Raw genomic sequence first — 72,089 nt, 5'->3', positions numbered from 1 at the left:
AGACATGTCTAAGGGTTTCAGTACTGGTACAGCAGACGCTGCTGCAATCTGCAGCACAGATTTTATTTGTACTGCCAGAGATAAGTGGGGGTCTCAGTACTAGTAGAGCAGACGCCGTTGCAGTCTGCAGCAGATATTTTATTTATACTGCCAGAGATAAGTGAGGGTCTCTGTACTAGTAGAGAAGATGCCGCTGCAGTCTGTAGCACAGATTTTATTTGTACTGCCAGAGATAAGTGAGGGTCTCAGTACTAGTAGAGCAGATGCCGTTGCAATCTGCAGCACAGATTTTATTTGTACTGCGAGAGATAAGTGAGGGTCTCAGTACTGGTCTGGTATAGCAGAGCAGACACCGCTGCAGTCTGCAGCACAGATTTTATTTGTACTGCCAGACATGTCTAAGGGCCTCAGTACTGGTACAGCAGATGCCGCTGCAGTCTGCAGCACAGATTTTATTTGTACTGCCAGAGATAAGTGAGGGTCTCAGTACTGGTACAGCAGACGCTGCTGCTGTCTGCAGCACAGAATTTATTTGTACTGCCAGAGAACAGTAAGGGTCTCAGTACTGGTACAGCAGACGCTGCTGCTGTCTGCAGCACAGAATTTATTTGTACTGCCAGAGATAAGTTAGGGTCTCAGTACTGGTACAGCAGACGCCGCTGCAGTCTGCAGCACAGATTTTATTTCTACTGCCAGACATGTCTAAGGGCCTCAGTACTGGTACAGCAGATGCCGCTGCAGTCTGCAGCACAGATTTTATTTGTACTGCCAGAGATAAGTAAGGGTCTCAGTACTGGTACAGCAGACGCTGCTGCTGTCTGCAGCACAGAATTTATTTGTACTGCCAGAGATAAGTAAGGGTCTCAGTACTGGTACAGCAGACGCCACTGCAGTCTGCAGCACATATTTTATTTGTACTGCCAGAGATAAGTGAAGGTCTCAGTACTGGTACAGCAGACGCCGCTGCAGTCTGCAGAACAGACTTTATTTGTCGTTGCCAGAGATAAGTGATGGTCTCAGTATAGGTACAGCAGACTCCTTTGCAGTCTGCTGCAATGATTTTATTTGTACTGCCAGAGATAAGTGAGGGTCTCAGTACTAGTAGAGCAGACGCCGCTGCAGTCTGCAGCACATATTTTATTTGTACTGCCAGAGATAAGTGAGGGTCTCAGTACTGGTACAGCAGACACCGCTGCAATCTGCAGCACAGATTTTATTTTTACTGCCAGAGATAAGTGAGGGTCTCAGTACTGGTACAGCAGATGCCGCCGCAGTCTGCAGCACAGATTTTATTTGTACTGCCAGAGATAAGTGAGGGTCTCAGTACTGGTACAGCAGACGCCACTGCAGTCTGCCGCACATATTTTATTTGTCCTGCCAGAGATAAGTGAGGGTCTCAGTATTGGTCTGGTATAGCAGAGCAGACACCGCTGCAGTCTGCAGCACAGATGTTATTTGTACTGCCAGAGATAAGTGAGGGTCTCAGTACTAGTAGAGCAGACGCCGCTGCAATCTGCAGCACAGATTTTATTTGTACTGCGAGAGATAAGTGAGGGTCTCAGTACTGGTCTGGTATAGCAGAGCAGACACCGCTGCAGTCTGCAGCACAGATTTTATTTGTACTGCCAGACATGTCTAAGGGCCTCAGTACTGGTACAGCAGATGCCGCTGCAGTCTGCAGCACAGATTTTATTTGTACTGCCAGAGATAAGTGAGGGTCTCAGTACTGGTACAGCAGATGCTGCTGCTGTCTGCAGCACAGAATTTATTTGTACTGTCAGAGATAAGTGAGGGTCTCAGTACTAGTAGAGCAGACGCCGTTGCAGTCTGCAGCAGAGATTTTATTTATACTGCCAGAGATAAGTGAGGGTGTCAGTACTGGTACAGCAGACACCGCTGCAGTCTGCAGCACAGATTTTATTTGTACTGCCAGAGATAAGTGAGGGTCTCAGGACTGGTATAGCAGATGCCACTGCAGTCTGCAGCACAGAATTTATTTGTACTGCCAGAGATAAGTGAGGGTCTCTGTACTAGTAGAGCAGATGCCGCTGCAGTCTGTATGACAGATTTTATTTGTACTGCCAGAGATAAGTGAGGGTCTCAGTACTGGTATAGCAGATGCCACTGCAGTCTGCGGCACAGAATTTATTTGTACTGCCAGAGATAAGTGAGGGTCTCAGTACTGGTACAGCAGACGCTGCTGCATTCTGCAGCACAGATATTATTTGCACTGCCAGACATGTCTAAGGGTTTCAGTACTGGTACAGCAGACGCTGCTGCAATCTGCAGCACAGATTTTATTTGTACTGCCAGAGATAAGTGGGGGTCTCAGTACTAGTAGAGCAGACGCCGTTGCAGTCTGCAGCAGATATTTTATTTATACTGCCAGAGATAAGTGAGGGTCTCTGTACTAGTAGAGAAGATGCCGCTGCAGTCTGTAGCACAGATTTTATTTGTACTGCCAGAGATAAGTGAGGGTCTCAGTACTAGTAGAGCAGATGCCGTTGCAATCTGCAGCACAGATTTTATTTGTACTGCGAGAGATAAGTGAGGGTCTCAGTACTGGTCTGGTATAGCAGAGCAGACACCGCTGCAGTCTGCAGCACAGATTTTATTTGTACTGCCAGACATGTCTAAGGGCCTCAGTACTGGTACAGCAGATGCCGCTGCAGTCTGCAGCACAGATTTTATTTGTACTGCCAGAGATAAGTGAGGGTCTCAGTACTGGTACAGCAGACGCTGCTGCTGTCTGCAGCACAGAATTTATTTGTACTGCCAGAGATAAGTAAGGGTCTCAGTACTGGTACAGCAGACGCTGCTGCTGTCTGCAGCACAGAATTTATTTGTACTGCCAGAGATAAGTTAGGGTCTCAGTACTGGTACAGCAGACGCCGCTGCAGTCTGCAGCACAGATTTTATTTCTACTGCCAGACATGTCTAAGGGCCTCAGTACTGGTACAGCAGATGCCGCTGCAGTCTGCAGCACAGATTTTATTTGTACTGCCAGAGATAAGTAAGGGTCTCAGTACTGGTACAGCAGACGCTGCTGCTGTCTGCAGCACAGAATTTATTTGTACTGCCAGAGATAAGTAAGGGTCTCAGTACTGGTACAGCAGACGCCACTGCAGTCTGCAGCACATATTTTATTTGTACTGCCAGAGATAAGTGAAGGTCTCAGTACTGGTACAGCAGACGCCGCTGCAGTCTGCAGAACAGACTTTATTTGTCGTTGCCAGAGATAAGTGATGGTCTCAGTATAGGTACAGCAGACTCCTTTGCAGTCTGCTGCAATGATTTTATTTGTACTGCCAGAGATAAGTGAGGGTCTCAGTACTAGTAGAGCAGACGCCGCTGCAGTCTGCAGCACATATTTTATTTGTACTGCCAGAGATAAGTGAGGGTCTCAGTACTGGTACAGCAGACACCGCTGCAATCTGCAGCACAGATTTTATTTTTACTGCCAGAGATAAGTGAGGGTCTCAGTACTGGTACAGCAGATGCCGCCGCAGTCTGCAGCACAGATTTTATTTGTACTGCCAGAGATAAGTGAGGGTCTCAGTACTGGTACAGCAGACGCCACTGCAGTCTGCCGCACATATTTTATTTGTCCTGCCAGAGATAAGTGAGGGTCTCAGTATTGGTCTGGTATAGCAGAGCAGACACCGCTGCAGTCTGCAGCACAGATGTTATTTGTACTGCCAGAGATAAGTGAGGGTCTCAGTACTAGTAGAGCAGACGCCGCTGCAATCTGCAGCACAGATTTTATTTGTACTGCGAGAGATAAGTGAGGGTCTCAGTACTGGTCTGGTATAGCAGAGCAGACACCGCTGCAGTCTGCAGCACAGATTTTATTTGTACTGCCAGACATGTCTAAGGGCCTCAGTACTGGTACAGCAGATGCCGCTGCAGTCTGCAGCACAGATTTTATTTGTACTGCCAGAGATAAGTGAGGGTCTCAGTACTGGTACAGCAGATGCTGCTGCTGTCTGCAGCACAGAATTTATTTGTACTGTCAGAGATAAGTGAGGGTCTCAGTACTAGTAGAGCAGACGCCGTTGCAGTCTGCAGCAGAGATTTTATTTATACTGCCAGAGATAAGTGAGGGTGTCAGTACTGGTACAGCAGACACCGCTGCAGTCTGCAGCACAGATTTTATTTGTACTGCCAGAGATAAGTGAGGGTCTCAGGACTGGTATAGCAGATGCCACTGCAGTCTGCAGCACAGAATTTATTTGTACTGCCAGAGATATGTGAGGGTCTCTGTACTAGTAGAGCAGATGCCGCTGCAGTCTGTATGACAGATTTTATTTATACTGCCAGAGATAAGTGAGGGTCTCAGTACTGGTATAGCAGATGCCACTGCAGTCTGCGGCACAGAATTTATTTGTACTGCCAGAGATAAGTGAGGGTCTCTGTACTAGTAGAGCAGATGCCGCTGCAGTCTGTAGCACAGATTTTATTTGTACTGCGATAGATAAGCGAGGGTCTCAGTACTGGTCTGGTATAGCAGAGCAGACACCGCTGCAGTCTGCAGCACAGATTTTATTTGTACTGCCAGAGATAAATGAGGGTCTCAGTACTGGTACAGCAGATGCCGTTGCAGTCTGCACCACAGATTTTATTTTTACTGCCAGAGATAAGTGAGGGTCTCAGTACTGGTAGAGCAGACGCGTCTTCAGTCTGCAGCACAGATTTTATTTGCACTGCCAGAGATAAGTGAGGGTCTCAGCAGAGGTAGAGCAGACGCCGCTGCAGTCTGCACCACAGATTTTATTTGCACTGCCAGAGATAAGTGAGGGTCTCAGTACTGGTACAGCAGATGCCGCTGCAGTCTGCAGCACAGATTTTATTTGTACTGCCAGAGATAAGTGAGGGTCTCAGTACTAGTAGAGCAGACGCCGTTGCAGTCTGCAGCAGAGATTTTATTTATACTGCCAGAGATAAGTTAGGGTCTCAGTACTGGTACAGCAGACGCCGCTGCAGTCTGCAGCACAGATTTTATTTGTACTGCCAGAGATAAGTGAGGGTCTCAGTACTGGTACAGCAGACACCACTGCAGTCTGCAGCACATATTTTATTTGTACTGCCAGAGATAAGTGAGGGTCTCAGTACTGGTACAGCAGACGCTGCTGCATTCTGCAGCACAGATATTATTTGCACTGCCAGACATGTCTAAGGGTTTCAGTACTGGTACAGCAGACGCTGCTGCAATCTGCAGCACAGATTTTATTTGTACTGCCAGAGATAAGTGGGGGTCTCAGTACTAGTAGAGCAGACGCCGTTGCAGTCTGCAGCAGAGATTTTATTTATACTGCCAGAGATAAGTGAGGGTCTCTGTACTAGTAGAGAAGATGGCTTTGCAGTCTGTAGCACAGATTTTATTTGTACTGCCAGAGATAAGTGAGGGTCTCAGTACTAGTAGAGCAGATGCCGCTGCAATCTGCAGCACAGATTTTATTTGTACTGCGAGAGATAAGTGAGGGTCTCAGTACTGGTGTGGTATAGCAGAGCAGACACCACTGCAGTCTGCAGCACAGATTTTATTTGTACTGCCAGAGATAAGTGAGGGTCTCAGTACTGGTACAGCAGACGCTGCTGCTGTCTACAGCACAGATTTTATTTGTACTGCCAGAGATAAGTGAGGGTCTCAGTACTGGTACAGCAGACGCTGGAAGGGGCTGAACCCCATCTCTAAGGATTGTGAGATAGTTTAATTATCTCCTCAACCTCCCCCACACACACATAGGTTATCAGTCATAACACTTGACTGATGTCTTCTTGGATGGGGCAGGATGAAAAAAGGGAAAGTGGAAGGAAATGGAAGAGAGAAGTGAAGGAAGGCACTTTATACAGTTTCAAACTTGCAGATGGCCATCTTATGATGCAAGCCAGATCAGCCTACGTATATCGTAAGTGTCATGAAAAGTCACTATAATGCATTATTTATTTCTGTACGGAGACCGCAGTTGTGTTCGCACACTGCACACGCTCTCCGTGGGATCCCTATCTACTTACCTTGGGTCCCCAGCAATTCTATGTTCTCTTGACTGTGTGTCATCTCGAGTCATGATTCTTATACCACTTTCTTCATATATATTTTGGTCCCTCCAGGGGCTCACTGTGTATTCCGTGCTACTTACATCATTTCTTCGCTATGTGTTGTGTGCATTGTATTTATCTCAGGGTAGGAGATATATGTATGTATTAGAGAGTACTGTGTAATAAATACATATTTTATAAGTACATTGTGTGGTTATTTTGATCCAATCTATACCTATAGGATTGCATTCTGGTAAAACAAGCTGCTTTACACTCCTTCTGGACTAAGCCGTAAGCCTGCTCTCCACAGCTACCACTTAGAGAGCTTTCTAAGGTTATTTAAGACCCCAAAATTACTGTATGGGGTTGTCTGGACTGGTGCAAGGTGCCCACTTACATAAGCGGACATCATATACCAGGCCAGCCTCTCACAAGAAGTTTGGGTGAAATAAAGTATTTGTCCAAGATAATTTAAACGGACAAGCCATTTACATATCAGGCACGAAACAGTCTTTGCTTAGATTAATGCTTTGTTTTTACCTTGTTGGTCATTTTTCATACAGCAGAACCGGCCTGAAGGCACTGGAGTGCCTTACACGAGCGCCAATGACATGACACAGCGTCACCACTCCTTATTTATAGGGGATTAAGCTATTTGCCCAGAGTCACAGGATGATGAGCAAACTCCAGGACTGGAAACTGGTTTCCCAGTTCTAAGTCTGCAACTCTGGCCCTAACACCACCTCATGAGTATAGGGAGAATCAGTATTTCATTTTTGGCGCTAACAAAAACAGAGTTTTAGACTCTGTTTTTAGGTGCACTAATAATATGTAAAGCTGCCAAAAAAGTCGATTCCCATCACATGCTCCTATCTCCCTCTCCAAGAATTAAGGCCAAAGCGTTAGGCTTCGGTGTCTGAGGTCATTCTTGGAGAGGGAGATTAAAGCCTGTGTGAATGGAGACTGGCATCAACATTTTAATGTTGGTAGCTTTACAAAGTGTTCAAGCAAAAACAGTGTAAAAAAAAGGCTGTTTCTCACTTTCACTAAATGTTTTTTTTCCTTCCCTTTCTTTAGCCTGTGTCAGGAGCACGCCATAGCAGGCAGGGGGAACTTGACAATATTGTGCACTGGCCTGCAGGAACATGTTACCGACAGTGCAGTACTTGGAGCCTCAGTCTCAGCCTCAGGAGAGATGCCTGCAGGAACATGTTACCGACAGTGCTGTACTTGGAGCCTCAGTCTCAGCCTCAGGAGCGATGCCTGCAGGAACATGTTCCGACAGTGCAGTACTGCGAGCCTCAGTCTCAGCCTCAGGAGCGATGCCTGCAGGAACATGTTCCGACAGTGCAGTACTTGGAGCCTCAGTCTCAGCCTCAGGAGAGATGCCTGCAGGAACATGTTACCCACAGTGCAGTACTTCGAGCCTCAGTCTCAGCCTCAGGAGAGATGCCTGCAGGAACATGTTACCGACAGTGCAGTACTGCGAGCCTCAGTCTCAGCCTCAGGAGCGACGCCTGCAGGAAAATGTTACCGACAGTGCAGTACTTCGAGCCTCAGTCTCAGCCTCAGGAGCGACGCCTGCAGGAACATGTTACCGACAGTGCAGTACTTCGAGCCTCAGTCTCAGCCTCAGGAGCGATGCCTGCAGGAACATGTTAATGACAGTGCAGTACTTGGAGCCTCAGTCTCAGCCTCAGGAGAGATGCCTGCAGGAACATGTTACCGACAATGCAGTACTTCGAGCCTCAGTCTCAGCCTCAGGAGCGACGCCTGCAGTGCTGAAGACGCCCAGAATCCTGAGATACCAGTCAAAGGGATGCGGGCAAGAATGTTGAAGCATATAGTAGAGACTTGGAAGCAGGAAAAAGAGGAGGATGAGGTGGGAAGAGCTGGGCCTGCTGCTTGTATGAGTAAGGAAGAGTCCAGGAGAGGGGATCGGTCACTTGTGATTGCTTTTACCAAGTTGATGTTCTGTTCAATGACCAAAGAGTGGGCTGGTTAGCATGAATCATGGGCTTACTAATATTCTAGATGTGCTTCTCTCCGAGGCATAGGGTGGGTTTTATGGAACTAGGAGGTTCTGCCGGGTGTCGAGAATCTTGAAGGAGATGGGTCATTTTTAAGGATGGGCGGAATTTGCGAAATTCACTTTCGCAAATTATCGCGAAAATGTTAAAAATCTCCGCAAACACGCAGAAACATTGCGAAGATGTTTTTTTTTCCCGCCCGTTCGCGGTATTTTCTGCGTGGTCGCGGCTCGCCAACTTACCCATGCGGTTGCTCGCGGGCGCGGCCATCTTGTTTTCACTTGTCTAGCGGTGGATGATCGCGAGAAGAAAGACGTGATCACGCGACGCATGACGTTACTGCGGCCGTGAACTGTCGCGAGACAGCGCAAATGGCTACCAACAATCCAACATCTCGTGGAGAACGCGACCGGATCGGGAAAACTTGTCGGCGAATGCGGGGATTGAGGTAAGGCGATCGCGCGCACGCGAGAATGTATTATTTTACAGCGTGAGCAAGCAAAAAATTTCCGGTAAAATGCGGATTGCGGAAATTTTGACATTTTTGCGCTCTCCACGGAACGCGAAAATGTCAAATTATCGAAATTTCCGCGAGCGGAACGAAATTTTAGCCCAGGCCTAGTCATTTTGAGGAATCTTCCTTTTCCAGTTGAAGTTTCATAGCTTTAGAACAGGAGTTCTGTGTTCCATTGAGGTGGGTGTCGGCAATAACAGTTTCATAATGGGAAATGTTCTGCTTCGTGGTAAATGGGAAATGTTCGACTTTGTGGAAATTTATTGGAGATGGACAATTTCATAGTTGAAGTTCCATAAATGGTGAGGTGTACATCACTATATTTGTGAAGAGCCTTGGTGTGAAAGGTAGGTTCAGGTGGTTCAATTTTAAGAGTCCCAATAGCATTTCGGGAGATGCCCAGAACTGACATTTGTGAGGTGAAGTAAATTAAAAGAGGTTTGCACCAAGAGAGCTTTGAGGGGCCATGATGTGATTCCCAGTTGGCGAACAGTCCAGCGTGGCGGTGAGTCAGGTTAGGGCAATTAACTGAGGTGTGAGAAAGGAAACAAAGAATGGATGAACTTTAACAGCCTGGTGTCAACAGTCGTAGGAGACGATGAGCAACATAAGGGGTTATTGGTGAGAAACTGGTGAAAAGAAGCCAGGCTTTCCACTCAATATGGATCCATCCATACTGGCTTCCAACGCTGGCCTGCAGATGTGCATTCACGGACCCCTGTTGAAGCCAGGCTCTCCACTCAATATGGATCCATCCATACTGGCTCCCAAAGCAGGCCTGCAGATATACATTCAGGGACCCCTGTTGAAGCCAGGCTCTCCACTCACTATGGATCCATCCATACTGGCTCCCAAAGCGGGCCCGCAGATGTACTTTCAGGGACCCCTGTTGAAGCCAGGCTCTCCACTCAATATGGATCCATCCATACTGGCTCCCAAAGCAGTCCTGCAGATGTACACTCAGGGACCCCTGTTAAAGCCAGGCTTTCCACTCAATATGGATCCATCCATACTGGCTCCCAAAGCAGGCCTGCAGATGTACACTCACGGACCCCTGTTGAAGCCAGGCTTTCCAGTCAATATGGATCCATCCATACTGGCTCCCAAAGCAGGCCTGTAGATGTACACTCACGGACCCATGTTAAAGCCAGGCTCTCCACTCAATATGGACCCATCCATACTGGCTCCCAAAGCAGGCCTGCAGATGTACATTCACGGACCCCTGTTAAAGCCAGGCTTTCCACTCAATATGGATCCATCCATACTGGCTCCCAAAGCAGGCCTGCAGATGTGCATTCAGGGACCCCTGTAGAAGCCAGGCTTTCCACTCAATATGGATCCATCCATACTGGCTCCCAAAGCAGGCCTGCAGATGCGCATTCAGGGACCCCTGTTGAAGCCAGGCTCTCCACTCAATATGGATCCATCCATACTGGCTCCCAAAGCGGGCCCGCAGATGTACTTTCAGGGACCCCTGTTGAAGCCAGGCTCTCCACTCAATATGGATCCATCCATACTGGCTCCCAAAGCAGGCCTGCAGATGTACACTCAAGGACCCCTGTTGAAACCAGGCTCTCCACTCAATATGGATCCATCCATACTGGCTCCCAAAGCAGGCCTGCAGATATACACTCACGGACCCCTGTTGAAGCCAGGCTCTCCACTCAATATGGATCCATCCATACTGGCTCCCAAAGCAGGCCTGCAGATGTACATTCACGGACCCCTGTTGAAGCCAGGCTTTCCACTCAATATGGATCCATCCATACTCGCTCCCAAAGCAGGCCTGCATATGTACACTCACGGACCCCTGTTGAAGCCAGGCTCTCCGCTCAATATGGATCCATCCATACTGGCTCCCAAAGCAGGCCTGCAGATGTACACTCGTGGACCCCTGTTGAAGCCAGGCGTTCCACTCAATATGGATCCATCCATACTGGCTCCCAAAGCAGGCCTGCAGATGCACACTCAGGGACCCCTGTTAAAGCCAGGCTCTCCACTCAATATGGACCCATCCATACTGGCTCCCAAAGCAGGCCTGCAGATGTACATTCACGGACCCCTGTTAAAGCCAGGCTTTCCACTCAATATGGATCCATCCATACTGGCTCCCAAAGCAGGCCTGCAGATGTGCATTCAGGGACCCCTGTAGAAGCCAGGCTTTCCACTCAATATGGATCCATCCATACTGGCTCCCAAAGCAGGCCTGCAGGTGTGCACTCAGGGACCCCTGTTGAAGCCTGGCTTTCCACTCAATATGGATCCATCCATACTGGCTTCCAACGCTGGCCTGCAGATGTGCATTCACGGACCCCTGTTGAAGCCAGGCTCTCCACTCAATATGGATCCATCCATACTGGCTCCCAAAGCAGGCCTGCAGATATACATTCAGGGACCCCTGTTGAAGCCAGGCTCTCCCCTCAATATGGATACATCCATACTGGCTCCCAAAGCTGGCCTGCAGATGTGCATTCACGGACCTCTGTTGAAGCCAGGCTCTCTACTCAATATGGATCCATCCATACTGGCTCCCAAAGCAGGACTGCAGATGTACATTCAGGGACCCCTGTTGAAGCCAGGCTCTCCACTCAATATGGATCCATCCATACTGGCTCCCAAAGCAGGCCTGTAGATGTACACTCACCGACCCATGTTAAAGCCAGGCTCTCCACTCAATATGGATCCATCCATACTGGCTCCCAAAGCAGGCCTGCAGATGTACATTCACGGACCCCTGTTAAAGCCAGGCTTTCCACTCAATATGGATCCATCCATACTGGCTCCCAAAGCAGGCTTGCAGATGTACACTCACGGACCCCTGTTGAAGCCAGGCTCTCCACTCAATATGGATCCATCCATACTGGCTCCCAAAGCAGGCCTGCAGATGTACACTCAGGGACCCCTGTTGAAGCCAGGCTCTCCACTCAATATGGATCCATCCATACTGGCTCCCAAAGCAGGCCTGCAGATGTACATTCACGGACCCCTGTTAAAGCCAGGCTTTCCACTCAATATGGATCCATCCATACTGGATCCCAAAGCAGGCCTGCAGATGTACACTCACGGACCCCTGTTGAAGCCAGGCTCTCCACTCAATATGGATACATCCATACTGGCTCCCAAAGCAGGCCTGCAGATGTACACTCAGGGACCCCTGTTGAAGCCAGGCTCTCCACTCAATATGGATACATCCATACTGGCTCCCAAAGCTGGCCTGCAGATGTGCATTCACGGACCTCTGTTGAAGCCAGGCTCTCTACTCAATATGGATCCATCCATACTGGCTCCCAAAGCAGGACTGCAGATGTACATTCAGGGACCCCTGTTGAAGCCAGGCTCTCCACTCAATATGGATCCATCCATACTGGCTCCCAAAGCAGGCCTGTAGATGTACACTCACGGACCCATGTTAAAGCCAGGCTCTCCACTCAATATGGATCCATCCATACTGGCTCCCAAAGCAGGCCTGCAGATGTACATTCACGGACCCCTGTTAAAGCCAGGCTTTCCACTCAATATGGATCCATCCATACTGGCTCCCAAAGCAGGCCTGCAGATGTACACTCACGGACCCCTGTTGAAGCCAGGCTCTCCACTCAATATGGATCCATCCATACTGGCTCCCAAAGCAGGCCTGCAGATGTACACTCAGGGACCCCTGTTGAAGCCAGGCTCTCCACTCAATATGGATCCATCCATACTGGCTCCCAAAGCAGGCCTGCAGATGTACATTCACGGACCCCTGTTAAAGCCAGGCTTTCCACTCAATATGGATCCATCCATACTGGCTCCCAAAGCAGGCCTGCAGATGTACACTCACGGACCCCTGTTGAAGCCAGGCTCTCCACTCAATATGGATCCATCCATACTGGCTCCCAAACCAGGCCTGCAGATGTACACTCAGGGACCCCTGTTGAAGCCAGGCTCTCCACTCAATATGGATCCATCCATACTGGCTCCCAAAGCAGGCCTGCAGATGTACACTCAGGGACCCCTGTTGAAGCCAGGCTCTCCACTCAATATGGATCCATCCATACTGGCTCCCAAAGCAGGCCTGCAGATGTGCATTCACGGACCCCTGTTGAAGCCAGGCTCTCCACTCAATATGGATCCATCCATACTGGCTCCCAAAGCAGGCCTGCAGATGTGCATTCACGGACCCCTGTTGAAGCCAGGCTCTCCACTCAATATGGATCCATCCATCTTGGCTCACAAAGCAGGCCTGCAGATGTGCATTCAGGGACCCCTGTTGAAGCCAGGCTCTCCACTCAATATGGATCCATCCATACTGGCTCCCAAAGCAGTCCTGCAAATGTACATTCAGGGAACCGTGTTGAAGCCAGGCTCTCCACTCAATATGGATCCATCCATACTGGCTCCCAAAGCAGTCCTGCAGATGTACATTCAGGGACCCGCGTTGAAGCCAGGCTCTCCACTCAATATGGATCCATCCATACTGGCTCCCAAAGCAGTCCTGCAGATGTACACTCAGGGACCCCTGTTGAAGCCAGGCTTTCCACTCAATATGGATCCATCCATACTGGCTCCCAAAGCAGGCCTGCAGATGTACATTCATGGACCCCTGTTGAAGCCAGGCTCTCCACTCAATATGGATCCATCCATACTGGCTCCCAAAGCAGGCCTGCAGATGTACATTCAGGGACCCCTGTTGAAGCCAGGCTCTCCACTCAATATGGATCCATCCATACTGGCTCCCAAAGCAGGCCTGCAGATGTACATTCAGGGACCCCTGTTGAAGCCGGGCTCTCCACTCAATATGGATCCAACTATACTGGCTCCCAAAGCAGGCCTGCAGATGTACACTCAGGGACCCCTGTTGAAGCCAGGCTTTCCACTCAATATGGATCCATCCACACTGGCTCCCAATGCAGGCCTGCAGATGTGCACTCACGGACCCTGTTGAAGCCAGGCTCTCCACTCAATATGGATCCATCCATACTGGCTCCCAAAGCAGGCCTGCAGATGTGCATTCAGGGACCCCTGTAGAAGCCAGGCTTTCCACTCAATATGGATCCATCCATACTGGCTCCCAAAGCAGGCCTGCAGATGCGCATTCAGGGACCCCTGTTGAAGCCAGGCTTTCCACTCAATATGGATCCATCCATACTGGCTCCCAAAGCAGGCCTGCAGATGAACACTCACGGACCCCTGTTGAATCTAGGCTTTTCACTCAATATGGATCAATCCATACTGGCTCCCAAAGCCAGGCCTGCAGATGTACACTCAAGGACCCCTGTTGAAGCCAGGCTCTCCACTCAATATGGATCCATCCATACTGGCTCCCAAAGCAGGCCTGCAGATGTGCATTCACGGACCCCTGTCGGAGCCAGGCTCTCCACTCAATATGGATCCATCCATACTGGCTCCCAAAGCAGGCCTGCAGATGTGCATTCACGGACCCCTGTTGAAGCCAGGCTCTCCACTCAATATGGATCCATCCATCGTGGCTCGCAAAGCAGGCCTGCAGATGTGCATTCAGGGACCCCTGTTGAAGCCAGGCTCTCCACTCAATATGGATCCATCCATACTGGCTCCCAAAGCAGTCCTGCAGATGTACACTCAGGGACCCCTGTTGAAACCAGGCTTTCCACCCAATATGGATCCATCCATACTGGCTCCCAAAGCAGTCCTGCAGATGTACACTCAGGGACCCCTGTTAAAGCCAGGCTTTCCACTCAATATGGATCCATCCATACTGGCTCCCAAAGCAGGCCTGCAGATGTACATTCAGGGACCCCTGTTGAAGCCAGGCTCTCCACTCAATATGGATCCATCCATACTGGCTCCCAAAGCAGGCCTGCGGATGTACATTCAGGGGCCCCTGTTGAAGCCAGGCTCTCCACTCAATATGGATCCATCCATACTGGCTCCCAAAGCAGGCCTGCGGATGTACATTCAGGGGCCCCTGTTGAAGCCAGGCTCTCCACTCAATATGGATCCATCCATACTGGCTTCCAACGCTGGCCTGCAGATGTGCATTCACGGACCCCTGTTGAAGCCAGGCTCTCCACTCAATATGGATCCATCCATACTGGCTCCCAAAGCAGGCCTGCAGATATACATTCAGGGACCCATGTTGAAGCCAGGCTCTCCCCTCAATATGGATACATCCATACTGGCTCCCAAAGCTGGCCTGCAGATGTGCATTCACGGACCTCTGTTGAAGCCAGGCTCTCTACTCAATATGGATCCATCCATACTGGCTCCCAAAGCAGGACTGCAGATGTACATTCAGGGACCCCTGTTGAAGCCAGGCTCTCCACTCAATATGGATCCATCCATACTGGCTCCCAAAGCAGGCCTGTAGATGTACACTCACCGACCCATGTTAAAGCCAGGCTCTCCACTCAATATGGATCCATCCATACTGGCTCCCAAAGCAGGCCTGCAGATGTACATTCACGGACCCCTGTTAAAGCCAGGCTTTCCACTCAATATGGATCCATCCATACTGGCTCCCAAAGCAGGCCTGCAGATGTACACTCACGGACCCCTGTTGAAGCCAGGCTCTCCACTCAATATGGATCCATCCATACTGGCTCCCAAAGCAGGCCTGCAGATGTACACTCAGGGACCCCTGTTGAAGCCAGGCTCTCCACTCAATATGGATCCATCCATACTGGCTCCCAAAGCAGGCCTGCAGATGTACATTCACGGACCCCTGTTAAAGCCAGGCTTTCCACTCAATATGGATCCATCCATACTGGCTCCCAAAGCAGGCCTGCAGATGTACACTCACGGACCCCTGTTGAAGCCAGGCTCTCCACTCAATATGGATACATCCATACTGGCTCCCAAAGCAGGCCTGCAGATGTACACTCAGGGACCCCTGTTGAAGCCAGGCTCTCCACTCAATATGGATACATCCATACTGGCTCCCAAAGCTGGCCTGCAGATGTGCATTCACGGACCTCTGTTGAAGCCAGGCTCTCTACTCAATATGGATCCATCCATACTGGCTCCCAAAGCAGGACTGCAGATGTACATTCAGGGACCCCTGTTGAAGCCAGGCTCTCCACTCAATATGGATCCATCCATACTGGCTCCCAAAGCAGGCCTGTAGATGTACACTCACGGACCCATGTTAAAGCCAGGCTCTCCACTCAATATGGATCCATCCATACTGGCTCCCAAAGCAGGCCTGCAGATGTACATTCACGGACCCCTGTTAAAGCCAGGCTTTCCACTCAATATGGATCCATCCATACTGGCTCCCAAAGCAGGCCTGCAGATGTACACTCACGGACCCCTGTTGAAGCCAGGCTCTCCACTCAATATGGATCCATCCATACTGGCTCCCAAAGCAGGCCTGCAGATGTACACTCAGGGACCCCTGTTGAAGCCAGGCTCTCCACTCAATATGGATCCATCCATACTGGCTCCCAAAGCAGGCCTGCAGATGTACATTCACGGACCCCTGTTAAAGCCAGGCTTTCCACTCAATATGGATCCATCCATACTGGCTCCCAAAGCAGGCCTGCAGATGTACACTCACGGACCCCTGTTGAAGCCAGGCTCTCCACTCAATATGGATCCATCCATACTGGCTCCCAAACCAGGCCTGCAGATGTACACTCAGGGACCCCTGTTGAAGCCAGGCTCTCCACTCAATATGGATCCATCCATACTGGCTCCCAAAGCAGGCCTGCATATGTACACTCAGGGACCCCTGTTGAAGCCAGGCTCTCCACTCAATATGGATCCATCCATACTGGCTCCCAAAGCAGGCCTGCAGATGTGCATTCACGGACCCCTGTTGAAGCCAGGCTCTCCACTCAATATGGATCCATCCATACTGGCTCCCAAGGCAGGCCTGCAGATGTGCATTCACGGACCCCTGTTGAAGCCAGGCTCTCCACTCAATATGGATCCATCCATCTTGGCTCACAAAGCAGGCCTGCAGATGTGCATTCAGGGACCCCTGTTGAAGCCAGGCTCTCCACTCAATATGGATCCATCCATACTGGCTCCCAAAGCAGTCCTGCAAATGTACATTCAGGGAACCGTGTTGAAGCCAGGCTCTCCACTCAATATGGATCCATCCATACTGGCTCCCAAAGCAGTCCTGCAGATGTACATTCAGGGACCCGTGTTGAAGCCAGGCTCTCCACTCAATATGGATCCATCCATACTGGCTCCCAAAGCAGTCCTGCAGATGTACACTCAGGGACCCCTGTTGAAGCCAGGCTTTCCACTCAATATGGATCCATCCATACTGGCTCCCAAAGCAGGCCTGCAGATGTACATTCAGGGGCCCCTGTTGAAGCCAGGCTCTCCACTCAATATGGATCCATCCATACTGGCTCCCAAAGCAGGCCTGCAGATGTACATTCAGGGACCCCTGTTGAAGCCAGGCTCTCCACTCAATATGGATCCATCCATACTGGCTCCCAAAGCAGGCCTGCAGATGTACATTCAGGGACCCCTGTTGAAGCCGGGCTCTCCACTCAATATGGATCCAACTATACTGGCTCCCAAAGCAGGCCTGCAGATGTACACTCAGGGACCCCTGTTGAAGCCAGGCTTTCCACTCAATATGGATCCATCCACACTGGCTCCCAATGCAGGCCTGCAGATGTGCACTCACGGACCCTGTTGAAGCCAGGCTCTCCACTCAATATGGATCCATCCATACTGGCTCCCAAAGCAGGCCTGCAGATGTGCATTCAGGGACCCCTGTAGAAGCCAGGCTTTCCACTCAATATGGATCCATCCATACTGGCTCCCAAAGCAGGCCTGCAGATGCGCATTCAGGGACCCCTGTTGAAGCCAGGCTTTCCACTCAATATGGATCCATCCATACTGGCTCCCAAAGCAGGCCTGCAGATGTACACTCACGGACCCCTGTTGAATCTAGGCTTTTCACTCAATATGGATCAATCCATACTGGCTCCCAAAGCCAGGCCTGCAGATGTACACTCAAGGACCCCTGTTGAAGCCAGGCTCTCCACTCAATATGGATCCATCCATACTGGCTCCCAAAGCAGGCCTGCAGATGTGCATTCACGGACCCCTGTCGGAGCCAGGCTCTCCACTCAATATGGATCCATCCATACTGGCTCCCAAAGCAGGCCTGCAGATGTGCATTCACGGACCCCTGTTGAAGCCAGGCTCTCCACTCAATATGGATCCATCCATCGTGGCTCGCAAAGCAGGCCTGCAGATGTGCATTCAGGGACCCCTGTTGAAGCCAGGCTCTCCACTCAATATGGATCCATCCATACTGGCTCCCCAAGCAGTCCTGCAGATGTACATTCAGGGACCCGTGTTAAAGCCAGGCTCTCCACTCAATATGGATCCATCCATACTGGCTCCCAAAGCAGTCCTGCAGATGTACACTCAGGGACCCCTGTTGAAACCAGGCTTTCCACCCAATATGGATCCATCCATACTGGCTCCCAAAGCAGTCCTGCAGATGTACACTCAGGGACCCCTGTTAAAGCCAGGCTTTCCACTCAATATGGATCCATCCATACTGGCTCCCAAAGCAGGCCTGCAGATGTACATTCAGGGACCCCTGTTGAAGCCAGGCTCTCCACTCAATATGGATCCATCCATACTGGCTCCCAAAGCAGGCCTGCGGATGTACATTCAGGGGCCCCTGTTGAAGCCAGGCTCTCCACTCAATATGGATCCATCCATACTGGCTCCCAAAGCAGGCCTGCGGATGTACATTCAGGGACCTCTGTTGAAGCCAGGCTCTCCACTCAATATGGATCCATCTATACTGGCTCCCAAAGCAGGCCTGCAGATGTACACTCAGGGACCCCTGTTGAAGCCAGGCTCTCCACTCAATATGGATCCATCCATACTGGCTCCCAAAGCAGGCCTGTAGATGTACACTCACGGACCCATGTTAAAGCCAGGCTCTCCACTCAATATGGATCCATCCATACTGGCTCCCAAAGCAGGCCTGCAGATGTACATTCACGGACCCCTGTTAAAGCCAGGCTTTCCACTCAATATGGATCCATCCATACTGGCTCCCAAAGCAGGCCTGCAGATGTACACTCACGGACCCCTGTTGAAGCCAGGCTCTCCACTCAATATGGATCCATCCATACTGGCTCCCAAAGCAGGCCTGCAGATGTACACTCAGGGACCCCTGTTGAAGCCAGGCTCTCCACTCAATATGGATCCATCCATACTGGCTCCCAAAGCAGGCCTGCAGATGTACATTCACGGACCCCTGTTAAAGCCAGGCTTTCCACTCAATATGGATCCATCCATACTGGCTCCCAAAGCAGGCCTGCAGATGTACACTCACGGACCCCTGTTGAAGCCAGGCTCTCCACTCAATATGGATCCATCCATACTGGCTCCCAAACCAGGCCTGCAGATGTACACTCAGGGACCCCTGTTGAAGCCAGGCTCTCCACTCAATATGGATCCATCCATACTGGCTCCCAAAGCAGGCCTGCAGATGTACACTCAGGGACCCCTGTTGAAGCCAGGCTCTCCACTCAATATGGATCCATCCATACTGGCTCCCAAAGCAGGCCTGCAGATGTGCATTCACGGACCCCTGTTGAAGCCAGGCTCTCCACTCAATATGGATCCATCCATACTGGCTCCCAAAGCAGGCCTGCAGATGTGCATTCACGGACCCCTGTTGAAGCCAGGCTCTCCACTCAATATGGATCCATCCATCTTGGCTCACAAAGCAGGCCTGCAGATGTGCATTCAGGGACCCCTGTTGAAGCCAGGCTCTCCACTCAATATGGATCCATCCATACTGGCTCCCAAAGCAGTCCTGCAAATGTACATTCAGGGAACCGTGTTGAAGCCAGGCTCTCCACTCAATATGGATCCATCCATACTGGCTCCCAAAGCAGTCCTGCAGATGTACATTCAGGGACCCGTGTTGAAGCCAGGCTCTCCACTCAATATGGATCCATCCATACTGGCTCCCAAAGCAGTCCTGCAGATGTACACTCAGGGACCCCTGTTGAAGCCAGGCTTTCCACTCAATATGGATCCATCCATACTGGCTCCCAAAGCAGGCCTGCAGATGTACATTCAGGGCCCCCTGTTGAAGCCAGGCTCTCCACTCAATATGGATCCATCCATACTGGCTCCCAAAGCAGGCCTGCAGATGTACATTCAGGGACCCCTGTTGAAGCCAGGCTCTCCACTCAATATGGATCCATCCATACTGGCTCCCAAAGCAGGCCTGCAGATGTACATTCAGGGACCCCTGTTGAAGCCGGGCTCTCCACTCAATATGGATCCAACTATACTGGCTCCCAAAGCAGGCCTGCAGATGTACACTCAGGGACCCCTGTTGAAGCCAGGCTTTCCACTCAATATGGATCCATCCACACTGGCTCCCAATGCAGGCCTGCAGATGTGCACTCACGGACCCTGTTGAAGCCAGGCTCTCCACTCAATATGGATCCATCCATACTGGCTCCCAAAGCAGGCCTGCAGATGTGCATTCAGGGACCCCTGTAGAAGCCAGGCTTTCCACTCAATATGGATCCATCCATACTGGCTCCCAAAGCAGGCCTGCAGATGCGCATTCAGGGACCCCTGTTGAAGCCAGGCTTTCCACTCAATATGGATCCATCCATACTGGCTCCCAAAGCAGGCCTGCAGATGTACACTCACGGACCCCTGTTGAATCTAGGCTTTTCACTCAATATGGATCAATCCATACTGGCTCCCAAAGCCAGGCCTGCAGATGTACACTCAAGGACCCCTGTTGAAGCCAGGCTCTCCACTCAATATGGATCCATCCATACTGGCTCCCAAAGCAGGCCTGCAGATGTGCATTCACGGACCCCTGTCGGAGCCAGGCTCTCCACTCAATATGGATCCATCCATACTGGCTCCCAAAGCAGGCCTGCAGATGTGCATTCACGGACCCCTGTTGAAGCCAGGCTCTCCACTCAATATGGATCCATCCATCGTGGCTCGCAAAGCAGGCCTGCAGATGTGCATTCAGGGACCCCTGTTGAAGCCAGGCTCTCCACTCAATATGGATCCATCCATACTGGCTCCCAAAGCAGTCCTGCAGATGTACATTCAGGGACCCGTGTTAAAGCCAGGCTCTCCACTCAATATGGATCCATCCATACTGGCTCCCAAAGCAGTCCTGCAGATGTACACTCAGGGACCCCTGTTGAAACCAGGCTTTCCACCCAATATGGATCCATCCATACTGGCTCCCAAAGCAGTCCTGCAGATGTACATTCAGGGACCCCTGTTAAAGCCAGGCTTTCCACTCAATATGGATCCATCCATACTGGCTCCCAAAGCAGGCCTGCAGATGTACATTCAGGGACCCCTGTTGAAGCCAGGCTCTCCACTCAATATGGATCCATCCATACTGGCTCCCAAAGCAGGCCTGCGGATGTACATTCAGGGGCCCCTGTTGAAGCCAGGCTCTCCACTCAATATGGATCCATCCATACTGGCTCCCAAAGCAGGCCTGCGGATGTACATTCAGGGACCTCTGTTGAAGCCAGGCTCTCCACTCAATATGGATCCATCTATACTGGCTCCCAAAGCAGGCCTGCAGATGTACACTCAGGGACCCCTGTTGAAGCCAGGCTTTCCACTCAATATGGATCCATCCATACTGGCTCCCAAAGCAGGCCTGCAGATGTACACTCACGGACCCCTGTTGAAGCCAGGCTTTCCACTCAATATGGATCCATCCATACTGGCTCCCAAAGCAGGCCTGCAGATGTGCACTCACGGACCCTGTTGAAGCCAGGCTCTCCACTCTATATGGATCCATCCATACTGGCTCCCAAAGCAGGCCTGCAGATGTGCATTCAGGGACCCCTGTTGAAGCCAGGCTTTCCACTCAATATGGATCCATCCGTACTGGCTCCCAAAGCAGAACTGCAGATGTGCATTCAGGGACCCCTGTTGAAGCCAGGGTTTCCACTCAATATGGATCCATCCATACTGGCTCCCAAAGCAGGCCTGCAGATGTGCATTCAGGGACCCCTGTTGAAGCCAGGCTTTCCACTCAATATGGATCCATCCATACTGGCTCCCAAAGCAGGCCTGCAGATATACATTCAGGGACCCCTGTTGAAGCCAGGCTCTCCCCTCAATATGGATACATCCATACTGGCTCCCAAAGCTGGCCTGCAGATGTGCATTCACGGACCTCTGTTGAAGCCAGGCTCTCCACTCAATATGGATCCATCCATACTGGCTCCCAAAGCAGGACTGCAGATGTACATTCAGGGACCCCTGTTGAAGCCAGGCTCTCCACTCAATATGGATCCATCCATACTGTTTCCCAAAGCAGGCCTGTAGATGTACACTCACGGACCCATGTTAAAGCCAGGCTCTCCACTCAATATGGATCCATCCATACTGGCTCCCAAAGCAGGCCTGCAGATGTACATTCACGGACCCCTGTTAAAGCCAGGCTTTCCACTCAATATGGATCCATCCATACTGGCTCCCAAAGCAGGCCTGCAGATGTACACTCACGGACCCCTGTTGAAGCCAGGCTCTCCACTCAATATGGATCCATCCATACTGGCTCCCAAAGCAGGCCTGCAGATGTACACTCAGGGACCCCTGTTGAAGCCAGGCTCTCCACTCAATATGGATCCATCCATACTGGCTCCCAAAGCAGGCCTGCAGATGTACACTCAGGGACCCCTGTTGAAGCCAGGCTCTCCACTTAATATGGATCCATCCATACTGGCTCCCAAAGCAGGCCTGCAGATGTGCATTCACGGACCCCTGTTGAAGCCAGGCTCTCCACTCAATATGGATCCATCCATACTGGCTCCCAAAGAAGGCCTGCAGATGTGCATTCACGGACCCCTGTTGAAGCCAGGCTCTCCACTCAATATGGATCCATCCATCGTGGCTCACAAAGCAGGCCTGCAGATGTGCATTCAGGGACCCCTGTTGAAGCCAGGCTCTCCACTCAAAATGGATCCATCCATACTAGCTCCCAAAGCAGTCCTGTAAATGTACATTCAGGGACCCGTGTTGAAGCCAGGCTCTCCACTCAATATGGATCCATCCATACTGGCTCCCAAAGCAGTCCTGCAGATGTACATTCAGGGACCCGTGTTGAAGCCAGGCTCTCCACTCAATATGGATCCATCCATACTGGCTCCCAAAGCAGTGCTGCAGATGTACACTCAGGGACCCCTGTTGAAGCCAGGCTTTCCACTCAATATGGATCCATCCATACTGGCTCCCAAAGCAGGCCTGCAGATGTACATTCAGGGGCCCCTGTTGAAGCCAGGCTCTCCACTCAATATGGATCCATCCATACTGGCTCCCAAAGCAGGCCTGCAGATGTACATTCAGGGACCCCTGTTGAAGCCAGGCTCTCCACTCAATATGGATCCATCCATACTGGCTCCCAAAGCAGGCCTGCAGATGTACATTCAGGGACCCCTGTTGAAGCCAGGCTCTCCACTCAATATGGATCCATCTATACTGTCTCCCAAAGCAGGCCTGCAGATGTACACTCAGGGACCCCTGTTGAAGCCAGGCTTTCCACTCAATATGGATCCATCCATACTGGCTCCCAAAGCAGGCCTGCAGATGTACACTCACGGACCCCTGTTGAAGCCAGGCTTTCCACTCAATATGGATCCATCCATACTGGCTCCCAAAGCAGTCCTGCAGATGTACACTCAGGGACCCCTGTTGAAGCCAGGCTTTCCACTCAATATGGATCCATCCACACTGGCTCCCAAAGCAGGCCTGCAGATGTGCACTCACGGACCCTGTTGAAGCCAGGCTCTCCACTCAATATGGATCCATCCATACTGGCTCCCAAATCAGGCCTGCAGATGTGCATTCAGGGACCCCTGTAGAAGCCAGGCTTTCCACTCAATATGGATCCATCCATACTGGCTCCCAAAGCAGGCCTGCAGATGCACATTCAGGGACCCCTGTTGAAGCCGGCTTTCCACTCAATATGGATCCATCCATACTGGCTCCCAAAGCAGGCCTGCAGATGTACACTCACGGACCCCTGTTGAATCTAGGCTTTTCACTCAATATGGATCAATCCATACTGGCTCCCAAAGCCAGGCCTGCAGATGTACACGCAGGGACCCCTGTTGAAGCCAGGCTCTCCACTCAATATGGATCCATCCATACTGGCTCCCAAAGCAGGCCTGCAGATGTGCATTCACGGACCCCTGTTGAAGCCAGGCTCTCCACTCAATATGGATCCATCCATACTGGCTCCCAAAGCAGGCCTGCAGATGTACATTCACGGACCCCTGTTGAAGCCAGGCTCTCCACTCAATATGGATCCATCCATCGTGGCTCGCAAAGCAGGCCTGTAGATGTGCATTCAGGGACCCCTGTTGAAGCCAGGCTCTCCACTCAATATGGATCCATCCATACTGGCTCCCAAAGCAGTCCTGCAGATGTACATTCAGGGACCCGTGTTAAAGCCAGGCTCTCCACTCAATATGGATCCATCCATACTGGCTCCCAAAGCAGTCCTGCAGATGTACACTCAGGGACCCCTGTTGAAACCAGGCTTTCCACTCAATATGGATCCATCCATACTGGCTCCCAAAGCAGTCCTGCAGATGTACACTCAGGGACCCCTGTTAAAGCCAGGCTTTCCACTCAATATGGATCCATCCATACTGGCTCCCAAAGCAGGCCTGCAGATGTACATTCAGGGACCCCTGTTGAAGCCAGGCTCTCCACTCAATATGGATCCATCCATACTGGCTCCCAAAGCAGGCCTGCGGATGTACATTCAGGGGCCCCTGTTGAAGCCAGGCTCTCCACTCAATATGGATCCATCCATACTGGCTCCCAAAGCAGGCCTGTAGATGTACACTCACGGACCCATGTTAAAGCCAGGCTCTCCACTCAATATGGATCCATCCATACTGGCTCCCAAAGCAGGCCTGCAGATGTACATTCACGGACCCCTGTTAAAGCCAGGCTTTCCACTCAATATGGATCCATCCATACTGGCTCCCAAAGCAGGCCTGCAGATGTACACTCACGGACCCCTGTTGAAGCCAGGCTCTCCACTCAATATGGATCCATCCATACTGGCTCCCAAAGCAGGCCTGCAGATGTACACTCAGGGACCCCTGTTGAAGCCAGGCTCTCCACTCAATATGGATCCATCCATACTGGCTCCCAAAGCAGGCCTGCAGATGTACACTCAGGGACCCCTGTTGAAGCCAGGCTCTCCACTCAATATGGATCCATCCATACTGGCTCCCAAAGCAGGCCTGCAGATGTGCATTCACGGACCCCTGTTGAAGCCAGGCTCTCCACTCAATATGGATCCATCCATACTGGCTCCCAAAGAAGGCCTGCAGATGTGCATTCACGGACCCCTGTTGAAGCCAGGCTCTCCACTCAATATGGATCCATCCATCGTGGCTCACAAAGCAGGCCTGCAGATGTGCATTCAGGGACCCCTGTTGAAGCCAGGCTCTCCACTCAATATGGATCCATCCATACTGGCTCCCAAAGCAGTCCTGTAAATGTACATTCAGGGACCCGTGTTGAAGCCAGGCTCTCCACTCAATATGGATCCATCCATACTGGCTCCCAAAGCAGTCCTGCAGATGTACATTCAGGGACCCGTGTTGAAGCCAGGCTCTCCACTCAATATGGATCCATCCATACTGGCTCCCAAAGCAGTGCTGCAGATGTACACTCAGGGACCCCTGTTGAAGCCAGGCTTTCCACTCAATATGGATCCATCCATACTGGCTCCCAAAGCAGGCCTGCAGATGTACATTCAGGGGCCCCTGTTGAAGCCAGGCTCTCCACTCAATATGGATCCATCCATACTGGCTCCCAAAGCAGGCCTGCAGATGTACATTCAGGGACCCCTGTTGAAGCCAGGCTCTCCACTCAATATGGATCCATCCATACTGGCTCCCAAAGCAGGCCTGCAGATGTACATTCAGGGACCCCTGTTGAAGCCAGGCTCTCCACTCAATATGGATCCATCTATACTGTCTCCCAAAGCAGGCCTGCAGATGTACACTCAGGGACCCCTGTTGAAGCCAGGCTTTCCACTCAATATGGATCCATCCATACTGGCTCCCAAAGCAGGCCTGCAGATGTACACTCACGGACCCCTGTTGAAGCCAGGCTTTCCACTCAATATGGATCCATCCATACTGGCTCCCACAGCAGTCCTGCAGATGTATACTCAGGGACCCCTGTTGAAGCCAGGCTTTCCACTCAATATGGATCCATCCACACTGGCTCCCAAAGCAGGCCTGCAGATGTGCACTCACGGACCCCGTTGAAGCCAGGCTCTCCACTCAATATGGATCCATCCATACTGGCTCCCAAATCAGGCCTGCAGATGTGCATTCAGGGACCCCTGTAGAAGCCAGGCTTTCCACTCAATATGGATCCATCCATACTGGCTCCCAAAGCAGGCCTGCGGATGTACATTCAGGGACCTCTGTTGAAGCCAGGCTCTCCACTCAATATGGATCCATCTATACTGGCTCCCAAAGCAGGCCTGCAGATGTACACTCAGGGACCCCTGTTGAAGCCAGGCTTTCCACTCAATATGGATCCATCCATACTGGCTCCCAAAGCAGGCCTGCAGATGTACACTCACGGACCCCTGTTGAAGCCAGGGTTTCCACTCAATATGGATCCATCCATACTGGCTCCCAAAGCAGGCCTGCAGATGTGCATTCACGGACCCCTGTTGAAGCCAGGCTCTCCACTCAATATGGATCCATCCATACTAGCTCCCAAAGCAGGCCTGCAGATGTGCATTCAGGGACCCCTGTTGAAGCCAGGCTCTCCACTCAATATGGATCCATCCATACTGGCTCCCAAAGCAGGCCTGCAGATGTGCATTCACGGACCCCTGTTGAAGCCAGGCTCTCCACTCAATATGGATCCATCCATACTAGCTCCCAAAGCAGGCCTGCGGATGTACATTCAGGGACCTCTGTTGAAGCCAGGCTCTCCACTCAATATGGATCCATCTATACTGGCTCCCAAAGCAGGCCTGCAGATGTACACTCAGGGACCCCTGTTGAAGCCAGGCTTTCCACTCAATATGGATCCATCCATACTGGCTCCCAAAGCAGGCCTGCAGATGTACACTCACGGACCCCTGTTGAAGCCAGGGTTTCCACTCAATATGGATCCATCCATACTGGCTCCCAAAGCAGGCCTGCAGATGTGCACTCACGGACCCTGTTGAAGCCAGGCTCTCCACTCTATATGGATCCATCCATACTGGCTCCCAAAGCAGGCCTGCAGATGTGCATTCAGGGACCCCTGTTGAAGCCAGGCTTTCCACTCAATATGGATCCATCCGTAATGGCTCCCAAAGCAGAACTGCAGATGTGCATTCAGGGACCCCTGTTGAAGCCAGGGTTTCCACTCAATATGGATCCATCCATACTGGCTCCCAAAGCAGGCCTGCAGATGTGCATTCAGGGACCCCTGTTGAAGCCAGGCTTTCCACTCAATATGGATCCATCCATACTGGCTCCCAAAGCAGGCCTGCAGATGTACACTCACGGACCCCTGTTGAATCTAGGCTTTTCACTCAATATGGATCAATCCATACTGGCTCCCAAAGCCAGGCCTGCAGATGTACACTCAGGGACCCCTGTTGAAGCCAGGCTCTCCACTCAATATGGATCCATCCATACTGGCTCCCAAAGCAGGCCTGCAGATGTGCATTCACGGACCCCTGTTGAATCCAGGCTCTCCACTCAATATGGATCCATCCATACTGGCTCCCAAAGCAGGCCTGCAGATGTGCATTCACGGACCCCTGTTGAAGCCAGGCTCTCCACTCAATATGGATCCATCCATCGTGGCTCGCAAAGCAGGCCTGCAGATGTGCATTCAGGGACCCCTGTTGAAGCCAGGCTCTCCACTCAATATGGATCCATCCATACTGGCTCCCAAAGCAGTCCTGCAGATGTACATTCAGGGACCCGTGTTGAAGCCAGGCTCTCCACTCAATATGGATCCATCCATACTGGCTCCCAAAGCAGTCCTGCAGATGTACACTCAGGAACCCCTGTTGAAACCAGGCTTTCCACTCAATATGGATCCATCCATACTGGCTCCCAAAGCAGTCCTGCACATGTACACTCAGGGACCCCTGTTGAAGCCAGGCTTTCCACTCAAAATGGATCCATCCATACTAGCTCCCAAAGCAGGCCTGCAGATGTACATTCAGGGACCCCTGTTGAAGCCAGGCTCTCCACTCAATATGGATCCATCCATACTGGCTCCCAAAGCAGGCCTGCAGATGTACATTCAGGGACCCCTGTTGAAGCCAGGCTCTCCACTCAATATGGATCCATCCATACTGGCTCCCAAAGCAGGCCTGCAGATGTACATTCAGGGGCCCCTGTTGAAGCCAGGCTCTCCACTCAATATGGATCCATCCATACTGGCTCCCAAAGCAGGCCTGCAGATGTACATTCAGGGACCCCTGTTGAAGCCAGGCTCTCCACTCAATATGGATCCATCCATACTGGCTCCCAAAGCAGGCCTGCAGATGTACATTCAGGGACCCCTGTTGAAGCCAGGCTCTCCACTCAATATGGATCCATCTATACTGTCTCCCAAAGCAGGCCTGCAGATGTACACTCAGGGACCCCTGTTGAAGCCAGGCTTTCCACTCAATATGGATCCATCCATACTGGCTCCCAAAGCAGGCCTGCAGATGTACACTCACGGACCCCTGTTGAAGCCAGGCTTTCCACTCAATATGGATCCATCCATACTGGCTCCCAAAGCAGGCCTGCAGATGTGCACTCACGGACCCTGTTGAAGCCAGGCTCTCCACTCAATATGGACCCATCCATACTGGCTCCCAAAGCAGGCCTGCAGATGTGCATTCAGGGACCCCTGTTGAAGCCAGGCTTTCCACTCAATATGGATTCATCCGTACTGGCTCCCAAAGCAGGCCTGCAGATGTGCATTCAGGGACCCCTGTTGAAGCCAGGCTTTCCACTCAATATGGATCCATCCATACTGGCTCCCAAAGCATTGATGAGTACAGGCCCCAGCTAGGCCCGCAGAATACAAGGGTTCGCTCTCCTGTAACAAAAGCTAGAAGGAAGTTGGCACGGAAACTGCAAATAGAAAGACAGAGTTTATTAACCCTTAAGGGTGGTCCTACAACCTACACAACACTCTTCAGTATTGCATAGAGTAGCACAAAGAACTTGCGCGCGTGGTCCCCTTTTATACACAACAGAGGGGCTCATAAGTGGGTGGATACAACATAGAGCAAAATTCATTACCATTTATGGACATTTTCGGTACAGGATCAATATGTGGGCGGAGTTAACAATTTCCTGAGCCCGCGAAAACATGGTCAAACAAGGACTAACTGATAACAGATGTGGTCAAGTCTGGACATGCGCCAGACGGACAAAGAAGCTATTTATAGACTGTTACTGGGCAGATTACAAGAGCGACTAGCGAAAAGGTAGGACTCTTCTCGTGCAAAGCACGTGGAGACATGACAATACAAAATGGAGTCCGGACATTAGTCAACATAAGACAAGAAACACACTTTAACTGGAGAGAATTCATGTCTTTAGTGAATGCTTAATCATATCGCTGTTTTAGTTTTCAACAGCAGGCCTGCAGATGTGCATTCAGGGACCCCTGTTGAAGCCAGGCTTTCCACTCAATATGGATCCATCCATACTGGCTCCCAAAGCAGGCCTGCAGATGTACACTCACGGACCCCTGTTGAATCTAGGCTTTTCACTCAATATGGATCAATCCATACTGGCTCCCAAAGCCAGGCCTGCAGATGTTCATTCAGGGACCCCTGTTGAAGCCAGGCTTTCCACTCAATATGGATCCATCCATACTGGCTCCCAAAGCAGGCCTGCAGATGTTCATTCAGGGACCCCTGTTGAAGCCAGGCTCTCCACTCAATATGGATCCATCCATAATGGCTCCCAAAGCTGGCCTGCAGATGTGCACTCACGGACCCCTGTTGAAGCCAGGCTTTCCACTCAATATGGATCCATCCATACTGGCTTCCAAAGCCATGCCTGCAGATGTACATTCACGGACCCCTGCAGAAGCAAGGCTTTCCACTCAATATGGATCCATCCATACTGGCTCCCAAAGCAGGCCTGCAGATGTACATTCAGGGACCCCTGTTGAAGCCAGGCTCTCCACTCAATATGGATCCATCCATACTGGCTCCCAAAGCAGGCCTGCAGATGTGCATTCACGGACCCCTGTTGAAGCCAGGCTCTCCACTCAATATGGATCCATCCATACTGGCTCCCAAAGCAGGCCTGCAGATGTACACTCACGGACCCCTGTTGAAGCCAGGCTCTCCACTCAATATGGATCCATCCATACTGGCTCCCAAAGCAGGCCTGCAGATGTACACTCACGGACCCTGTTGAATCTAGGCTTTTCACTCAATATGGATCAATCCATACTGGCTCCCAAAGCCAGGCCTGCAGATGTACACTCAGGGACCCCTGTTGAAGCCAGGCTCTCCACTCAATATGGATCCATCCATACTGGCTCCCAAAGCAGGCCTGCAGATGTGCATTCACGGACCCCTGTTGAATCCAGGCTCTCCACTCAATATGGATCCATCCATACTGGCTCCCAAAGCAGGCCTGCAGATGTGCATTCACGGACCCCTGTTGAAGCCAGGCTCTCCACTCAATATGGATCCATCCATCGTGGCTCGCAAAGCAGGCCTGCAGATGTGCATTCAGGGACCCCTGTTGAAGCCAGGCTCTCCACTCAATATGGATCCATCCATACTGGCTCCCAAAGCAGTCCTGCAGATGTACATTCAGGGACCCGTGTTGAAGCCAGGCTCTCCACTCAATATGGATCCATCCATACTGGCTCCCAAAGCAATCCTGCAGATGTACACTCAGGGACCCCTGTTGAAACCAGGCTTTCCACTCAATATGGATCCATCCATACTGGCTCCCAAAGCAGTCCTGCAGATGTACACTCAGGGACCCCTGTTGAAGCCAGGCTTTCCACTCAATATGGATCCATCCATACTAGCTCCCAAAGCAGGCCTGCAGATGTACATTCAGGGACCCCTGTTGAAGCCAGGCTCTCCACTCAATATGGATCCATCCATACTGGCTCCCAAAGCAGGCCTGCAGATGTACATTCAGGGACCCCTGTTGAAGCCAGGCTCTCCACTCAATATGGATCCATCCATACTGGCTCCCAAAGCAGGCCTGCAGATGTACATTCAGGGGCCCCTGTTGAAGCCAGGCTCTCCACTCAATATGGATCCATCCATACTGGCTCCCAAAGCAGGCCTGCAGATGTACATTCAGGGACCCCTGTTGAAGCCAGGCTCTCCACTCAATATGGATCCATCCATACTGGCTCCCAAAGCAGGCCTGCAGATGTACATTCAGGGACCCCTGTTGAAGCCAGGCTTTCCACTCAATATGGATCCATCCATACTGGCTCCCAAAGCAGGCCTGCAGATATGCACTCACGGACCCTGTTGAAGCCAGGCTCTCCACTCAATATGGACCCATCCATACTGGCTCCCAAAGCAGGCCTGCAGATGTGCATTCAGGGACCCCTGTTGAAGCCAGGCTTTCCACTCAATATGGATCCATCCGTACTGGCTCCCAAAGCAGGCCTGCAGATGTGCATTCAGGGACCCCTGTTGAAGCCAGGCTTTCCACTCAATATGGATCCATCCATACTGGCTCCCAAAGCATTGATGAGTACAGGCCCCAGCTAGGCCCGCAGAATACAAGGGTTCGCTCTCCTGTAACAAAAGCTAGAAGGAAGTTGGCACGGAAACTGCAAATACAAAGACAGAGTTTATTAACCCTTAAGGGTGGTCCTACAACTTACACAACACTCTTCAGTATTGCATAGAGTAGCACAAAGAACTTGCGCGCGTGGTCCCCTTTTATACACAACAGAGGGGCTCATAAGTGGGTGGATACAACATAGAGCAAAATTCATTACCATTTATGGACATTTTCGGTACAGGATCAATATGTGGGCGGAGTTAACAATTTCCTGAGCCCGCGAAAACATGGTCAAACAAGGACTAACTGATAACAGATGTGGTCAAGTCTGGACATGCGCCAGACGGACAAAGAAGCTATTTATAGACTGTTACTGGGCAGATTACAAGAGCGACTAGCGAAAAGGTAGGACTCTTCTCGTGCAAAGCACGTGGAGACATGACAATACAAAATGGAGTCCGGACATTAGTCAACATAAGACAAGAAACACACTTTAACTGGAGAGAATTCATGTCTTTAGTGAATGCTTAATCATATCGCTGTTTTAGTTTTCAACAGCAGGCCTGCAGATGTGCATTCAGGGACCCCTGTTGAAGCCAGGCTTTCCACTCAATATGGATCCATCCATACTGGCTCCCAAAGCAGGCCTGCAGATGTACACTCACGGACCCCTGTTGAATCTAGGCTTTTCACTCAATATGGATCAATCCATACTGGCTCCCAAAGCCAGGCCTGCAGATGTTCATTCAGGGACCCCTGTTGAAGCCAGGCTTTCCACTCAATATGGATCCATCCATACTGGCTCCCAAAGCAGGCCTGCAGATGTTCATTCAGGGACCCCTGTTGAAGCCAGGCTCTCCACTCAATATGGATCCATCCATAATGGCTCCCAAAGCTGGCCTGCAGATGTGCACTCACGAACCCCTGTTGAAGCCAGGCTTTCCACTCAATATGGATCCATCCATACTGGCTTCCAAAGCCATGCCTGCAGATGTACATTCACGGACCCCTGCAGAAGCAAGGCTTTCCACTCAATATGGATCCATCCATACTGGCTCCCAAAGCAGGCCTGCAGATGTACATTCAGGGACCCCTGTTGAAGCCAGGCTCTCCACTCAATATGGATCCATCCATACTGGCTCCCAAAGCAGGCCTGCAGATGTGCATTCACGGACCCCTGTTGAAGCCAGGCTCTCCACTCAATATGGATCCATCCATACTGGCTCCCAAAGCAGGCCTGCAGATGTACACTCACGGACCCCTGTTGAAGCCAGGCTCTCCACTCAATATGGATCCATCCATACTGGCTCCCAAAGCAGGCCTGCAGATGTACATTCATGGACCCCTGTTGAAGTGGATTCCAGGTGAGCTGTTGCAGGATAAATCTGTGCTAACAGTCAACAGTTGAACCTGGTAGGTGGGTCCACTCTAAGAAGAACGCCGCTTGATGTTGCATGACGTGTGCACAAGATGGTACTAATACACAGCCAAGGATGCAGTCAGGTCTGTCAGTGAATCAGATGTGAATATGGGCGCCTCCATGTGTTGCTTATCATTCTGCTGATCCTGACGCTCTCGCACATCGGCCACTGAAGGATGGCCGCAGTGGGGGCTGGTTAAGGCTGTGACAATGACGCTGTAATAGGAGCCGCAGTCTTGCTGCCATAGGGCACCATTGATGGACAGTAACTGTCCAGTGTCTTCAAGCTGGCTCTATGCAGTGCCAGGTGCAGGTTTCTGAGAGCATGGCGGAGTGCCAGCAGGCACCCCCCAAAGACCTTAAGAGGCTGTCTTCAGCTGTCCCATGGACGCATGTAGCAGTGAGGTTGAGCTCACAGGTGGCCAGTGAGAAGCAGACCAGCCCCAGTGATGCACATGCAATGATGGCCAGGTTGCACACCTCATGTGGCTTCAACGCTGCTGCAGGTGGGAATGACGTCGTTTAGTTGTTTATTGTCCAGCTTTTGCGTAGGACCCCAGAGCAATAAGAGAATCCAGGAGATTACAACTCCCTTCTGATGATCTCAGCGGTACAGCAGTGAGCTAGATGAGGAGGCAGAATTTAATGAAGTGTTCACGACAATGCCAACTGCCCGAACTGGACATGAGAGGCGGAGCAAAGGACCAGATTTGTAAGCGTGCAGCTGATAGAGCTGCGTACGATTCTGAAATTTGTAGGGGTGCATCATATTCACCGTTAGACAGCACCCGCATATTAATCAATGTTTTTTTAGAAGTGTCATAGAAATGTATTGATGTAATCGTTTAACCTAGAGGTGATTAGAAATGTAATAATGCTTTTGCGAGGATCAACGTTGCAAGTTCAAATTCAACAAAACGAATAATCATTAGTTTTCGTACAATGCAATGTATTAGGCTAAACGTGTGCCGTGTTAAAGTTTTACGTGTAGGTTGCTTATTCACGTATATGAAAATAATGAACTAATGCTTAGAGTGTGGTTTAATAGAGTGTTTCATTTTGTAAAGGCCTGATCACATATATGTCAAAAGAGAAGGCCTATTCATTCCTCATGTTAGCTAATGTTGTAGGCCGAAAAGGATTCCCTTGGTAAAGGCTTTGGGTTGCAGGGAAATGTAAAATCTTAAAGATGTGAAATGGCTTTTTTCGTTCCCATGTTTTGTTGCAGGTGCAAGGACATTTAGCTCGTTAGAGAGAATAGATCTTTGTTTTAGGAGTTAGGATGCTGTGAGAAGCCAACAGGGGAGTGCATTGGAATGTGAGATTGTTACTTTTGCTGCGCAAGGTGCCTGGAACCCAAGGCCAAGTTAACCGTCGTTGGATGCAAGACAACTTTGTGGAAAATTACCGAGAGAAGACCTGGCTGAAGAGGTGTGCCGAGGGGCGTGTCCTGTGATTTTGGGGTATTGTATTAGGGACAGTGCCCCGTGGGTTGAGCAGATGAGGTTTAGATGGGAAGCTAGAAGGAGCATCTTAGAACGAGCTCTGACTAAGTGAATGTACTTCTTAAGGGAGTCTTCACTTCTGACACCTTTTCCTTGATTCTCTTGCCTGGGATGGGAATGCTAAGTAGGGATGTCACCCTAGAGTTAGCGTAGGGACAGATTAATGTTTTTCCTTTCCTGACTAATGATTCCCAATTTAGACATTGGTCTTACAATTGCCTTTTGATGATTTTGGAGTCGGTGATTCTCTTTGTGTTAAGCCGAATGAGAATTTTGCGTAGGCTCGCTTTTGTACTAGTGCCCATTTATCTTTTGCACCTTGTGTTGAGGTATTTGTATGTTCAGTTATTTTTGGTTGTAATAAAATCTTACAAATTTTAGATTCGGAGTCAGTGGTCCTTTCTAAATGAAGTCTTATTGTGGTAGATGTATTTTGATAATTGTGTTTATCCCCTCTACGCTATTTGGCAGATAAAAAAAAACCTTGCGACCTGAGAGGATTTTTGGAGTTAACCAGGTAGGCAAGAATCCGGTCTTATCAGTTGGTAGCAGAGTAGGATGGTTATTTCCGATAGCGAGGGGAGATCTAGATTAGGATAAGAGATCCTTGAGGCCCATAGAAGTCAAGTGATGGTGACTCATCGGATGGCGAGCAGCGGACGAAGGCGGTTGATGGAGATTGACGGAGAGTATCGGTGCGGCGGAAAGCAGCAGTTCGTGGAGGAGTGAGTATGAATAGGGTGAAATGTTTGTAGATTGCGGTGTTGTTTTGTTGTGTGATGTCTTGCGGAGTTGCAGTGAATGTTGAGTGATCGTGAGATCAGGCTGTGAGCGCGCGCAGCCCGGGAAAGTCTTAGGCTCGACGAGTAGCTTAAGCGATTGTGGTGTAGAAGACACCCGAGGTAGATTTTGTTGACCACCGAAAGGGGATCGTGAGACGTCATCGATCACCTGGACCGAGATACGGGGAGCGAATGTGTGAGTGCATGAGAAACCGACTCTGGTCGTGGGTTGTTGTACGTGGAATTTGAGTATTTGTAACCTATCAGAGGTGATTGTCTGGCCGGACGTGGACAGACAGTTGCCAACCGAGGTCGACAACTTCGAGAGACTGTAGACGGACAGTCAGAGAAGTAACTTGTTTGGGACAAACGGTTATTTCAGCGAATGAATGGGACGAATGCAAGGGTGAGACGTGAGTTGTGAAGGAGGGGAACTGCTGCAAACGGAGGACGGGTGACGTCAGAAGGTGCCACGCTGCGATGGGTTGGTTGGTGTGAGTCGTGCTGTTATTGGTGGGGTTTGACATCAGGAAGTAAGCGAAAACATTGTGTGCAATTGAAATTTGTTCATCATGAAGTGTTTTAAAGTTTTCCGAGAATTGTGCAGAGGTGACAAACATGTGGTTACTCGTGGGGGAGAAGAGGCCCCTAGCAGAGATACTCCAGCGCATTAAAAGGAAAGGGGTTGCATACTATAATTTGGCTTGAAAATTGGCATAAGATGACCCAGAATGAAGGAGAGTTAGCTTTCCCGCGATATGGCTCATTTAGATTGGAAGTGTTGTATCAGTTGAAATCTGTGATGGCGGCACTACGACCTTTGCCGAGACCAACCCAGTTTGAAGCATTGCATGCGTGGATTAGAGCAGCGCATGATAGGAAAAGAGATCGAAGTCAGGAGAGGGTGAAAAAGTCGATTAAGGCATTTCAGAATGCAAGATGGGATGCAGAAGAGAAAAGGTGGTGAGTGCAAACAATAGAAGGAGACAGGTTGTATCCCTTATTGGTAAAAACTGATGGCTCAAGGGTAAAGAGTGTAGATGATGATGATGATGACAGTGATACAGATGATAGTCTACTAGAGAGGCTGTTGTCTGAGAGACCACCTCCATACAATCCCGATCTTTGCGAGGGAAAATCGGCTCAGCCAGAAGGGAAAAGTGGAGTACCGACTCAGTCGGAAGTGAGAATAGAAGGGAAGATCTCGACAGGAGCTGAGAATACTAGAAACCAGCCTGTAGGCAGCACAGAGGTTGGAAGAGGTGCGCGGTTACTGGATGCTCTAAAGGTACCGGTCACCATTGGACCCATTGTTTCTGTTTACGACCCAGATCAAGAGAAAGTTGGAAGCTCAGTGCAGTCAGTTGTAGGAACGAGAAGTGTGATTGAAGGAGATGGATCAGTGAGCGGAATGGAGCAAACTCCAAAGCCTTCAGAATGGAGTACGCCATGCCAGCTACAGTAGCCTCCTCTAGGGGACAGGGAGAGTCGAGAAAAGTGAGGCCAAGGTCTTTGGCCGAGTCAAGATCAGATTTGCGGATGTGGGCACCGCCAGTGAGGAATCAGAATCAGAGTGTGAGAACAGCAGAAAGTGAACGAGACACAATAGTGAATCGTTCAGTTCCTATGAGTATGTCAAAAGAGGGTAGATCTCAGGAACGGGAAGGTGATTAGGATGAAAGGGATGGTGCAGCTTGTAGGGAAGCACTGAAGGGAGCCCTGAAGGGGAAAATGTTAGATGTTGTGAGGTTAAAGGCAGAGGTAGATGAGATCATAAGTGGGAATTTGCCTCTTGAGAGAACATGCATGTACGAACAAGATGAGTTACTCTTTGTAGCGGAGGATGTGACTCGCAAGGCACGAACTGCACGTGCAAAGTTGTCAGAATTGGCCAAAAAGTATGATGTGGACTTGTCCAAAACGAAATTATTGCAAGGAAGTCATAGATTGCAGTATAGTGATCAGGAATTGGAAGAAAAGAGAGTCATGGGTTTGAGAACTCATATCAAGGATTTTATCATAGCAATGCGTGCATGGATCATGCTTGATAAGTGGGAAGAAAGATGGTCCAAAAAGAAAAGTTCGAGGAGAACGATAGGAGAGACGCCACCCCCAGGTGGAGGGATGACGGAGGTAGGGGATTTCCTGTTACGAGAGGTGCAGAATGGAGGATATGTGCATGTACCGTGGAGTACGGGTGATTTGGCTGCATTCACAAATGATTTTCCTCAGTTAAGGGAGAAGCCTGTGGAATGGTACAAGCAAGTTGATCGGTTTGTCAAAATCTCGAAGGTGTTGTGGGTTGATTTGAACACATTATTTGACATTGTGGTTTATGGTCAGCATGTAAAATTGCTGTTGAGTGCCCAACCTCAGAGCCTGACAGGGACCCAATCTCGAATGGTCCGTCGCCCATAGTAATGAAAAAGTTCGACAGGTGATCACATGGTTAAAGTCGAAAATCTCACCTCAGGACATTGATTGGGTGAAGATAGATCAAACGGTGCAAGAGCCAAAAGAGACGTTGCATGAGTTTTATGAGAGACTTTTGCAGGCGTTTAAACAGTACAGTGGATTAGACGTGTTAGACACGAAGGACATGGGACAGTTTGTTTCGAAGTTCGTACTGGGATTGAGGATAGAAGTTAATCTCCTGATACAGCAGCATTTGATTTGTTGGTAGAATAAGCCAGTGGCTGAGATTTTACGGTATGCTAGGTACTGTAGTGATGAGATAGAATCAAAGCGCAGGAAGTTGAAAGACAAATTGATGCTTGTCCAGATGCAAACAGCTCAGGGACAGCCTAATGGAGGGACTTTAGGAAGAAAACAGGGAAATAATCAAGGAGGAAATCAGAATGCTCAAGGTCAGGGAAGACCAAAGTCAATTGATCATAAGACAGGAATGGATGTGGCGACATTGAAAAAGACCACTGCGTGTCATCTTTGTCACCAGATGGGACACTGGAAACGTGAGCGTCATTTGAACCCATTGAATCAGATACAGCAAGAAGGAGAGATAGTTCAGGTTCCTGTGGCGGACATGGTCCCTACAGTGACTCGACCGAAGATGGTCAAAGGGGGGTCTGGTGTTCCGCAGGTGCAGGTTCCTCAACCACCTAGGATACAGAATATGCAACAGGGAGTCCGTACTTACCTACAGATGCCCATATTTGAAGGGAGTGAGGAATATGGTTCAGACCCGTTGACACGACCGTGCTCGAGAGAGGAAGAGGACTGCGCGCTTGGAGCAGTCTTAGAGGTAGATCAGAGGGGACCCTTTGTGGAAGCAGACATTGATGGGCACCCTACTACCTTTTTGGTTGACACTGGCGTTACTCGGTATACTGTACGATCTGCAGTAGTCCCTGATTTACCCCTTTCGGGACAGTCAATCCAAGTCGTTGGTGTAGCGAACAAGAAACTGACTAGTCCATTGACGGAGCCAATTCCGGTAAGGATCGGAAATTTCAGAGATCGGCACCAGTTTGTGGTGTACGATTCTAGTCCAGTTTGCCTGTTAGGTAGAGACCTGTTGTGCAAGCTGAATTGCACCATTTATTGTACCCCAAAGGGAGTAGAAGTACAGACGAGGGATGATGATGCGACCTTTAAGGTTGCGAATCAGCGGGTGTGCATAGAAATGTATCCAGTGCTGACAGTGGAGCAACTTCCATTTGATTTGAGGGATTCTGTGTCAATTGATGTGTGGGATCTCAGTGGAGAAGAGATTGGATTGGTCAAAGGCATAGACCCAGTAAAAATTCAGGTCAAGCCGAATGTAGAATTTCCTAGGACGCCTCAGTATAGTCGCCTGAAACTATTGCAGGGATCAAACCTGTAATCGGGTCGATGATCAAGCAGGGAATTCTAAAGGAGATCATGGGTAGCCCATGCAATTCGCCTATCATGGGACTACAGAAACGAAGTGGGAAGTTCAGGATTGTACAAGACCTGCGAAAAGTTAATGAGATAGTCGTTCCGTGTTGTCCAGTGGTACCGAATCCGTCTGTGATCTTGTTTCAGATCCCATGTGAAGCTGAATGGTTCACAGTGATTGATTTATGCCAAGCATTCTTCTCGATTCCTCTGCATGAGGAGAGCCAATTTCTTTTTGCTTTTCGGCTGGAGAATCATGTGTTAACGTGGTGTCGTATCCCACAGGGGTATACGGAGAGCCCGTCTATCTTCAAACAGATCTTGAAAAAGAATCTTGAAGGTCTTGTGTTGCCGCAGAACTCCGTTCTGGAGCAATACATCGACGATCTGCTCGTTGCGTCAGAGACTGAAGACGCTTGCAGGATCGATACCATTGCCCTACTAAACTATCTGGCAGAGAATGGACACAAAGTGTCTCCGAGCAAACTACAGGACTGCCTGAGTGAAGTGCAGTATTTGGGTCACAGAATTGAGAAGGGCAAGAGAAAGGTGTCACCAGATCGTATTGAGGCTATTATGAATATGCCTGTGCCTACCACTCAGAGAGAAGTCAGAATGTTCTTGGGGATGGTTGGCTACTGTCGCCAATGGATTCCCAATTTCTCCTTTGAAGCGATGCCTTTACAACGGCTGACGCGCAAGGATGTGAGTGATCTGGTACCATGGGACGAAGACTGTTTGAGATAATTTTTGAGGCTGAGAGAAGCCTTGTGCTGTGCCCCAGCTTTGGGGATGCCTGATTACAATAAGGCATTTGCCTTATTCTGCTGCGAGAGGGAAGGTTGCGCTTTGGCAGTCTTGACTCAGAGTCATGGAGGTGTCCGTAGACCAGTTGCCTACTTCTCAGCTACTTTAGATCCAGTAGCTTCTGCGTTGCCCGGATGCCTCAAATCCGTTGCTGCAACAGGTGTCAGTATTGAAAGATGTGAGAGCATTGTAATGGGCCATCCGGTTACAGTTTACGTGCCACATTCTGTTGAACTGTTGATGACAAGGACTAAAACACAGCACCTCACAAACAATCGATTGACTCGCTATGAGCAAGTTATACTTGCTGCAGAGAATGTGACTTTGAAGAGGTGTTCTGTTTTAAATCCTGCCACGTTGTTGCCTATTCCAAATGTAGATGATGAAGATTGTGAGGACCATGATTGTCTCGATGTCACTGAATTGTGCACCAAACCGAGACCAGACATTGTTGATGAGCCGCTCACAGACCCTGATGAAATTTTCTTCGTGGACGGTTCATGTTTAAGAGACAGTGCTGGTCAACTGAGAGCAGCGTTTGCTGTATGTACCATCACAGGAGTGGTTGAAGCCGCTTGTTCAGAAGGAGTATACTCTGCACAGGTGGCTGAACTCATTGCTTTGACGCGTGCCTGTTTGGCTGCTGACCAGATTCTGGTAACGATCTATACCGATAGTCAGCACGGGTTTGGTGTCGTTCATGATTTTGGACAGTTATGGTCACAGAGAGGGTTCATGACATCTTCTGGTTCACCCATCAGAAATGGGGAATATGTGAGACAATTGTTGGAAGCATTGCAATGTACAGAGGAAATTGCGGTTGTCAAATGTTCTGCGCACAGCAAGTGGAATGCTTTTGTGTCGCGAGGTAATAGCTACGCGGATGAAGTTGCCCGGTTTTGTGCAGAATATGAATGCATATTTACTGAAGGGCATGTAGAAAAGAGCCAAGAAAGAACTGATCTCAGCATGATGTTGACCATGGCTGATACATGGGAGGAGCTAAAACGGGTGCAGGATGAAGTTACTGATCAGGAGCAAGACAGTTGGATACGAGCTGGATGTGAAAAGGGAGATGTGGATGTATGGATTTTGAACAATGGACGAGCTGTGTTGCCAGAATCTTTGTTGAACCCAATGGCACGATTGATACATGGTGCTGTACATCTTGGTAGAGATGCGATGATGTGAGTGTTCCGACAGACCTGGTAAAATCCGAAGTTTGGTACAGTAGCTGAAGCTGTGTGTCAGAGATGTGTTACATGCCAGCAGATGAATGCAGGAAAGAGAACTGCTGTGACTTTGGGCCGCATTGGGAGGTCGGGAGGGCCTTTCAATAGGATGCAGTTGGATTTCATTGAGATGCCAAAGTTCAATGGGCTGAGGTACATCTTAGTTGTGGTATGTGTCTTTTCAAGATGGGTGGAGGCCTACCCAACACGTAGATGTGACACACTCACTGTAGCTAAACTGTTACTGAGAGAGCTTATCCCGAGGTTCGGTTTTCCGACCTCTTTGGAGTCAGACAGAGGGACACATTTCCATAGTGAGATCATGAAATTGCTTTGTGCTGCCTTAAATGTGGATCAGAGATTGCATTGCAGTTATCGACCAGAGGCTTCTGGGATTGTGGAACAAGTTAATGGGACTTTGAAAGCACGGATGGCAAAAGTGTGTTCTTCGACATCACTGAAGTGGCCTGACGCACTACCCTTAGTTCTCATGAGTCTTCGTAGTGTCCCCGATAGGAGGACTGGGTTGTCGCCCCACGAGATACTTATGGGGAGAGCGATGCGTTTGCCAGCGATACCTGCCACTGCTTTAATTAACATCACAGATGACTTGATTCTCGACTACTGAAAAGGCTTGGCTGACGTAGTCCGTTCTGTGTCTCAGCAGGTGCAAGCAGCAGTTGTTCCAGCCGCGAGTGACCTGTGCCACGACTTATGCCCAGGGGATTGGGTACTTGTGCGTAAACACGTGAGGAAGAGTTGCCTGGATGCTCGTTGGCGTGGTCCGTACCAGGTAATACTGGTTACGAACACGGCAGTGAAGTGTGGGGGACTGCCAAACTGGGTGCATGTCTCCCATACCGTAGAGTTCCAGCACCCTTGGAAGATACAGCCCCTCTCGTGAATGAAAATCCAGCTGAGGTGGCAGAGCCATTTGAGAGGGCAAGCCAAGCTATGAGGGTTGCTGATGCAGTTGGTTATGCACTAGACCGAGCTGAAAGGGGTTGTGCAAATCGAAGCCCCGAATTTGACTCAGACAAAGAAAGTGTTGCTGTGGGTGGAGTAGAGTCAAATTCTGCTGAAGAGGGAAGTAGTGCACAGGGTACCCGAAGGGAGAGCAGAAGTGCCACTAAAGCAGAGAGAGTTTGGCCCGTGAACCAGAGACAGGTAAACTTGAGATTGGCACTTGGAAGAGATCTTGCCCCAGTTTCTGAAATGTCTGAATCTGAGCAAAGTGACGAAGAGCAAGCTCGAGTTAACCTGAGAAGGTCAAGGAGAGCGAGAGTACCGTATCAAAGGTACGCCTCACCAGAGTGGACATACGCTGTGACTGATGCCAGGCATACCGAGCACAGGGAGGCTGAGATCCCTGACATTGATCAGCAATTCTCCGAACTTGAAAATAGAAGTGTTGCTGAGAGTTCCGGGATTGGAAATCGAAGGAATACTGATCCTCAATATTCCAAATCCACCGCTTCTGAGTAAAGTTTGTGAGTTGATTCTGGAGACGCTGGTTTTTCTGACTTTTTCTATTGTACCACCACTCCAGGAGTTGGTGATCCTTCGTCTTGAGATTTTGCAAGGAGTTTTAGAGCTGTTGGGAGCGAATATCATTCTGGTCTAAAGGTAAACCCTTTGTTGTACATAAAGGTCCAAAAGAAGAAGATAACCTAGGCCAGAGTGGAAGAAGAATAAAGTTAGGGACTTTCCGTCAAGATACTGAAAGAGGGCTAGGAAAGTCTTCTCGTGGACTGTATAAATAAGGAACTGAAAATTGCTAGGGGACTTCCAGCTTCAAGGGGTTGTGTGAACTGGGTTGACAAGCAATACTCGGATGAGAAAGAGACTTTTAACTGAAATTCTCAGAACTTTGCAAAGGTGGCAGATGCTGGAAAAACCCATCGTAGAGCTAAATTAGTGATAGGTACACTTTTAGGGGTAGTGATAGCTGCTATAGTTGTGGTAGTTGTAGCCTCATATATAGTTTCCCATGAGCAGGAGGGGGAGGTACAGGGGACACCTACACCTACCACCTCTAGCCAGAAAGAGGTTACTATAGGAGCTCAAAGAGATTTGATACTTGAAGAGAGTCGTAGGTTTCACATAGATCTGTCTAGAAGTGACGTTAAGCTTAATGCTTATGCAAAGCTGTTGTATGAGTATGTTGATGCAATGGATGCGAAAGATTGTTATGTGTGCATGCAGCTACCTTCTTTCGTAGATGAGGGTATTAGATACCATCACCTTCCATTAACCTATGGTATTTCTTGCAGCTTATTGCTTAGCATCTTCTATGAGAGAAGACAAATTGAGTATTTATTTTCCAATTATGATGCAGTACTTCCTGAAGTACCGGCCTATAAGCATTTGAATAAGTACGATTATTATAAGTCAGAGGACAGACTTTGGAAGTATTTCATACCAACGTTGAGTTTGGATACGGCTTATGCTCACCGACATAATCTAAACATGTTTATTGTCGGAAACTGAAAAGAAGTTTATTGTTCAGATAGAGGATAGATATAGAAAACTAACCCAGACACGAAATACAGGAGAGAGTCCAGTAGATTGGACCGATGAGGAGAGAGTGCACAGATCTAAGGGGAGTTATGGACCCATAGCGCTAGATCAGATGCAGAAGGGGAAGTTGTGTGTGAGATGTCCACAGACATACTATGAAAAGGTTTCGGTAGGACAGAGTACGTGTGACCATACCTTTACTATGGAGGACTCTGCTAAGAATTTTTTGCAAGGTCCGGTGCAAGTGATTCCAACTGTGTATTTTGTGTGCGGAAGGAATGCCTATGTGAGGTTGCCTGCGAATTGGTATGGTACATGTTACTTGGCTATTATTTTCCCGAAGATTTATCATGCGGAAGATTTGAATCTTTTGGAGACAGGATATCATTCTAAGGTGCGGAAAGCTGCAAGTGCAGGAGCCCTGATTGGTGATATCTTTGGAGTAATGATACCAAGTTTGGGTGTGGTTTTGAATGATGTGAAGATAAGAAAGTTGGCGACTGTGGTTGATGAGTTGTCAATGAATACTGCGAGGTCTTTGTTGTTGGTAGATGGAGAGATGTTGTCGATAAGGACTATGGTTTTGCAAAATCGTCTTGCTTTAGATGTATTATTGGCAAAAGAGGGTGGAGTCTGTAAATTGTTGAAAGTTCAGGAATGTTGCACGTATATTCCAGATAACAGCAAAGATCTGGAGAAATATATTGACAACATTACCACGATTCACCAAGAGATTGCGGATTTGACTGAAGAGGGTGTGTGGGAGAAGATTGGTAAAGGATTCGGTCGTGTGGGAAGTTGGTTTGCGAGCTTGGGAAAAGGATTCCTTGGATTTGTGTTGAAGCCTCTTATTATTGTTGTGGTTTGTGTGATCTGCTTGTGGGGTCTCATTAGAGCCTGTAAGTGGTACAGAGGAAACAGAGTTGAAAGAGCTCTTAGAGCGAGTGAGAGGCGAATGGCTAGACTGCAGGACAGTCAATACCAGAATTTTAAGAGAATGGAGAGGTTCCGACAGAATAGAATGGCGACAAGCACTGTTTAGGTCGGTTCTTTCTCCAAGGGAATAAGGTTGTGATGGTGTGATGACACTTGTCATCAAAGGGGGGAACTGATAGAGCGTTGTAAGATTCTGAAATTTGTAGGGGTGCATCATATTCACCGTTAGGCAGCACCCGCATATTAATAAATGTATGTTTAGAAGTGTCATAGAAATGTATTGATGTAATCGTTTAACCTAGAGGGGATTAGAAATGTAATAATGCTTTTGTGAGGATCATCGTTGCAAGTTATTGTGAATGTATTCAACAAAACGAATAATCATTAGTTTTCGTACAATGCAATGTATTAGGCTAAACGTGTGCCATGTTAAAGTTTTACGTGTAGGTTGCTTATTCACGTATATGAAAATAATGAACTAATGCTTAGAGTGTGGTTTAATAGAGTGTTTAATTTTGTAAAGGCCTGATCACATATATGTCAAAAGAGAAGGCCTGTTCATTCCTTATGTTAGCTAATGTTGTAGGCCGAAAAGGATTCCCTTGGTAAAGGCTTTGGGTTGCAGGGATATGTAAAATCTTAAAGATGTGAAATGGCTTTTCTCGTTCCCATGTTTTGTTGCAGGTGCAAGGACATTTGGCTCGTTAGAGAGAATAGATCTTTGTTTTAGGAGTTAGGATGCTGTGAGAAGCCAACAGGGGAGTGCCTTGGAATGTGAGATTGTTACTTTTGCTGCGCAAGGTGCCTGGGACCCAAGGCCAAGTTAACCGTCGTTGGACGCAAGACAACTTTGTGGAAAATTACCGAGAGAAGACCTTGCTGAAGAGGTGTGCCGAAGGGCGTGTCCCGTGATTTTGGGGTTTTGTATTAGGGACAGTGCCCGTGGGTTGAGCAGATGAGGTTTAGACGGGAAGCTAGAAGGAGCATCTTAGAACGAGCTCTGACTAAGTGAATGTACTTCTTAAGGGAGTCTTCACTTCTGACACCTTTTCCTTGATTCTCTTGCCTGGGATGGGAATGCTAAGTAGGGATGTCACCCTAGAGTTAGCGTAGGGACAGATTAATGTTTTACCCTCCTTGACTAATGATTCCCAATTTAGACATTGGTCTTACAATTGCCTTTTTGATGATTTTGGAGTCGGTGATTCTCTTTGTGTTAAGCCGAATGAGAATTTTGCGTAGGCTCGCTTTTGTACTAGTGCCCATTTATCTTTTGCACCTTGTGTTGAGGTGTTTGTATGTTCAGTTATTTTTGCTTGTAATAAAATCTTACACATTTTAGATTCGGAGTCAGTGGTCCTTTCCAAATGAAGTCTAATTGTGGTAGATATATTTTGATAATTGTGTTTATCCCCTCTACGCTATTTGGCAGATAAAAAGATCCTGGCGACCTGAGAGGATTCTTGGAGATAACCAGGTAGGCAAGAATCCGGCCTTATCACAGCCTTTCTAATCTACACAGTCCTGAGTTTACTGTGGCCATGGCAGACAAATGCGGCCCCCCTTTAAAACCAACGGATTAGTATTTATTCCTGACAACACAGCAGGAAAAGGGGCACTGGAAGAAAGAAAGAGCAAAACAGCATGTCGCCTCACCACGACGAATTGAAGCTGCAGGACAAGCTGAGCAGAGAGAACCCTCTCGTCAGATCCGCCCCAGGTATGAGGCTCCTCAGTCTGCAGGCACCTGTTGGATGCTCTTGATGACATGACCTAGGCCGCCATGACTGCAACCTGGTCACATGATGTGTGTTCATCATCCCGGAAGCCACATTTCTGTCAGCAGTGAGTTCTTTTTCTTGTCGAGGTATCATCTATTACGCAGGGCGTAGGACTCGGAGGCAGGTAAATAAATTTTTTTCCGGAGTCCTGAACCCAGGGCCTGCCCAAGCTCACTTCTAAACCAATAGCTTTTGGGCTGGGTCAGGCAATAATATATTCACAACTATGGGATGTAGGTAGGAAAACAAAGGCTGGAGAGACAACGTAATTTTGAGCCCTCAGTGTAGCTCAACTTTGAGTTATTTTAAGCACCCGAAGGAGGTCATTCTGTAATTCCTGCTGCAGCCTGTCGAATCTGGTTTCTGGATGCTTGACTCTGGAGACGGGAGACGGGAGACTAGCCTTCAAATCGGTAGTCTCCCGCCTGAATCAGGAGGGCTGGCATGTCTGTCCTTGGTACGGGTCTGGAACGGGTATTCGTTCTGACAAAATAACATACATGAATTGCGGTTTGGGGGAGCTCAGCGAAGGATTTTTATTAGACAGCCAAAACAGATATATATATATGTATTGGAAACAATAACGCTTTCATCAACTCTGGAAACATATTACCCAGTGATGGGACAGCACCGCCTCCTTCCTGGTAATAAGAAGTAGTTTAAATGGACGGGCTCAATGTCACTTGACTGAAAGTCGTGGAACTCAACATTTCCTATAATAGGAAGCTTAGTGCGACTGTGCCAAGGCATAAAACAAATAGTACTTTGTTTATGTTCTGATTGAAATAATCACATAATGCAAACTATACCTCTCAACTCACCATCACTGGAGAGTATCACATGCCTTTAAATCACCTTCTCCCTTCATGACACATGCCTCCGTTCAGATAAAGGCGTTCAGTCTTTCTCTAAACTTCCCCACTCTCCCAAAATTCACCTCATTGGACCACAGCTGTATAACTCTAAAAAACAGATGTCACTTTGCGGGAGTGTAAATAGTTTGACAGATCTGTACAAACTTTGTTCATGGAAAAAACTAAGAAGGAAAAGCCAAACAAATTGGCTTTGCCAATGGTTTTACTTGTATCAAACAAGTCATGAAAAACAGCCATGCTTTTTAGAGACAGTATTCCACTAAACAGGCTCTTGAAAAGCCATTGGTTGAGGGAGTGATAAAAACAAAACATTGTGCTTAGACCATAGTAGTTGACAGACTAATGCACCAACAGAGTTCAAAAGGGTCATCATTTCAACAAAATGGCCGGCAGTTTCAGGCCATCGCCAGGAACCTTTTACTTGGGATCACGTTATTGAACCTTGTTCATGCTTGGAAACCAAACTGTGAGACTTAAAATGTCCATCTAGGTTCATGTTTTCTGGCTTCCACCTAGATGTTTCTTCTTTTCTTTTTAGTTCAAATGCTGTCTCTTCTTTCATCTGAGTCCTCCGGGTCTTTGGTATGCTCTTGGAACTGGGCTCCTCCCGCTTTTTCTCTAGGGGCATGCCTTATTTGCCCCCACTCTTGGAGCCTAGAGTGACAAAAAAGGGCAGATGTCAGGATTTCACACCTTAGGACTGATTTCGCTTTGATTGGTAGAAGGGACGTCTACATTAGTGATAACAGATCTTTTTCTGGTTGTTTTCAGTGCTTCTCAGATATGTCCTAAGAGTCCAAGGAAACACTTTTTTTAATGTACCACATATGTACTTGAGATGCATCTGCCTATGCATTATATAGTAAATAGAACAGGAACAGAACAGTGGGCCACATTACAATGGCGGTCATTGCCGCGGGAGTAGGACCGCCCAACATTAGTCAGTGGTCCCACCTGCCATATTTTGATTAGACCGCCATGCAGGAAGTCGGAAAATGGCTTTTTCTACTGCGGCCTGTGGCCCGGAAAAGGGGCGCAGCACAAGCCGCAGTAGAAAAGGGTATTTATCAAACACTCATGCACCGTGTGCCAGGCATCATGTGGTGCACACGGTGCCTGGACGTGTGGGGGGGACGAGGGTGCTGGTTGGGCCCTCCAAAGTCTGTTTCCGTCTGCCTATCCATGGTGGTGGGACCACCATGAAAAGGCATTTGGAAAGAGAAATCGTGATCATGGCGGCTGTGCTTAAGCTGGAGGCTCTGCCTCCATTCGGGATCACGATTCTGACCGCCGCCTCAACGGGATTAGTAGATCCTGTTGGAGGCGGCGGTCTGTGCTCTGAGATTTTAGGGTCCAACTACCTGCATCATAATGTGGGGGTCGGCCCAAAGGGCTGTTTGTCGGTGAGACAGCCATTGATGGCCTGTTGGTAACGGTTCCACCGGCATCGTAATGTGCCCCACTTTTTGCAAACCTGGGGACCAGAAGGATGAGACTGGTGAGAGAGACCAAACGTGGGTGGGAAGTAGGGGCTGCGGACACAAGAGCGGGCCACACGGGGCATATAGCGCAACAAATGATGAGGGCAGGAGATTGAGAAAGGAGGAGAAAAAGCTGAGAAGAAGTGAGATAGGGTCAAACAGAGAAGAAAGGGACAAGTATATGGAAGAGAGAATTATTAGGAAACAGAGGAAGTTAGGGGAGGGATGGGACCGAGAAGAGAGGGACGGGGTGAGAGCGAGAAAGACAAAACGGTGAAGGAGAGGAAGTATGCACGAAGTGAGCTATAGATTTTAAAGAGAACAAATAAGGAGCAAAAACAGTAGAGAGAGATATGAAGTTAAAGTGAGGGAGGTGACAAGCAGAAGAGAGAGTGAGAATGGTATAGACAAAGGAGAGGAAAAGGAGTGAGAGTGGGAACAAAGACAGATAGGAGAGCCACTTTGTCATTAATACCCGCAGGGCTTGAAGTGGGCCGGGTCTCCGTTTTTAGGTCTCGCCTACACAGCGCGCATGCACTGTATAGGAGAGACCTAATGCCATCGGCACAGCTTTGGGGACAAAAACGTGCACGCGTTGCATTGCTTGCAATGGCAACGCGTGCACGTCTGGCGATTTCCTTGCGTGAGCGCGCGGCGCCATATGGTGGTGCCATATGGTCGCACGCTTCCACAAGGGAATCTCGCAGGCCCCCTCCCCTGTGCGAAAAGTAAACAAGCATTGGCATAGCCAATAGGTCTCGCTTTTGGGACCTTATTAGTATGTTTACTTTTGCTATAATCGCGGCCCGTAAAGCGCGGGCGCCGCGATTATAGCAAAAGTAAAGAAATAGATGTTTTTTTCTATTTCTTTACTTTTGCTATAATCGCGGCACCCGCGCATTACGTGCCGCGATTATCGCAAAAGTAAATATACTTATAAGGTCCCAAAAGCGAGACCTATTGGCTATGCCAATGCTTCTTTAAAAGGGGCCTCGAAACGGGTCTCTATCGGGCTCTGTTTTGTGCCCTGGCACAGGTGGTCTGTTTTTCCCCGGACTACAGTGACAGCTGGCACATCGATGTGCGCTGCTCACTTCTCGCAAATGGATGTTACGACATGAGGGTTGTAGGGGAAGTGGAATCCTTTCAAAAGTCATTTTCTCTCTGGATTTCCCTTCTCTTTTTGAAACTCAGGAGCAGCAACATTGTCCTGGTGTCTCCAGGGCTTTAAGTGGAAGCTTTTTCAATATTAATTACAAGCCATAGTTGCTGCTTATTTATATTATGCAGCTAACAACCATTGACAAAGCCAAAAGTCCTGACTTGTTGCAGGTTTGATGTTACTGTTGTATCATATATCTGGATGCAATGACAGAAACAGCAAAATACGAGTCGGGCGGCAGACTATGAAAAAGTACAGATTTTTAATTTACGGATTTTTAAGCCACGCCCTTAATTACATTAGCCACGCCCCTTTGAGAGACCTCACCGTTTTTCATCCCATTTAAAGCCCTGAATACCCGGGTCTGTGCTCCTGGCTGCCTCCCATTATCATGAGCAAGGCCAGTTAAACCAGAAATGCGAGACTCTGGGAAGGTAGCCAAGTCCTCCAAGCGCTATGCAATGTTCTTAGCTTTACCAAATATACCCGTTTGTTCAAAGTGACCCGGAAGGGGCTGCGTTTTGTAAATGTGAGATTAAGTATAGAGGAATGCTTACCATCTGTGGACTGCGAGCCTCCGGACACACTGCGGGGAGAAGAGCATAGAAACGCGTCACTCTCGGCACTTAATCCCTCGAGGCCCCTCCCCTGCCCCCTCCCCACACACACACACACACACACACAGAGGGCGCGGTCTGCTTTCCAGGGGCCTACACGTGCAGCAGGACCTCGAATATACATCTCACGAAAGCGCAGAGTGTCCCTGGCAAAGCTACTCTCGCCCTTCAGGAAAACTCCTGGAGTCCTTCTGAGGGCGTGAACTGGGCACCTAGAAAGGACTCGACAGAGATGATTGGCGGGGCAGAAAAGTAACCGCCCACTTCCTGCAGCAGTTCATATGGCTGTATGGGGAGGAAGAGCAAACATTTAACACAGTTGTAGCCGAGAATTGGGACGATGTGATGGCATTGCCCAAACTGGCAAAAATAAGTCGAATTTAAAGTGCCAGGGCCCAAAGGTTTGATTAAACAATGTTTTCTCTCTCTTGCTCTGGGTGATGTTGATACATAAGTTCCTGTCGCCAAAAATGAGTTGTAGAATATATGTCTGCGCTAAGTGTTTATTCTATCAGTGAAGTTGTGTAAATTTCACTTCCTCGCTGCGTACAACTGAGAAGTTTGCCCGCTTTGATGAATCACAGAATGTGGACAATGAACGGCTCACACAAATGTCACACAAGATACCCACCAAATATTTTTTTAGCTAGCTCACTCACAAAATCCTTCTTTAAAAAAAATAATAATAATTGGTCACAACATTCTTCTTCTTTTTTTAAACTCATTTCTTGAAATTAGCGGTGGGATTAACTAGATTTTAAATATGTGCAGAAGGGAAGTGCGGCAACTTTTCAGGGCCCTGGTACATATTGTGGGGCAGGAACCTTCTTCCAGACACTTCCAAAAAACAAAGAATTGGAGAGGAGACACAAGCCTGAGCGAGTCTACCAATCCCGAGCACGAAGGAATGAGGGGAGCATCGATGGACCAATGGTCAGCTAGAAGTGCTAAAGATGACCGGACCAGGCTCTGGATCCCACAGAGCCTGAGCGAGTCTACCAATCCCGAGCACGAAGGAATGAGGTGACCATCGATGGACCAATGGTCAGCTAGAAGTGCTAAAGATGACCTGACCAGGCTCTGGATCCCACGGAGCCTGAGCGAGTCTACCAATCCCCAGCACGAAGGAATGAGGGGAGCATCGATGGACCAATGGTCAGCTAGAAGTGCTAAAGATGACCTGACCAGGCTCTGGATCCCACAGAGCCTGAGTGAGTCTACCAATCCCGAGCACGAAGGAATGAGGTGACCATCGATGGACCAATGGTCAGCTAGAAGTGCTAAAGATGACCTGACCAGGCTCTGGATCCCACGGAGCCTGAGCGAGTCTACCAATCCCCAGCACGAAGGAATGAGGGGAGCATCGATGGACCAATGGTCAGCTAGAAGTGCTAAAGATGACCGGACCAGGCTCTGGATCCCACAGAGCCTGAGCGAGTCTACCAATCCCGAGCACGAAGGAATGAGGTGACCATCGATGGACCAATGGTCAGCTAGAAGTGCTAAAGATGACCGGACCAGGCTATGGATCCCACGGAGCCTGAGCGAGTCTACCAATCCCCAGCACGAAGGAATGAGGGGAGCATCGATGGACCAATGGTCAGCTAGAAGTGCTAAAGATGACCTGACCAGGCTCTGGATCCCACAGAGCCTGAGTGAGTCTACCAATCCCGAGCACGAAGGAATGAGGTGACCATCGATGGACCAATGGTCAGCTAGAAGTGCTAAAGATGACCTGACCAGGCTCTGGATTCCACAGAGCCTGAGTGAGTCTACCAATCCCGAGCACGAAGGAATGAGGTGACCATCGATGGACCAATGGTCAGCTAGAAGTGCTAAAGATGACCTGACCAGGCTCTGGATTCCACAGAGCCTGAGCGAGTCTACCAATCCCGAGCACGAAGGAATGAGGGGAGCATCGATGGACCAATGGTCAGCTAGAAGTGCTAAAGATGACCTGACCAGGCTCTGGATCCCACAGAGGCTGAGTGAGTCTACCAATCCCGAGCACGAAGGAATGAGGGGAGCATCGATGGACCAATGGTCAGCTAGAAGTGCTAAAGATGACCGGACCAGGCTATGGATCCCACAGAGCCTGAGTGAGTCTACCAATCCCGAGCACGAAGGAATGAGGTGACCATCGATGGACCAATGGTCAGCTAGAAGTGCTAAAGATGGCCTGACCAGGCTCTGGATCCCACAGAGCCTGAGTGAGTCTACCAATCCCGAGCACGAAGGAATGAGGTGACCATCGATGGACCAATGGTCAGCTAGAAGTGCTAAAGATGACCTGACCAGGCTCTGGATCCCACAGAGCAGGCCGCGCATGGAGTTACAACTGGTGAGCAGAGGGTTTGTTTGAAGGGTCTCCCACCTTCTGCGGGGGAAGGGATTCAAGAGGTGCCCATGGAGACAACCATTCCCCACTGAGGGAGAAGCCACTGCACTAAAGCGCCAGGTCATATCCTCAAGGATGTGGTTTCTCGATCACTCCAGGCAACGGAGACATGTTCCGCTCCTGATGTTTCCTCTTCCAGACTTTTGCTTTCTGACATTTTATTCCCAAAAGCTGCACTTAAGTGAACCAAGATCACAAACCCTGGGGTGCTTGTTGCACAATAAAAACTCCGGAATGACAATGGCTGCCCAGGTTACAAGAAGCCTTATTGTGCCATTACCTGACTACAGGGCATCACTAAAGTCACATTCACCCCTTCAAGCTACAGACAGAGCCCTGCAGGTGGACATTTTATGTTTAAACACTTTTCACTAGGTGGGTACTAATACATGTTTATGGGGTTATTTAGATTTTTGCACAAGCAGGACATCTAACAAAAATTGGCAGATGCCCCATATGCCCTATTTAGAGTTTGTGGACCTGTAGACACTCTAAATAGGGTGGGCAGGACACCCTGCACATACTGTTTTAATGTCCAACATCAGCCAGATTTTAAATAACCCCTTTAGTGCTACAAATCAAACCCCAATCGAAATAGGTTGGAGTTATAAAGTTTTCGGGACGAAGTGGCTTCTCATAGATTGACCCATCGGCCTGGGCGATCTTTCATCTGCGATGGGATGCACGCATTCTAATAAGGTAATTCTAATGTGATAGGACCAGCAGCCCCTCCATGCTCACATGCAAGCATTATAGGTTAATTTCTAATAAGATATGACAAGAAAGCCCCTCTAGTATGCTCTATACCCTCATGGCTACAACATTGCACATCAGCCAGTCTTACTTACTGGGCATCGCCCCCCTCGAGCAGCTGGCGGTATGTGGCTATCTCCATCTCCAGCCGGTTCTTGATGTCCATCAGCATCTTGTACTCGTGGTTTTGGCGCTCCATGTCTGAGCGAAGGTCGCCAAGCTGGGCCTCTAGTTGCGATATCATGCCCTGGATCTGCTGGAGCTGGGCACAATAGCGGGCTTCTGTTTCTGCCAGGGTTCCCTCGAGGGAGGCTTTCTACAAGAAAGAGAAGAAAATAACTTCTGTTGGCACACACAGAGGAGGATCTCTGACTGAGGAATCTGGTGGGAGGAGAGGGCAAAGTGGAACCATGTCAGTGGAGGATAGGCTGCAAAGGGAATGCAGACCACTTCCCCTAAAATGCAGGTTCTGTTTAACAGAGACAGTCATTTGTCAACAGGACTCCTCCCCAGGCCTACTGTTTTGATGGCAAAACTCTTGAAATCTCATATGCTTTTCCTCTACAAGACTGTGCCCAGGCTCAGCGAGGCAATCGAGAAGATGTGTGCAAGGCTGTAGAACCCTGAACTCATAATAAGACCCCTAACCCAGAGAAAGGGGCTTTGAGTGTAGACATCTCCAGCTACCAGCAAAAAGGACGTACCATGCTAAGCTGTGACTGCAGCTCTATCTCCAGGCCTTGCATGGTGCGCCTGAGGTCGGTGATCTCTGTCCGGCTTGACTGCACCTCCTGCGTGTGTGTGGCCACCTCCTTGTTCAACTCGTCCGACTTGGGATAAAGTAGGATATTGGGAAAGAGAAGAAGAAGTTACGTCAGATGTGAATCGACAAGTGTCGCTTGCTCTGGTAGACGACTGGTGGTACCTTACCTTACTCAAGAACTGGGCCTCAGCGTCCAGGCGGTTCTTATGGGCCAATTGTTCGTACTGGTCCCTCATTTCCGTAAGAATACGGCCCAGGTCCACAGCTGGAGCAGCGTCCATTTCAACGCTGACCTGGCCGCCGACTTGTCCCTTCAGAGCCATAAGCTCCTGCAAATAAAGTGGAACATATTTAAAGATGTCTTAGATACAGTACTGATGAAAGATACAGCCCAATGCTTACCCCCAAGACAGGGAATGCGAGTTGTTTTATGGGGCCCTACACCGATAGATGGATTATGTTCAAGGCAGGGCCTTCTAGCGGGCCACGTTGGGTGTGCCTGCCCTTAGATTATATGGAATACCTTGGGTGTTTTCTGAGTGGTTCTCAAACTTCCCAACTCTGACACTAGAGAACCTATACAGGTATCCTAGCTAATCCTGGTAGTAGCCAGTAAAATAATATTATCCTTGAGCCTTTTATTGTAGGGGGAGGTTATATAGCATGAGCTTGACCTAAAGGTATCAGGTATCAGAGCGCTTTACATGAGCACCAGTCGTGTTATATAAGGAAACATTTTTGTTAGGCATGGGGAGATTAAGTGATTTGATGTTGAGGGTCATTGCCGAAACTCGATCCTGGTTCCCCAGATGTAAGGTTGGCCCCCTAGCCATTAGGCCACATCTTCTCCCCAGTCTTTCATGGGCTCTGCCTCAACTACGGTTTCGGCATCGGAGATTCTATCTGTCATATGTGCAGATTGGCCGCTTCGCCAACCTATCAGAGGGAAATATAGTATTCTTATTGAATCTCCACTCCAGGGCAGATGGGGTAGTGCTGCTGAGTGCTGTGGCTGAATATACCACTGGCTAAAAAATGGATTGGTGTATTCGGCAAACAGGCCCCGTCATATCATCTTGATCACAGCAGAAGAAGCTAAGGGACGACTGTCTCAGTCTCAATGACAGAGGTTTTACCTCCTCTAGCAAGATCCACACAGGTGTAGAACTCTCTGTCTAGGTGTGCTCGGGGTTTCTTCCGCACCACGGCTGCATCCACCACTGAATGAGCCGCCCTGACTGAAACCTCTGGTGTCTAATCCTCCAATGCCCTGTCAGGTACTGGTAGAATTTTCATCATAAATATAGGCGTTGAAAATGCACCCATAGCGATTGTACTTTGTCAGTGGCCACATACTTAGCTTCTTTATTATGTGGAGACCAATTTCCCAACACAACTGTGATAAGAACATTTGTCACCCTGTCCTGTGTAATCTTTCACAAAGGTCAGTCTGCCAGATCTGGAAATATCTAGATGGGGCTGTGTGTCTACCAATATCTATTTATTTAATATTCTTGTATAGCACGCTTGGACAAGATGGTATTATGATGCATCAAATGACACAAGGAGCGTGAAGACATGTATAGCAGTGGGCTGTAGTTGACAACGCAAGATAATATCCGGAGAAGCTGAAAAGGATTGGGAAAGAGATACTGCAAGAGGGTCTTGCCATGGCCTCGTTTTTGAATTGTCAACAGAGGTGTGATTTGTGACAGAGTTACCTTGGCATACTGATGAAAGCTGAAGAGCCTCTACCGTGAGATAGCTGGCATGCAAGGAACTCTAAATAGGGTGGTTCTGGGGGGGTTTACCATTACCAGCATCCTCTCTAACTCAGGCCTCCAGTGGGCTTGCTAGCTCTAGAGGCGGCTAGTCTTGAGGCACCTGCTCCCCGTTGAGGCCTTCACACGCGGTGCCAGGCAGGGCTCACCTCCTCGTGGTTCTTCTTGAGGTAGGCCAGCTCCTCCTTCAAGCTCTCGATCTGCAGCTCCAGGTCAGTTCTGGACAGGGTCAGCTCATCCAAGACCCGGCGCAGTCCATTGATGTCGGCCTCCACATTGACACGGAGAGCCTGCTCATTCTCAAACCTTGGGAAAGACAGATTTGAAATCAGAAACAAGTGAAGCAATCGCAGGTTATTCTTGCTTCCTGAGGGTCTATGTAGGCTCTCTGGTCCACAGGTACAATTACCAAAACCCGAACTGTAACAGACATGACCACTTAAGAAATTCTTTTGGGAAAAATGATTGTTCAGGGTTAAAAAATGTTAGATTCATGAAAGGGGAACATCACCCTGTGTTCACAAATCCAGGCATCTGCACATTCTACTGAGGCACCACTTGCGTTTGTTTGAGGTCCGGCTCGGTGATCGCCACCAGAGCAGCGTGGGGACATAAAGTGCTTAAGTGACTGTCGCCCGCCTCTGAAATGTATGGGGGACTGTGAAATAGGATGGAAAACGACGACATGGCGGCCAAACAAAACCTTTCCAACTGAGATCCTTTTGTCCCATCGCTCGAAGGCGCAAGATTTCAATCAGAAAAGCCTTCAAGAAACCATGCTGGGTACACGCCCTACTAGGGACACGTGTTGTGTCGATTCTCATGCATGTCAATGTGAGGGTCCGAATGCCCACCCCACCTTGAATTATTCAATGAGACTACATGGGTTCAAGGCTTCACCCAGATGACCTTTAATGTCATACCTGTGCTTGCTGGCCAACAGGTGGTAAATACTCACTTGCTTCGGAAGTCATCAGCTGCCAGGCGGGCGTTGTCCACCTGCAGAACCACCTTGGATTTGTCAATGGTGGCATTGTAGATCTAGTAAAGAAACAAACGATACGAAACCTTAAGCGTCAAGAGCTGGAAAGCAGAGGAGTAAAAAAAGGGTCCTTTCGCAATAGGCATCTCGGCCAACTACCCCTCGTTAGCATGAACAGAACCTTATGGATCTCAAAAAATGCATGAATTAATACTTTTACTGTGCATGTCGGATGTTTTTCTATAGTATCCAAAGTGAAGTGAATCCCTTCCAGGCGAGTGGGAACATTTGGGCCTACTGATAAATCCATATACAAGAGCATTTGTGCCCACTGCCCGCCCAACAGTGCCCGCTGCCCGTAGCATCCTCCCAATGTGCATAGTCTTCAGGGATATCTTCATGGGGCCAGGCCGGAGCGAAATCTTTTAAATGCCAGAGAAATGTTAGTAACTAAGCATTACTCTTGTGATGCACATTGATGCGATTATGCCAGCTTGAGTGATTAAGAGTAATTTGGGTCAAAAATCCTACTGAAAGTGTACATGAATAGTGATCTTAGAGAGAGCAGGCGGCTTTTGGCTACTGCTGTTTGTGCCCTGTAGCATTTAGTGCTATTTTCTAAGCACAAAATGCATCCAAGGGCCCAATTTGGATGCCAGGGTGCATTTACAGCTAAGAAAAGACAGCTAAATACTGTATTTTGCTTCTCAGCTAATTACGCATATTACGTGTAATTTTGCTTTAATTATGAGCACCAATGCTAGAGAGAATTATGCCAGCGACGCCAACCCTAACCTTCATATCCTTTGAACAGATCTTCTGGAGTCTGTTCATTGGCAGCTTGGTATGCTGCTTTTGTGCCATGCTACCCACTCTTCCCGGCTTTAAAACCTAGGCTCACTGTGGCCCTGGCGTAACAAGACTGACTCCCCCAAGGCCTGCTGACCTACCAATGCTACTGCCTGGAGTGTGATTGGGCCTTGCGGAGATACCGGGACTGACACAGACTCAGGCTCGCTGATCTTCTACAGGGCTGGTCCAGGGACGGACTCTTGCTCAAAGCCTACCTGACTTCAAGCCGGACACGTGACCGGCTTTGCCCTCGCCCTATCAGTTGTCTGATGTGACTGAGAGTTCCCCAGCCCTACCGCCCTTTCAAAGGTACAAGTTTTGAAATGTGTTTGATTATCCACTACTGATCCTCACAGGCCTGTCGGGAAATCAGGTATCTCTACAGATGAGTGTGCCTCACATTGACATACTCTGGCGCCTATGAATGCCAAGATTGCATTGGAATTCCTATTTTAGACGCTTCACAAGCATCAGTGGTCTGAACTACTTGTAGGAGAGTGTGCCTCATTCTTAGTTCACAGAGCTGGTTTACCACCAGTTTGTAAGCATCGATAGATATATCTCATGCCCGTTGAGTACAGTAACTGGGAGAACCAGAAACCAAGGGTGTGGCAGACAGCTAATCAAGCCTTCTTGCCAGGGTGTAGGCTTACCTGAAAAAAACACACGGTGACAAGAATACACAGAAAAATTGAAATAGGCCGTGCCAGGATGGCTCCTCTGAAAAGCTGGCAATGCCGGGGCAGAATCTATCAATGAACTCTGGTCCTGACAAAGGGTTTATCTGAGGCACCAACCTGTGTGGAAATATTGTTCAAATTGGGCAACATCTCAGGGGCACAATGTGCCCATACCTTTTTTAATTTAACAAAAACTGTTCCCATACATTTTGTAAAAAGGCAACCGTCTCAGAACGGTTAATTCTGAAAGTTGAAATGCTTCAGCTGAAGCGCAAGGCAGTGAGTCCCTTGCCCTGTGAAACCAAGGGTGCGGCAGACAGCTAGTCAAGCCTTCTTGCCAGGGTGTAGGCTTACCTGAAAGGAATGCAAATGTGCGCAGCTGGTTAATCTGCAAATGTAAAGGTTGCTTGGAAGCCGATATTGGCTTTAATTGATTAAATCACTTCAAGCTTCCTGATGACAGAGATTTTTTCCTTTTGAATAGTATTGCAGGGGACACATTTCCAGCTGAGCGGTGAAGTGTGTGCTTTTAAAAAACAGTTATAAATGATTTGCATTATATACAGTCTGGGTACTACTAAAATCTATATTTTGGAAGCCCTTTTTTATCTTAAACCTTTCTGCTCATTTTACAGCAGCCGATCTTCTAGTGTGTGTAATGCAAGTTTAAAAGAATGACTTACATATTCTCAGTGCTCTGTCACAGAGTGGGACCTTGTGGTACTAAACATGCACAAGGCATTATTCTCCACTGCACCCACTAGGATTCTCTTCTGTGACTGTCCGGTTACAGACATGGACCGCTGCGGTGCATTAACAAATAGAGATTTCATAACGTACAAACACATTTTCCACTGATTAACTTAACTTGCATTTATTTTTCATTTAAGCACGTATTTTTCATTTAAGCAGTGCGTTATTATGTATGTAGGTACCTGAAGGTGAAAGACCGAAAAAAGTTACAGAATATTTAGTTTTTTTAGCCACGCCTTTGACTCCACCCCCGCGCTCAATCACCTCCCCTCATTTGCGCACAGCATCACAGTTCCCATACTTGTTTTAATGCGCTTCGAGCACTGTGTGTAAGTGGTATTTGTGTAGCATAAGCCTATACAAAGGGAGTACGATACAGGGTCAATGGTGAAGACCTAGTGGATGAGTGAATGGAGGTTCTAGCTTCTGACTTTACAAACATACCCTCCCCGCCGCCCGCCAACGGAGTCCGCTGAGTCTCACATTCATCGGGGACTCCCCAGTCCCTTCACGTGCAGGTACGCCTCGCGCACATACTGCCCTTCATTCATTCATGAGTCTCGCATTCATCGGGGACACCCCAGTCCCTTCACGTGCAGGTCAGCCTCGCGCACATCCTGCCCTTCATTCATACATTCATTCATTCATTGCCCCGGATCTCCTCTGAGGAAGAGGGCTGGGCTGGGCTGCTTCTTACTCACCCAACCTGCCCGATCTGCTCTGCTCTGCTCAACAGGCAGATCATCAAATATTTGCTGGCTCCGTTTCTATAGATTTTTTTTAATTTTTAAGGGAACAATGACCCTTGTGATCATAACGAGACCGCCGGGAGAAAGTGAGCCAATCAGATCGGAGGACAGCAGAGCGAGGCAGGAGAGGGAATGGGGAGGCAGACAAAAGCTTGGATTTGGGATGTTTGCCAGGTTCTGTGTACTCAGGGCGCGCCCACAAGTGCACACAGGGGAACCGCGAAGGAAACCCACGCACGGGCACAAAGGCAGCTCTCCTCTTAAGTACACAGTGATTGGCTGCTGATAGAGGCCGGGTCGGACAACTCTGCCTCTTTAAGCACTCTAAAAACCTACACCACATCCAACTTTGTCTAATTTTGCACACTTCGCCCTGTGGAACTGTGGAGAAGTGTAGCTCACTGGTTAGAGGAGGCATACCCTGAAGCAGAGATCAGACCCGGGACCTGGGTTCGATTCCCGACGCGGCAGGGTCCAGAGCCCAATCGTCCACGGACTCGATAATTCTCGCTTCGGTGCCCACTCTAAGCACGAGTTCACACTATGCAGCTCTGGGCAACAAGCCTGCTTAATCTCCACAACGGCCCCCCGCGGCGGGATGCCTGGCTTTCACCTTGGGGATGCCCAGTACGGGTTATCTTACAGGGAAAAACCAGGACGGGTTCCCAATGCAAGCGCCAAGATGCCCGTAGGGTGATAGCTGCGCTCTATAAGTACATCAATCAATCAATCAATCAACTATTCATTACATACTTACAGTGCTAAAACTACAAGTCCCAGAGTGCTATCTGGTTAATAAATAAAAAAGGACTTATTGAAAGAGTCACACATGACACGGGTCCAGTTTGGATGCCCTTTGTTGTTGCACTGTATATGCTGGTGGTGGGTAAGTGTCACTGGATGTAGAGCTGAATGCTTGTGGGTCAAAATGTGTTGCTTCGTGCACAGAAAAGCAGCATCTTCCAGTCGATGAAACCATTAAGGTGTCGCCTCACCCTAAATCTAGAGTGGGACTTTCAGCCTTTGGTATGTGCTTCAATGCAAAGCATGCTGGGATTTGTAGTTTCTTATTGCACACTATGTTATGTTACATCCATAACGCGCTCGGATACTCATGAGTGTCCCGGCGCGATGCCAATGGGGTAATGAGAGAGACTAACAAGCAAAGAAGTGAGTCTTCAATTTCCTTTTGAACACAACTGGGTCCTGGATAGATCGCATGGCAAGGGGGAGGGCATTCCAGGCCACGCTGGCCTTCACAGCAAAAGAGTTGCCCCCTAGCCTCTTATACTTGAAACGAGGGACCTGGGCAAAGCGAAGGGACATAGATCGAAGAGCTCGCAAAGGGACATAGAAGGAGCAGCGTCTCTGAAGATAAAGAGGGGGCCAGCCACACCCGTAGAGAGCAGCTGGGTATTGTACGCATAGGCCATCACCTTAGCCCCAAGATCCTCTGCCAGATATATCAATGGAGTGACATAGATATTAAAGAGGAGAGGGCTAAGGGAGGAGCCCTGCGGGACTCCGGTAGTAACCAACTGAGGGGAGGAGGAGAACGGAGGGAACCAAATCTGCTCAACACGCTCCTCAAAAAAAGGCCTGAGCCAACCCCAGACGGCTCCCGACACACCAATCCCTGCTAGTCGGGCCAAAAGAAGTGCATGTGGGACCGTATCGAACGCTGCCGAGAGATCCAGCAAAATTAATTTCGCTCTCCCGCCGGCGTCAAGGCACTCCCGAATGGCCTCCGACACCTCTACTAAGACATTCTCAGTGCCGTGAGAGGCTCGAAACCCTGATTGAGCTGGGTGCAGGAGTGCCTCTCTTTCCACATACTCTGTGAGCTGTTTATTGACCACCTTCTCACATACCTTGGCTATAGCCGGGAGGAGGGAGAGGCCGGTAGTTCCCTGGATTGAGGGGATCCCGAGAAGGTTTTTTAAGGAGTGGCAAGATCTTCGCCTGCTTTCAACCCTGAGGGACAACAGCTGTCTGGAGAGACATATTGATAATAGAGTTCACTTCTGTGTTCACACTCTCCGCCACTGCTGCCAAAAGCCTGGCCGAACATGAGTCCGAAGGCGCGCCAGACTTAAGCCCCATGAGAATTTTAAGAGATTCCGAGGGGTCAACTGATCTAAATGCTGACAGAGAGCGGGCGGCAGCAACGAGTTGCACTGCCAAAGAACCCTCACCGTTGCCATCGCCAGAAGGAAATGTCGCCTGGATAGCCTGATCCCTAAAGAAGCAGGAGAGCGTGTTACACTAGGCAGGTGAAGATGGAGTCACACTCGATTGGGCCAGCGGAGACGTGAAGCTCTGCACTATGGCAAACATTTATTTGGAGTTGTTACTGGCAGATTCGATGCGAGCTGCAAAGAATTGCCCTTTAGCCAATGCAATGGCTTCATAATATGCTTTTTGCATGGCTCTGAGCTTCCGCTTGGCTGCATGCCAATGATCGCTCCTGCGCCAGGCCCGCTCAAGAATCTTACAATCATGCTTTGCAGCTTTAAGCGCCGAGTTAAACCAAGGTTTAGAGGGCGATTCTCTAGCCGACCTGGAGTGCCGAAGGGAGGCCACGGAATCAGCCGCGCGGGACACCCAGCCAGAAAACCCCGACAAACACTCCTCAAGGTCCCCTGACAGGATGGGCCTAGAAGGTTCCAAAGCCTGTCTAGATTCCAGAGGATCAATTTTCCCAAAAGCTGGCTTCTGATAAGAACGCGCCAATGTCTCTACATTGGATACATCCCAGGAAAAATAGGATATAAAGTGATCTGACCAGGACACCGGGCAAGGATCCCTTAGAGCAATAGGGAAATTAGTACAGATCAGGTCCAATATATGGCCGGCCTGATGAGTGGGAAGGCTGACATGCTGGTTGAGTTGTGCCAATATATCCAACAGGTCGATCACCTCCTTGGTGTCTGGTCGATCAAGGTGGATATTGAAATCGCCCAAAATCATGTAGTGGAAGAATCTTACCGCCCTAGAGACAATAGCGTCCCCACAAGTCTGCAGAAATGATCCCGCCGGGCAAGGGGGCCTATAGATCAAGGAGCACTCACAATCTCCCCAAGCCGTAGTGTCCCCCAATCGAAGTTCCCATATGTTTTTATATATAATGGCCACACCGCCACCTCTCCCCACCGGACGGTCGACTCTAGAGATCTTATCACCCGCTGGGATGGCAAAAGAGACGATGGGATCTGAAGTGGGATCAAGCCAAGTCTCCGTTAGGAACAGCATATCTAGGGAGTTGTCCTCCAGGAGGTCAAATACATCCGCATAGTGTTTCCTAAGTGAGCGGGCATTGACCATGGCTGCCAGAATAGAGAGGTCCTTGGCCCGCTGATCAGGTAAACTAACCTTATTGACCAGAGAAGCACGACCCCGCCCCAGTTTGTAGCCACACGCTGAGCAAGCGGCTATCGCTACGTCAGCCACGTCCCAGTTATAAGAATGGCAGCGTGCGGTAACATCCAAAGCTCGTAATGTGGCTCCCGAATAGCTCCTTCTGAGCTCGGCCCCCAAGAGCTTCCGGGCAGCGAGGCTGACGCTGGCCGCATCTGGGACGCTGACGGGCGCAGACGGGCTTGCCTTAGGCGTGCCAAGGATGTTCCTATAGGTCTGGGCATATTTTGAGATGTTTGCTTAAAAAATGTTGGACTGCCCGAAAGTCAGTGTCGTGTCATTGGCACAGTAAGCAGCTCTGGGGGAAAATGGGGGGACAAGAGTACACGGCGAGACCAGGCAAAGTTTGAGGCGATGTAGAGCAGGCTTGTACGTTTTGTGTTTGGCATACTTTAACTGCTATTTAATAATATAGTTTATAAGTAAGAGTGACACTCATTTGCAGGGTGTTAAAAGAAATATATAGGGCCCATGTGGCACTCGAAAAGTGGTATTGCCTCCCTCCCCCACTCCACGTATAAAATAACAATGTCTATCAAATGAATTTCCATTTTTCTCCAGCGTTAAGGTTTCTTTCGCTTAGATTAATATTTACATGAACTCCCTTTTGGAATAAGTACAATGGATTCTTGGCACTTGCCAGGCTGCCGTCAAACTGGCAACAGCCCCATGCCCCAATAAGGCCCTCTGTTTGCTTGCCAAGTTAAACTGTGTAATGTTCCAGGAGGAGGGAAAAACAGAAATTCATATTGTTACGACTTGAACAGGCTCCAAAAACCAAAGGAAACAGGCAGACAGGCAGGAATGAGCGGAGTTCTCGTTGTGCACTGTGGTAGCAGTCAGTGCCTAGTAACACATGTTTGAGGCCTCGAAGCACTGTAAGGAACCTGTACATAACACCACCGGTTAGGCCTAAATTGCAGAGTCGCAAACGGCAGCATTCTAGCGGACTAAAGTCACACCGTGTGTCCTCTCAAGCGCCTAGAGTGGGTTGGAGCGCTGACGTTTCACAGTACCATGTGCGAGTAGCTTAGCCCCTTTTTTTTCTTCTTGCATTTTGAAGCCAGGAATGTGGATTTTTACAGCACTAAAACTACAGAATCGAAAAAAATACAGAAGGAACTGCTGATGGATGGAAAGGGGCGGCGGCCAGGTGTACCGTCGTTGCTCTCGTTGTAAAGGGGCTTTTCATGCGGCGCAGCTTCGAGGCGCTTTGTAGCCTTGGAACGTCATAGCTGCCAGGAAAGACCTTAGCTGTACCTGAGCGGCGAGGACAGGTGCGCAGCTAACGGTAACGCGAGGCCGCCGAGCCGAGAAGCCGCCCTCCCCTGGGGCAGGAGGCGGCGGCCGGAAGGTACCTGTCCGCTGAGCTCTTCTGCGCCTGCGCACTACCTGTTTACAAACTTCGGAACCATCACCAGGCGCGCTCTATGGGAGATGGGCAGCAGCTGACAACACTACTTGCAAATAGGTGCCGAGGTCTTCCGCGTCACGCGTGACACCAACAGCCACGCCCGGCCTGTCAGACAACAGCATGTGTCACTCGAGGACATGTCGTTTTGATATTTAACATGGGGAGCATGGGTTCAAAAAGCCCAGCATGCCAGGGGCTGTTGATGAAACGTCAAGACTGGCTGGAGGCATTGGACACGACACAAAGAAAAACAAGATATTTTGGAGCAAATCCTTCGCCTGCGTGGAGTGCCGAGTTTACTCAGGTACCACTTCCGGCCTCGTCGAATTAACAAGTGATGACAACTTCACCAATCGGTAAAAAAGGACTAGATAAGCATATATGTATATATACATGTATGTGAGGGACATGAAAAGCACACCTGGCTACGGAGCTTTGCAGTACTGCAGAATGGAGGGAGGATTTACCCAAAAGGGTGGGGGCACATTGGAGGGCGGGGTGGAAGGTTGCCAGATGCCTGCAGGTTCACCAGTTCCAGGCCAGGGCTTGCCTTTTGTAAATTATTGTTCACTCAGTTACTGTAGTTGAAATCAGCCACGATTACAACCCTCAGAATGCATTAGATTGACACTGGAAGGCCTATGACAGCGAAATAAAGTTCCTAACCAATGCGAGCGACGGCCGCGGGCTCAGGGCCCACAGGAGGGGCTGTGTGGTGGCGAGGGGGGCGACCTGCCTGGTGACAGGGTCAAGGGACGTTTCTGGCATTCACTACAGGTCGTAGGTAAATAAGGTGACACCTTATGCAATGTGACCAGGGACACTGGTTTCAGTCCTCAGCTTTCATATGCGAACCAAACGCATTTTTGCTATGGCCGTCTAGGTTTGCTACCATTGAACTAGTTACACCAGCGCACTATAATGGGAATGAACTGTAGTCATGACGGTCTGAAGGGCTGGGATTACCCTGGACACAAAAGAATACAGAAGAAAGCATTGAGGGATGCCACCTCTTGTGTGCGGGCATAGCGGCTGCCCGGGCGGTGCTCTGAGCCCTACCACCCAGCAGCTGGCTCCCTACCTTGTCCCGCAGGTCTGGGTGGTGCTCTGAGCCCTACCACCCAGCAGCTGGTTCCCTACCTTGTCCCGCAGGTCTGGGCGGTGCCCTGAGCTCTACCACCCAGCAGCTGGCTCCTCACCTTGTCCCGCAGGTCTGGGCGGTGCCCTGAGCTCTACCACCCAGCAGCTGGCTCCCTACCTTGTCCCGCAGGTCTGGGTGGTGCTCTGAGCTGTACCACCCAGCAGCTGGCTCCTCACCTTGTCCCACAGGTCTTGGCGGTGCTCTGAGCCCTACCACCCAGCAGCTGGCTCCCTACCTTGTCCCGCAGGTCTGGGCGGTGCTCTGAGCTCCACCACCCGGCAGCTGGCTCCCTACCTTGTCCCACAGGTCTGGGCGGTGCTCTGAGCTCTACCACCCGGCAGCTGGCTCCCTACCTTGTCCCGCAGGTCTGGGTGGTGCTCTGAGCCCTACCACCCAGCAGCTGGCTCCTCACCTTGTCCCGCAGGTCTGGGTGGTGCTCTGAGCCCTACCACCCGGTAGCTGGCTCCCTACCTTGTCCCGCAGGTCTGGACGGTGCTCTGAGCCCTAACACCCAGCAGATGGCTCCCTACCTTGTCCCGCAGGTCTGGGCAGTGCTCTGAGCTCTACCACCCAGCAGCTGGCTCCCTACCTTGTCCCGCAGGTCTGGGCGGTGCTCTGAGCTCTACCACCCAGCAGCCGGCTCCTCACCTTGTCCCGCAGGTCTGGGCGGTGCTCTGAGCCCTACCACCCGGCAGCTGGCTCCCTACCTTGTCCCGCAGGTCTGGGCGGTGCTTTGAGCCCTACCACCCAGCAGATGACTCCCTACTTTGTCCCGCAGGTATGGGCAGTGCTCTGAGCCCTTCCCCCCAGCAGCTGGCGCCCTACCTTGTCTCGCAGGTCTGGGCGGTGCTCTGAGCCCTACCACCCAGCAGATGGCTCCTCACCTTGTCCCACAGGTCTGGCCGGTGCTCTGAGCCCTACCACCCAGCAGCTGGCTCCTCACCTTGTCCCGCAGGTCTGGGCGGTTTCTGAGCCCTACCACCCGGCAGCTGGCTCCCTACCTTGTCCCGCAGGTCTGGGCGGTGCTCTGAGCTCTACCACCCGGCAGCTGGCTCCCTACCTTGTCCCGCAGGTCTGGGCGGTGCTCTGAGCTCTACCACCCAGCAGCTGGCTCCCTACCTTGTCCCGCAGGTCTGGCCGGTGCTCTGAGCCCTATCACCCAGCAGCTGGCTCCCTACCTTGTCCCACAGGTCTGGCCGGTGCTCTGAGCCCTATCACCCAGCAGCTGGCTCCCTACCTTGTCCCGCAGGTCTGGCCGGTGCTCTGAGCCCTATCACCCAGAAGCTGGCTCCCTACCTTGTCCCGCAGGTCTGGCCGGTGCTCTGAGCCCTATCACCCAGCAGCTGGCTCCCTACCTTGTCCCGCAGGTCTGGGTGGTGCTCTGAACCCTATCGCCCAGCAGCTGGCTCCTCACCTTGTCCCGCAGGTCTGGGCTGTGCTCTGAGCCCTATCACCCAGCAGCTGGCTCCTACCTTGTCCCGCAGGTCTGGGTGGTGCTCTGAGCCCTATCACCCAGCAGCTGGCTCCCTACCTTGTCCCGCAGGTCTGGGCGGTGCTCTGAGCCCCACCACCCAGCAGCCGGCTCCCTACCTTGTCCCGCAGGTCTGAGCGGTGCTCTGAGCTCTACCACACAGCAGCCGGCTCCCCACCTTGTCCCGCAGGTCTGGGCGGTGCTCTGAGACCTACCACCCAGCAGCTGGCTCCCTACCTTGTCCCGCGGGTCTGGGCGGTGCCCTGAGCTCTACCACCCAGCAGCTGGCTCCCTACCTTGTCCCGCAGGTCTGGGCGGTGCTCTGAGCCATACCACCCAGCAGCTGGCGCCTCACCTTGTACCGCAGGTCTGGCCGGTGCTCTGAGCCCTACCACCCAGCCGCTGGCTCCCTACCTTGTCCCGCATGTCTGGGCGGTGCTCTGAGCCCTACCACCCAGCAGCTGGCGCCTCACCTTGTCCCGCAGGTCTGGCCGGTGCTCTGAGCCCTACCACCCAGCAGCTGGTTCCCTACCTTGTCCCGCAGGTCTGGTCGGTGCTCTGAGCTCTACCACCCAGCAGCTGGCTCCCTACCTTGTCCCGCAGGTCTGGGCGGTGCTCTGAGCTCTACCACCCAGCAGCTGGCTCCCTACCTTGTCCCGCAGGTCTGGGCGGTGCTCTGAGCCCTACCACCCAGCAGCTGGCTCCCTACCTTATCCCGCAGGTCTGGTCGGTGCTCTGAGCCCTACCACCCAGCAGCTGGCTCCCTACCTTGTCCCGCAGGTCTGGGTGGTGCCCTGAGCTCTACCACCCAGCAGCTGGCTCCCTACCTTGTCCCGCAGGTCTGGGCGGTGCCCTGAGCTCTACCACCCAGCAGCTGGCTCCCTACCTTGTCCCACAGGTCTGGGTGGTGCCCTGAGCTCTACCACCCAGCAGCTGGCTCCCTACCTTGTCCCGCAGGTCTGGGCGGTGCCCTGAGCTCTACCACCCAGCAGCTGGCTCCCTACCTTGTCCCGCAGGTCTGGCCGGTTCTCTGATCCCTACCACCCAGCAGCTGGCTCCCTACCTTGTCCCGCAGGTCTGGTCGGTGCTCTGAGCTCTACCACCCGGCAGCTGGCTCCCTACCTTGTCCCGCAGGTCTGGGCGGTGCCATGAGCTCTACCACCCAGCAGCTGGCTCCTCACCTTGTCCCGCAGGTCTGGGCGGTGCCCTGAGCTCTACCACCCGGCAGCTGGCTCCCTACCTTGTCCCGCAGGTCTGGTCGGTGCTCTGATCCCTACCACCCAGCAGCTGGCTGCCTACCTTGTCCCGCAGGTCTGGTCGGTGCTCTGAGCTCTACCACCCGGCAGCTGGCTCCCTACCTTGTCCCGCAGGTCTGGGCGGTGCCCTGAGCTCTACCACCCAGCAGCTGGCTCCTCACCTTGTCCCGCAGGTCTGGGCGGTGCCCTGAGCTCTACCACCCGGCAGCTGGCTCCCTACCTTGTCCCGCAGGTCTGGGCGGTGCCCTGAGCTCTACCACCCAGCAGCTGGCTCGCTACCTTGTCCCGCAGGTCTGGTCGGTGCTCTGAGCCCTACCACCCAGCAGCTGGCTCCCTACCTTGTCCCGCAGGTCTGGTCGGTGCTCTGAGCTCTACCACCCGGCAGCTGGCTCCCTACCTTGTCCCGCAGGTCTGGGAGGTGCCCTGAGCTCTACCACCCAGCAGCTGGCTCCTCACCTTGTCCCGCAGGTCTGGGCAGTGCCCTGAGCTCTACCACCCGGCAGCTGGCTCCCTACCTTGTCCCGCAGGTCTGGGCGGTGCCCTGAGCTCTACCACCCAGCAGCTGGCTCCCTACCTTGTCCCGCAGGTCTTCGATGGTCTTGTAGTAGTGGCTGTAGTCACGGGTTGGGCTTGGGCCTTGCTTCTCGTACCACTCGCGGATCTTCAGCTCCAGGTCGCTGTTGGCGGCCTCCAGCGAGCGCACCCTATCCAGGTAGTTTCCCAGACGGTCATTGAGGTTCTGCATGGTCTCCTTCTCGCTGCCCCCCAAGATGCCTCCTGCGGCAGCATTGACGGCACCGAAACCACCACCGCTTCCATATCCCCCACCAACACCGCCGCCGAATCCCCCACCATAACCACCACCAACACCGCCACCGAATCCCCCACCATAACTACTACCCCCATACCCCGAGGAGACAAGCCTAGCGGAGGAGACAGACACCCCCTGCCCCCCATAGCCACCATGGACACTTGGGGCCTTGAAGGCGACCACGCGTGGCCCCCTGAGGGAGCTGGTGCTCTGCCTGTAGCTGAAGCTTGACGACATGGCGGACGAGGCTGATAAAAGGGCGGGAAGTCAGAAACCCAAGACTGCTCGGCCTGGAGCGCAGTAGCGGTGCAACCGTGACTGGTCTGAGAGCGGGAGGAGTGCAGCCCGTCCAGGCCCGCTCCCTCCTTTTATCCCCGCGACAGAGGGTGTGGAGGACATGGAAACACTCGTGCAATGAAACCGGCCCCCTCGTCCATGCCAACTTTCTGAGGTATTTCTCATTGGCCCGCTGGTATGAAAGCTCGTGTTTTTTTCCTTCCTCGCTGCAGACAAAGAGTGATTCATTGTGGGTGGCTGACGGGTGGGGTCGGTGAAGGTGGACGGGGGGGGGGGGGGGGGGTAGAGCCAGGTTTGAAGGCGGTGGGATTCCTGGATACAATAGACGAGCTGTGGATGCGCACAATAGGCCCTGCCTCGCCTTTACCTGGCCGCGGACCAAGAGTGATTCATTGTGGGGGGCTGACGGGAGGGGGGCGGTGGAGGTGGACGGGGGGGGGGGGGGGGGGGGTAGAGCCAGGTTTGAAGGCGGTGGCATTCCTTGATACAATAGACGAGCTGTGGTTGCACACAATAGGCCCTGCTTCGGCTTTACCTGGCAGCCGCGGGGAGGTGCTTCTACTGTGAGAAATCACCTGTCGCCCCAGTGAAAGGGGCCCCCGTGGCTCCTCCGTGGGGTCCACCCAGCAAAGTTACAGTACGCGCTGCGGGCACCGGGCCAGCTCGGGTGTGACTGCTGCAGTCGGCAGTGTTTTGCATGTGAAGGCTGAGGTGTGGCAAGCAGTGGCGGCTGGTGACATTTGAAAGCAGTGAGGCGTAAAAGTTTATGAGTGACCTGTAACGAGCGAGTCCAAGTTTTATAAGGGGTGTTTGGGGGCGTTCTTCCCCTAGACATTTTGGGGAAAAGAGTGAGCAAATAGCACATTTTCAAGCACATTTGGGAAAGCTAGAAGGTTTAATAAGGCAATTGCGAAAGTGTAGTTATGGCATGAATAAATATATTTCATAGGAAGAGTCACAGAGGTAGGGAGACGTTCTTAGGGAAAAAAAATGGAGTAAAGTGCCTTACAGGGCAAAGGGTACTTGAGCGCTGCAGATAATATCTGTGATCGATGTAAGGGCGTTGGAGACACTTTACTGAAACCACTGAGAAGGATTCTGAAACAGAGCTGACAGAGTCCCTCCTTATATAGGGATGGAGAGGGGAGAACACCTGAGGACAGCTGGATGCAGGAATGTCTGAGAGAACAGAGGACCAACGGGGGGGGGGGCAGATTATCAGATGCATGGATTGCAGGGTCGGAAGAGTGTACAAGAAACAGACGTGAAAGAAAGTACCTGAGAACTGTGATGGAGATAACAGCTGAGGAGTACAGCAAGGAGGGCACGTCTGGTGCCAGTGGAGGAGCAGTAGCCATCGTGGACATGATGTCGTTTCTATAATCATGAAACTTCGCTCAGTTTGCGGGAAAGTGTCTCCCATAAGTCATGAAAATAGTCACTATTAATTCATTTAAGGCCACACTTAAGCTCACTGCAAACATGTTCATGTCATGCCCAAGGAAACCTGCAATCCTGACCAGGGCAGGACTGGGAACCAAAACTGGCCCTGGCATAGTACTCGGCTGCCCCCCCCCCCCACCCCCCCCTGGGGGATTGCCCGGTGACGCTACGGCCAGTCCGGCTCTGATCCTGACAGTCCTGCAGAAGGGGGGGAGAGGGGTCCCTATTCCCAGAGCCCCTTGCTTTCCAAAGGCCCCCCACTCCTGCTAAACCATTCTTTATAGATTTTCAGCACATCTGCCCTATGTGTTAATGCCGAGTCTGCCAGCACGGTTCATGCCAGTCGATGGTGCCAGCCCTCGTCCCGTGCAGAGCCCCCCCTCAGTCTGTTATCGAGGCCTTGCTCACCTTGGCCTGGGTCAATGCAGCGAAACAATGTGCACTCGATAATCGATGTCAGCGCGCGCCCTGGAATGCTGATTCACATATCCAGAAGGGCGCGTTTGTCTTTTCCTCTCTGTAGCAGCCTGTGTCGGTCACAGCATGAAATGTGCAGCTCATGGAGAGGGCTGCAGTTCTATTTTGTGTCATGGGAGAGGAACGACATTTTAATGGCTCTGCCATGAAACGGACAAGAGCGTGATTTAGAAGCAAATGTTTCGAATTGAACATGATGGCCACCGTATCCATGGAAACGCAGTCTCCGAAAAGGGGAGGGTTCAATGTAACTATGCACGTGCACTTTTATCACAAAAGTTCCATGATTTCTCGTCGTGGCAACCGCAGACTGTTCTTAATGA

General features: G+C 50.3%; 1 protein-coding gene across 1 annotated transcript; it reads right to left on the bottom strand.

Annotated features, from left to right (window-relative positions):
* Positions 1-46,704: 46,704 nt before the first annotated feature.
* Positions 46,705-69,914, bottom strand: LOC146839494 (keratin, type I cytoskeletal 19-like). The gene is made up of 8 exons (XM_085651536.1): positions 69,313-69,914; positions 56,982-57,064; positions 56,173-56,329; positions 54,410-54,571; positions 54,184-54,309; positions 53,575-53,795; positions 50,269-50,297; positions 46,705-47,722 (listed from the first exon to the last, which is right to left on the bottom strand). The coding sequence occupies exons 1-8, from the start codon at positions 69,784-69,786 to the stop codon at positions 47,700-47,702; spliced, it is 1,275 nt and encodes a 424-aa protein (XP_085507662.1). The 5' UTR covers positions 69,787-69,914; the 3' UTR covers positions 46,705-47,699.
* Between the last annotated feature and the right edge of the window lie 2,175 nt (positions 69,915-72,089).

This window comes from Triturus cristatus, chromosome 4_1 (assembly GCF_964204655.1).
Source record: "Triturus cristatus chromosome 4_1, aTriCri1.1, whole genome shotgun sequence".
In the NCBI taxonomy this organism is placed as follows: domain Eukaryota; kingdom Metazoa; phylum Chordata; class Amphibia; order Caudata; family Salamandridae; genus Triturus; species Triturus cristatus.
Note: the sequence above shows the minus strand (reverse complement) of the source record. Positions and strands in the feature narration are given on the sequence as shown.

Bases quoted from the DNA above. Each gene is read 5' to 3' on its own strand.
- LOC146839494 (XM_085651536.1), bottom strand. From the start codon at position 69,786: ATGTCGTCAAGCTTCAGCTACAGGCAGAGCACCAGCTCCCTCAGGGGG. The intron at 56,330-56,981 runs GTGAGTATTTAC...GTCTTTCCCAAG, and splicing joins GCTGATGACTTCCGAAGCAA to GTTTGAGAATGAGCAGGCTC. The intron at 54,310-54,409 runs GTAAGGTACCAC...CTTTATCCCAAG, and splicing joins AGGCCCAGTTCTTGAGTAAG to TCGGACGAGTTGAACAAGGA.